Raw genomic sequence first — 71,095 nt, forward strand, 5'->3', positions numbered from 1 at the left:
TCTTTTCTTCTATTGTTATAGTCCTGAATAAAATTTGTTTTTACTACTTTACTGTCCAGCTCTGGCTTTTCTTTGATATGAGGCCCGTCCTCAAATTACTCTGGGCCAGAGGAGTCTCCTTGCCAAGAGGGACACCCCCACTTGGGAGCCATTCACACCCAGTGATTCAAGGAGGGGTACAGAGACCAGAACCTGCTGTCCCGTAGAAGGGGCTGCCCCCGCTCCTGGCTCCCTGAGCCTCCTCTGTGGCTTATCAAGTTTTAACTGATCCCTTTGCCCAGTCTTTTCTCTTTATAAAGACTTTATTTATTTATTTGGAAGAGATCACAAGTAAGCAGAGAGGCAGGCAAAGAGAGAGAGAGAGAGAGAGAGAGAGAGAGGAAGAAGCAGGCTCCCTGCAGAGCAGAGAGCCCGATGTGGGGCTCAATCCCAGGACCCTGGGATCACAACCCGAGCCAAAGGCAGAGGCTTTAACCCACTGAGCTACCCGGGTGCCCCCCCCATGCCCAGTCTTAACTCCTTTACTCCTCACGGTGGGGGAGTCATGACCTAGGGTCAAGGATATACCCCAGTAGACCTCCTCAGACACACAAACCTCCATCTCAGAAGCAGCTCATTAAAGACAACCCCAAGAGAAGAAGAGTCAGGTCTGGGGGTCCCAGGAGCCCAGTCTATTAGTTGTATGTTTGAGACCTTTAGCCCCTTGGGCAGGGAGGGGTCTGCATCTCCACAGTGGGAGGGATCCTCAGGTACAGGCCTCTCATAGGAATTAAACAGGCCCATAGTACAGACAGCTCGGTAACATTTTGTTCTTGTCCTATTATCATGGTGTTGATGTTGAATGTGACCATGATGATGATGATGATGATGATGATGAATGAATGAAAGTTAGTGGCTTAATGTCCCACCCATTAGGTTAACTATTGCTGTTCTTTCAAACCTTAACCCAGCTTAGTTGTTCCCAAGCTCTGATTCAGAGCAGGTGGAGGGGAGGTGGGTGGGTGTCGAGTGTCTTTCAGTGGCTCTAAGACAGCCCGGGGTGATACAGTGGTCCCCGGACAGCACTTAGAAAACTGTCCCAAGCACATGGCTTTCTGGAGCTGAGGCCCCACCTACAGACTCTGAACTGCCAGCCAAAAGACAACTTGAGCTCCAATCTAGAAAGGGGGTTTCCACATTATTCCAGAAGATCGCAGGATACAGTGTAGAAAAATGAGCTTTTGGAGAACATAGGTAGATGTAACTAGGGAGTGTAGAAGGGAACAGTCACTCTGGAGATTAAGTATGCTCTTTTCCCAGAACCCAGAAATCCCACTCCTTGGGATGTACCCCAAGGAACTCTCCTGCACACCAATCTTCTCCTCCCAGAGTTCTCTGGACTCATGGAAAGTTGGAGGCGGCAGAAAGCTCCGTTGTAGGAGAACTGATAAATAAATACAACAGATGAAAGGTGCAATTAGAAGTCATAACCTAAATGAGAATAAAGCAGCATGAATGGCTGACCAAAAGAGTACTGAGTGCAGAATCACTCAGTGGAAATAATAGAAGAGCTTTATAAACGAGAGCTTTATAGCACAGTTGGGTTCATATTTCCTAGAAATTTATACCCACACCAGAGCACAATAAAGTTCGGAAAGACACATGAGACCATTAAAGTAGTTACACAGGAAGAATATATTTGTTATCCATAAAGAGCTCCAACATTAATATTTTCAAAAATTTGCATTAAAAAACCCAAATCTTATTATTTTAATCTGTTTCTCTTCTTCACAGTCTGTAACACTGGTTCTCAAACTATCCAGTACATCAAGTTCACCCAGAGAGTTGATGGGGGAGATGAAGGATGATGGGGAAAAAGAAGATATTAATTAATTAACTGAAATAAAAGCAGAAAAGGGCCCCACATGGACCAAGGATGGGCATGAATTAAGGAATATGTTTAACACAAGACTCCGTATGTACAGTTGGAAGGAAGGGAAGAGAGAATGGAGAGAAGCAAGGGTAGGGGGGTTGGACACCAACACACTTGACTCTCACCTCTGTGAGATGGCATCTCACTCAAGCTCTCTGATCTTGTCTGTCCAGCAAGAGTGGAGACATGGCCCTGGACATCACTGTTGGGGGTGTTCAGGGACTCTGCCGCTGAAAAGCATCTGGCCCATGGTAGGGGTCTAGGGTTGGTTCCTTTGTCTCCTTTTCTGAGACCAGGTCCCCACCTCATGCTCCTGGCTCCTGGCTCCTGGCTTCTGCCTGCCTAACCTACCCAGGGAGACTCGGGATGAGCTCCTGCAGTTCTGGTCTATGCCTGGGAGTGGGTGGGCTTTGATACGTACAGATGACATCCACTGTCACTGAAATGGCATGACCTTGCAGCATGGCCCTTTGCTCCAGGCTTCCAGACTGCCCCTCAGAGCAAAGAATAGCAAAGATGCCTCTTTCTAGGCCCAGTGCAAACGTGCAGCAGCGCCATATGAATGTATTTTTAACGGCCCATTCCTGAGTATATGAAGCCAAGGAATAAACATGGTCAACCAACTCCCGAGATGACTTTCATGGGCTGTGTACTTCGGGAATTAATGTGATAGCATGAGAAAAAGAGAAACACCCTGGAATTAAACACTCCGGGATTTTTTCAGGCAAATGTTTGAAAATATTAATTTTGTAGCTCATTATTGATAAGAAATATGTCCAAATGGTACATAAACCGTAAATGGTCCACAGGCCCTTATCTGAAATCCTGAGACCCACAAAGCCCTTAAAGCACACAAAGATATATATCTTTACCTATCCTATTTAATGTGACTAATTATATATATGTATATTTCACTGCTGAAATATTAATGTGGTTTTTTAACCGAGTGCTGTCCCCGACGCTACTAGAAGGTACATAGTACATGCTATAATGCTTTTTCCTAAAACCCAAAATATTCTGAAATCCAAAATACATCTGACTGCAAAGATTTGAAGTTTGGGATTGTGTGGAATATTCTAGCAAGATAATAGAGTATATTACTGTATGATTTCTCACCAAACTGCAGCTCTTCTTTATGGCTCTCCTCGTCTCTGGGGCCCCCATCTATGGAAACATCCACCTGCGGCTGTGCCTTCAGGAGCCCCTGCCGCCCAGCTACCTCGTGGTATGTGGATTCCCCAAATGTGGTTTGCACACCTGTCAGTGATCCCTATTTGTTCACTTCTTCCGGCTGAGTCTCCAGCAAGAAACTAGGGTACTAGAGCTTGCCCGCCATTTTCCCAGAGCTTCCCTCGACTTTCCTTAGTAGAAAGCACTTTCTCCCCACCCAACGAAGAGCAGCCCACTGCCCTCCACTCTGGCCTTCTCAGAACAATCAAGCGATTGCATCGTGGGGGGCAAAGGGAGGCCAGGCTCTGAGGCAGCACCCCTGAGTCTGCTCAGTCCGCCTCCCTGTCCTTGCAGAGGACACATTCTGCGTAACTGTGCTCCCTGTCGTCAGTACCCAGTGCTCGTGACTCAGCACACCCAGCCCTGATCTGAGAGTTCACTAGTAAAATAACACTGACCTGTTCAAGAGTGTCATCTGAACTTTTGAAAAGTCCAGCAGCTCTCAAACATGATCTGGGAGAAGCCAGGCTAAGACATGGAAGAGATGTCGGAGCAGAAGAGCAAGCAGACTCTTGTTCACGTGAAGAAAGGCAGTATGGTATGGACTAAAGGGATGAGAGGCAGAAAAGCACATCAAGACACCAGCATTGCCTCCTGCATCCCTTGGGTTAACCAGGGTGTCCTGGCTCCTGGGCCACTTGTAGGGGAACATGGTGGGCCTTGTGGGTGCCACCACCTCCCCAACACCATGTGATGAACCAGGTGCAAGAGCGTTGTGGCCGGCTGGACAGTCAGTCTTCCATAAAGACTAACGCATGAGCATGTCTGGCTGTCATCATTTCCCTGTGGGTTTTGTTTTGGCCATTCTGCCTTTGCTCTGGCCCCTGACATGGATGAGACCCAATTCACAGATGTAAAAAGTTGAAGCCCAGACCCGGTGGTTCGCTGTGGCAACCGCTCCCTAGGGCCAGGCTGCCCGCTCCACTCGCATCGGGGACAGCCCATCTTTTTGGGCACTTGCCAGAGCTTTCTCAAGTTCTGTTTTAGACTTGACTTAATCACTCCCGTTTTCTGGCCAAGGACAAAATCCGCTTGCCTCAGAATGGAGAATCAGCACAGACGCCAGGCCTTTTTTCTTCCCAGCACTGTGAAACCAACGGAATCATTTAGAAAGACTCAGTTAGGACAGTTTCTTCACCCTTTCTATCATATCTTTGGAACAATATTAAACATCTTGTAGGCACTTAATAAAGAGTTATTGGCTGTTGATGCCTGATGTTGATTATTTTCAGATTTTCTGGGTCTGTCCCAATTCAACTTTGCAAGTGAACCTCTTCCCCAAAAGCTCTGGAATGTTCACTGCTCAGCCACATCATCGCTTGTTCCCTGCCTTCCTTCCACCCTCAGGATAATCAGGAAATAACATCATGCTTTGTATAACTTTTCCTCCCCCAATTATACCACTATAATTTGTTTTCTGATGCTTGGTAGCACAGCGGAAGGGCTGACCACCTAAGGCCTCAATGGTGTTGGAGAATGAGTCTGGATACATTTAGTTACTTGGTGTCACCTAGCCAGACATGACAAGAAGCATCTGTGAATAGGGAAGTGACACACACCAGAATCTCTTAAAAGAAAATGGCATTCAGGTTGAGAGCCTATGAACATGAGGAAGAAGCAATGTTAAAATTTCCCAAGTCAATGTGTATGGTCTGAGACACTTTCTTCTAAATTGGTGAACATTCCAATTTGTTCTTCACTGTTTGAATTTCTCAATTCCCCCAACAGCATTTTCACAGAAATAGAATAACACTAAAGTTTGTATGGAACCCCAAAAGACCCCAAATAGCCAACACAATCTTAAAAAAAAAAAAAAAAGAACAGAGCTGGAAGTATCACAATCCCAGATTTCAACATATTACTACAAAACTATAACAATGAAAACAGTATGGTACTGGCACCAAAAGAAAGACACATAGACCAATAGAAGAGAACAGAGAAACCAGAAATCAACCCATATCTATACGGTCAACTAATCCATGACAAAGGATGCAAAAATATACAACGGGGGAGAAAATAGTGTCCTTAGCAAATCGTGCTGGTGAAACTGAATGGCTACATGCCAGAGAATGGAACTAGGGGCGCCCAGGTGGCTCAGTCAATTAAGTATCCAACTGTTGGTTCCAGCTTAGGTCATGATCCCATGGTAGTGAAACTGAGCCCCATGGTGGGCTCCCCAGTCACTGTGGAGTCTGCTTGGGATTCTCTTTTTCCCTGTCCAACTCCCCCTCCCCCCCCCAACTCACACTCTCTCTGTCAAATAAATAAATAAAGAATAAATCTTAAAACAAACAAACAAACAAAAAAAACACACAAGAAAGGAACTAGACCACTTTCTTACACCACACACAAAAATAAACTAAAAAGTGGATTAAAGACCTAAATGTGAGACCTCAAACCATTAAACTCCTAGAAGAAAACAAACAAAAAAATCTCCTTGACATCAGCTATTAAGTTTTTCTAGATATGTCTCATTAGGTAAGGAAAAGCAAAATAAAAATGAACTATCGCAACTACACCAAAATAAAATGCTTTTGCACCATGGAGGAAATCATCAATGAAACTAGAATGCAACCTACTAAATGGAAAAAGATAATTGCAAATGACATATGGATAAGGAGTTAGTATCTAAAATATATTTTAAAAAAAAACTTTAAAACTCAGCATCAAAAAAACAAATAATCCTATTAAAATGGGCAGAGGACCTAAATAGCCATTTCTCCAAAGAAGACATAGAGATGACCCATGAAAAGATTCTCAACATGACTCATCATCAGGGAAATACAAATCAAAACCAGAAGGAGGTATCACCTTACACCTCTCAGAACGGCTAGACTCAAAAAGACAAAAAATAACAGGTGTTGGCGAAGATGTGGAGAAAAGGGAGCCCTCTTGCTCCGTTGGTAGGAATGCAAACAGGGTCAGCCACTCTGGAAAACAGTATGGAGTTTCCTTAAGAAGTTAAAAATAGAGCTACCCTATGATCCAGGAATTCCGACACTGGGTATTTACCCAAAGAAAATGAAAACACTAATTTGGAAAGATATATGCCCCCTTATGTTTACTGAAGCATTATTTACAATAGACAAGATAAGGAAGCAATTCAGTGTTCAACAATAGATGAACAGATGAAGAGGCTATGGTACATATACACAATGGAGTATTACTCGGCCATAAAAAAGAATGAGGTTTGCCCTTTTGTAACAAAATGGATGGATCTAAAGGATATAATGCTCAGTGAAATAAGTCAGTCATAATATGACAAATACCATATGATTTCACTCATATGTGGAAGCTAAGAAACTAAACAAATGAGCAAAGAAAAAAGAAACAAACACAAAAACAGAGTCTTAAATACAGAGAACAAGCTGGTGGTTACCAGAAAGGAAGTGACTGGGGGATGGGTGAAAAAGGTGAAGGACATTAAGAGTATACTGACTGGGGCGGCTGGGTGGCTCAGTGGGTTAAAGCCTCTGCCTTCGGCTCGGGTCATGATCCCAGGGTCCTGGGATCAAGCCCCGCATCAGGCTCTCTGCTCCGTGAGGAGCCTGCTTCCTCCTCTCTCTGCCTGCCTCTCTGCTTACCTGTGATTTCTCTCTGTCAAATAAATAAATAAAATCTTTAAAAAAAAAAAAAAGAGTACACTGACTGTGGGGCGCTTGGGTGGCTCAGTGGGTTAAGTAAGCCTCTGCCTCAGGTCATGATCTCAGGGTCCTGGGATAGAGCCCTGCATCGGGTTCTCTGCTCAGCAGGGAGCCTGCTTCCCCTTCTCTCTCTGACTGCCTCTCTGCCTACTTGTGAACTCTTTCTACCAAATAAATAAAACTTTAAAAAAAAAAAAAAGAGTACACTGACCTTGATGAGCCTCGAATCAGGTGTAGAATTGTTGAATCGTTATATTGTACAGCTGAAACTAATTTAATACTGTGCGCTAACTTTTCAATTTAACAAAACAAAGCATATCTCAATTCCCTGTACTTCGTAGAATTTAGCTTTTTTCTTTTCACCACGTAGAGCTGGGCGTATAGCTACTGACTGATGTGACCAGAATTTTAATCAAACTGATTCAGTTGGATTTCATCAAAGCGATTCAGTCTTTGGTCGAAGTGATTTTAATCAAAGTGATTTGTTGGATCCACAAATCACTGAGCCCCTACCACAACAGTGGCTGTTTGCCGACCTGCATATGGCTGTTCTCTCTCAGAAGCTGAGCGTCTCCTGTGTGTGCCCCACCCGCTACCCAGTACAGACTCAAGCCTCCCTCGCCTTACTCACTCCTCTGTGTCCACTGTCCTGGGTCTTAAGACCCAGCACTTCTAGTCTCCTGGAGGCAGATTGGGTAGAAAAAGGGAAGAAGAAAGCCAGAAGGCAGTGAAAGAAAGGGAAGGGAAACCGCCCGCGATCTCCCTTTCCTAACTCTCTTTCACTCCAGGGCTGCCCTGGGTAGTGGCCTGGAGGAGATGGGGGAGGGGCGGGAAGACAAAAGGAAAGAGAGAAGCAGCCACAGAGAAAACGGACCCTGGAACCCCATTCTATTCTTCCCCTCCCTCTGCCTGCCCTCGCCTCCACCTGAGAGCCTGCCCAGCCCAGCCCGGGACCCTCAGCCAGCGAGTGGACATGGAGGGACTTACAGAGGAGGGATTCTCTGCTTCCCAATTCCCAGCTCCCAGCACAATCTACGAATGACCTTTCAGAACACAGTGCTTTGTAAACAGATACTATTTAAATTCCACCTTACGTTCAAGGATACATGTATTTATATTTCATACTAAGCAAAACCATTTTCTGACAATCTATTAAATATAGCTGTTTCAGACATTTAGTGTAATTATTTATATATGCAGGCAAGTTCCATCGTTTTAACCCTATTCGTTATTTTAAAAACCAACTGTCTTTATTATCTATATTTTTTCTTCTTTTTTTTTTTTCAAAGATTTTATTTGTTTATCCGATAGAAATCACAAGTAGGCAGAGGGGCAGACAGAGAGAAGAGGAAGCAGGCTCCCTGCTGAGCAGAGAGCCCTATGCGATGCGGGGCTTGATCCCAGGACCTTGGGATCATGACCTGAGCCGAAGGCAGAGGTCACCTACTGAGCCCTTTTTTTTTTATTTCTCTTTTCCTTTCAGAGTTGGCTTTCTGAGACCACAGTGACGGGTTTGTTCGCGATCTAACGGCGGACGGGCTCTGTGGCGTCGTGAGGCCGGCTTGCTGCTGTCGTCTTTCCAGGTGCCATCATTAAAACAAAATGACTCAGGCGCAGTCACCGCTCACATGATTTACCTCCACCTTCAGCCAGAGGGAAAGTCACAGAAACAACGGCAAAGGCAAAAACGTTTCCAAAGTGAAGGCAAGGCGCCCCTACTATCTATATTTTTATTTTTATTTTTATTTTTATAAAATTTTATATTTATATTATATTTATATTTTATATTTTTATAACATTTGAATAATCTTTATTAGTGTTGCTATAACAAATGTACAAATTACCGTATGTATTTATATACAGTGATCCTCATATGTATGAAATTACTATAAGAAATTACATATAATTTATTACATACAATATAGATTTTACACGTGTATAATATTAAACATCACCAAAAAAAAAAGGCAAAAAAAAAAAAGACTGGAATAAAGTACTTAAATGTTAACTATGGGACTGGAATTATGGGATACTTTAAAATTCCTACTTTCCTACTTTCTATGGCTCCCAGATTTCTTCTTACAACACATACTACTTTTATAACTGGAAAAATAAAAATAAGTGTAATTCTATATTTTAATACGCTAATGCCTGTTATCTACAAAAGCTGGCTAAAACAAGCAAAACAAGGGCAGTTTTAGAGCCAACGCTCCAAATTTGGATTTTCAAAAATAGGACTATCTATTACAATGCTTTAAAATATGACAGGAATTTAGAAATTGTTAGAGCAGTAGAAGCCTATAATTAAGAGACTCTAGAAAAGTTATCTTCCCAGGGATTATCTGTGGCAGAAACAAACTCTAGCTCATTCTTGGGAAAACAAACCCTTGTGCAGATACGTTTCTCGAGTCATAAAAAGTCCCTCAGTTGGTGAACTGTTACTTTCTCGGAGGATTTCTTGATCTAATATTTTCATCATTTCTGAAGCATAAACGTGTTTTTAACTCAGATTTCTCTGTAACACTCATATTTCTATCCTGCCTGTTGTGTCTGTTTCCAGCAGAACTGTCTTCGCAGACAGCAGGAGCGGAAGTGGGCAGGGATTAGGAAAGCTGCCACCCCGCTCCGTCCCAGCAGTGTCATAAGGACCCCATCCCTTTGGGTTTGTCACTCAGCAGCCCAGAGCTGCCGCTTCCTCACCAAGACTGGGTTCCACAGCACTGAGCACCTCGGCGTGCGGCCATGTGGATCACGCCTGCTAACACCACTGTCCCCAACATCTAGTGTGGCCGTCCTTCTCTGTCCCTCTCGCTCAGAAGTGAACCAAGTCCGGGGAAACGGGTGCACAGCCCCTGGGAAGCAGACAGTACTCTCCAGGAACTTTGGGAAGACACTTCAGAGCCCCAAAAAAGAGGAGCACCAGGGCGTAACAATGTCCTGTGGCACAAGAGACCTGACAAAGGCAGACGACAGAACGGAGAAAGAAAAGAGGCACTGGAGGAACATTTGTTCGTCTCCTTCCCCAAAGCAAGCGGCAGCTGAAGGAACAAAGTGACAACATTTCCCAAAGCAGTCCCCATGAAGACCTGTGACACACTGTCTGTCCTTGGGGACAACAAGGACAGACAGTGGGCAGCCGGCTCCCTGGTGAAGTGCTCACAGAGGCCACTCAGCCATTTGGCCCAGCTCTGCTTCATGACTCAGACAGGAGGGGGCCTGAGGGGCCAGGGGCCACGGTGAGTGTCTCCCGTTCACCGGTAGGTGAGCATGTGGGGCTGCTGCGTCTCGTTCCTCGGACACCTCACTAAAACATTGTGACAAGAAAGCTGTTGGTAGGATGCTCCGGGATGTAGGTTGTGTGTATTTTCCCAGATGCTGGTTGGGCCTAAGAGGAAGAGAAATATGAAACCCACCAAGCTGAGCAGAGCAGGGACATCTCCAATCAGAGGGTTAAGAGGTTACGAAGGAGGACAAACCCTCCAGCGATTGAGACCGTGTAGAGGGACCAGGGGCACATTAGGGCCGGCAAAAGTCAACAATAATCTTTCAAAGGAAAAATAAAGTGCCCATAAACCAAATGTCTGCACTCACATTTCCTGAACATCTAACCGTGATAGTTAATCAGCGAGCCATCTCCCTTCTCCATCTCCTGTCTTCAGGCCCTTCTGACTTTCCTTTTGTTTATTTAAAAACGTCTTGAATAATCTGCATAAGGAGGAGATTTCTCTGACAGAAACTACAGGGTCAGGAACCATCTCACGGGCTGTGACAGAAACACTGAGGGCAACAGATAACAGAGGTTTCAGCAAAGAGACCAAAAATTATTTTGGTAGGACAAGGATTTCTCAATTTAGAAGTCTCATGGATTTCTTGGCATGTATGTGACAAACCAGACAGTCTGGGATTTTAGCTTCTTGTCTGATGTCTATTTATTAATATTATAGATTTCATGGAAATGTATTGCTACTTTAAGATGGGCCCACAATGTTTCTAAATCCTTAATGGCATCCTGAAATTTCAAGGAACAAAAACGAATAAAACTTACAGAAATGTGCAGGCCTGGTCTAGGGGAGGTGGTAGGCTCCGTCTTTAGAAAGGCTCTTGCTTTATCCTTGTTCCGGCCTCTTTATCTTAGAGATCAAAGAGAGAGACACAGGGTCTTTAGTTAGCAATGCACAATGGTGAATTCCTCCAAAAACTATTCTATTTAGATAATGCAAAAACCTAATCTAGAAAGAGAAAAGGTGCATTTCTACAGAAACAAAATAAAGCAGAACATTTTTGTCCTTGTGAAAAAATTGGCCCTTTGCCCTGGGGTGGCTAAAGACAGGTTTTTGGAACTGACATATTAATGCCCAAGATATATGCATATTCACTGGGGGTTGGGAGGGGGAGCAAATTTCCCAGCGATATCGGTAGTATTCCCCTCATTCATAACGATGACGAAGCATTTGGGGGTGGGTATGTAACCAAATGGTTGACAAAGAGCTTTCAAGGTCTTATGTTACCTATTTCCATGAAGCTGCCATTTTTAAGCTTTTGCGATCAGAATAAAAAGTTGGATTTACTCTGAGGTGCTCTACGCTATGGGTACTGGAAGTAGGTTATTTTGATAGTCTCATTTCAAAGTACATATTTGCCCACACCAGTGAAACTAGCAGAGAAAAGCTGCCCAATAACCATTTACACTACAAAAGGCTTGGCCCTGTGTGGAGGTACAGAGGGGGCAAGATGGCGGGCTCCATACCTCTGCTTCCCAGCCCTACCCTGACTAGGGTTCACTCAGCAGGATGGCAGGACAGCCACTGGGTGAAGGCAAAGTCAAGCTAGGAAAGGAGCAAAACTGGTTTGCCAACAAGCCTTTGTTAATGAATTCATTAGCCCAGCGGGGGTGGGAGGGAACGTTCACAGTATGCTCGCCTCTTGCCTGCCTCAGAGAGTCATGTGCTTGTCAGCCTCTGGTCCCGCCGCACTCTGACCAGATGCCACTCAGCTAAGCAGGAAAGCTCTGCCCCCCAAGACCAGTTCCTGGGGAAGGCAGCTGGAAGAGGACGATCACACAGAGAAAGAGGGTGGGACCAGGAAAGAATGGGGGGTGGGTGCGGAGAAATGGCGGAAGAGGAAGATAAAGGTGGTGCCTGGAAAATGAGTCTGTCCTTGGGGGGTTGAGGTAAAACAGGAAGGGTCCTAACGGGATATTCCAAGTACTTCTGGGGTTGAAACTCTGAACCCCCTCCATGTCTTCGCTCATGACTTCTGCCCGCTGTTCCTAAAGCGTGGCGTGCCCCTGAGCCTGGCCCACTGGACCACTCAGGTCACAGAGGCGACAAGTCCCACAAGGACCCAGGAAGGGCACAGGGGCGTGGCACACAGGAGGGGAGAGCAAGGTCCTGGGAGGCCGCCTCGGTGCTGCAGATCCGAAAACACTCTAAGCCCTGGACAAGGCCCTGACCCAGGTGGCCTCAGGAATGGTACTAAGGCAGGAGGAATTATTAACTAGATCGGAGAAGAAATACCCAGTGTGGAGAAGCAGTGGGGATGGAGGGTGAGCTCAGACGGTAACACCTCATCCATCCCCCTCATACCTTGGCCTTCCGGACACATCCTCCCAGGATGCATCTGGAGGGGGTTGCCCATGCCCCACCAAGGAAAGGAGGACGGCTGATCAATGCGGGGGCTGACAGAAGTCACAGACATTGTCATCCAAACTCAGAGCTAATCATCCGCTGCTGGGCAAGGTCATCCCTGTCACCTACATTTGGGGGTTGAATGTCTCTAGCCCGGCACCTGAGTTTGGTCCCTCCCAAATTTAAACTTGAATTTTCAATTTCCTTTAGTGAACCCTTTAGCGAGGCTCCGATTTTCAGAACAAATGAATTTATGCCGGAGTCCTTTACAAAACGTAGTGCTTCTACCCTCTAGTTGACTTTGGGCGGCCAGACATCTCCGCATTCTTTGGACCATTTTTTAAAACATTGTGACGAGCACCTCCTGCGTGATCAGGTAGAGACTGCTGGCAGTGACTCAAAACAGATGACTGACCTTAATTCTTAAAATGTTAGATTTGGGGCTTGTACTTAGAGAACGTGGGCTTCGGGGTCCACTAGGCAAGTAAGTTGCCTCTCTGAGCCTCAGCTTAGTCATCTGTGAAAAATGGATCAGGGTAACAATTCACCGAGCTTTTGTCTGGAGCAAATGAGACAGAAGAGTGTCTGGCACGATGCCCAGCACGTCCTGTTCGCTTTCCCCCCTTTCACGTTCCGAGTTTGCTCTGCAAACCTATCCCCCACCCCCAGGGGCAGTGCGATAAAAGGCGCGTGCGCATTTTAGAATTACAGGCAGTTTTAAAGTGTTCGGGTCTGTATTAACGCTCGACAGCCAGGTAGAGGCTACCCGGCTCGCTGAAATGCGCAGACTGGCCCGTGTCTCAGCAGGCGGTGCGGACGTTCCAGAAGCTCGGCCTCCCTCATCCAGGGTGGGAAGCATGCGCAGCCCGCCGGCCAGCCCCACCTGCTGGCCTCTTCTGTAACTGCAGATCATGCCTGTGCTCCTTTCTTGGACACCTTCCCACCTCAGGCTTGGGCCCCTCCGGATGCAAACGCACTGAAACTTCTAGATTTTTCAGTGGTGATGGGACTGGAGGAATGTGCACTTTTACTTACAAAGTGTAGTCACGGGTGCAGCAAGATTTCAAAATATCGAAGGACAGGAGTCTCGCTCAAGGTGACCAATATGAACCAGCAGCCATGGGCCTCAGGTTTCTCCTACTACTCGCACTTTCCCAAAAACTGGCCCAAATATTGAAGCATTTTGAGCTTTTTGTGTTCAACAATTCTGATTTGAATGGGATCAGTAAAAGATGCGAGGTGGATGTAATTTTTATTTCTCTTCTCTGGCTTGTATTTTGCTATGTCAGTTCTGAGGCTGAAAACTTCCTGCTGTTCTACAGTTTTCTGTTTAGGAGTTTGTTAATAAGAAAATATGCTCGAGGGGTGCCTGGGTGGCTCAATGGGTTAAGTCTCTGCCTTCAGCTCAGGTCATGATCTCAGGGTCCTGGGATCGGTCGGCATCTGGCTCTCTGCTCAGCAGGGAGCCTGCTTCCCCCTCTCTCTCTGCCTGTCTGTCAAATAAATAAATAAAATCTTTAAAAAAAATTTAAAAGAAAATATGCTCAATAGGACTTTGTTTCTTCCTGAATGAAAGGTCTCTTCTCCAGGTTACTGGCTTGCCACAGCCCCACTGATGGCTAACCATAGAACACTCCAGTCACCTAAACCACAGTCTGAATAGATTTGAACCAGGAAAAGCAAGAGTGGTGGGGAAAACTATTTTGGGAATTAACTATGTTGGGTTGGTTGTTGTGTGTTTCTATTGATTTCTAGGTATAGAAAAGAGTATTTCCCTTCCTAGGACACATTCCAATACAATGGCTGATTTTATGGACAGACAATGCCTTCCTTGATTTATCATAGAAAATGCCTTACGAGGTACAAATCTGGTAAATTCATTATTTCCAGACCTGGTGATCTGATCACTTGTACCAACAGTTAGAGGCCAAGAACGATCTTTATGAAAGCAAGTGGAGAAGAGCTTACATTAACTGGACCAATTGTGATGCAGGCAGGATTCTGAAGTGAAAGCAAACTTTTCATAAAATACTTTGTCATTGTCCCCTTTCTATTATCTAATTGCCTTGATCTAAAAATAGGACAAACTCAGCAGAATGGAGGAAACAATCAAATATAGAGCCACATTTCATTCGTTGGCCTTAAGGTTATTGTCATTGTTATTTTTCAGTTATGTTAACCTTGGCCACCTGAGACCGTTAAGTCCACTGCTTACAGAAGAAATGACCACTCAGCCAGCCAAGGCTCAATGGATGACGAGGCTGTGGTTACAGAGCCACTGGAAAACAAAGCAGCCACAGAGGGACTCTTTGTCACCTCTCCTGAGGAGACCAAACAACAATCCAGGCACCAGGTGCCAGCTGCGTCACTGAGGAGGGTGGTGACAGCTGTCAGAGTCCACTGAGGGAACACCAACCACAGACCTACGTGCGAATTCCATCTCCTGTAAGAACATTCTGCTCCCACACTTGACTCAGAGACACCTGGTTGACTTTCCACTTCGAATCTTCTTTCATTTGGATTAGCCTATTTTTGTTATTTTCCTTTTTCACTCGAGGACCTTTTATCCTCCACCACTCTGCTTGGCTCCCACCCTATCACCCTTGATAAACATGGCAATAAGAGCAACCCCTTCGTGGGAGTCAAGCTATAGCCTGCCTCAGTTCTTAGAAATTAAAAAATGAATAGGATCTATTAGCATGTCCCATATGATTTCCTTCCAGCAGGATTTTCTTCAGGATTGTAACCTTGTCCTACTGTCACATTTTTTTTTCTTTTGAACCAATGTTCATCATGCAGGAAGAGTAAGTTCCCTTAGTTCAATATGCATTGCACAAAATTGAGAGAGAGAGGCACAGCAGAAAATGCACCCTCTTAAGGAGTCAGAACTAAACTTACTTTTGGGTCCCCGCTCACACGTTACCCATTTGTTTTGCATTTATAGACGAAGATCACAATCATCTTCAACAGAAGAAAGGCCAAGAGGGCTCGAATCTCACCAGACGTTGGTATTAATAATGGAGCAAAGAGAATGATGACAAAGTCAGAAAATGATACCAAGAATATAAGTACAGTGAGGCGCCTCCCTCCATCCAAAATTGGCCTCCTTGCCAAATATTTTCATTTCGTTCGTACTGTTCATGGTAAAATACGGAACATGGAATCGCACGTCATGTGTCAAAATGCTCTGCGGACCATACTGTGGTCATACGTGTCTTTGAATAATAAATTGATGCGTCTTAAAATCAAAGAATATTTAGTAGGAGCTTATTTCACTTGTGTCACCACTTTGATTCAAAAAAGGGATTTTAGGCCGTTCACTAGTTGAGAAGGACGAATGATTAACAAAGAACTTGAATGAGAAACAGCGGGAGCTCCTGTTAACTGGATGCCGTGTAGCTCTTCGTGCTTCCGCTAGGTGGCGTCAGTGCGCATGGCTGAGAAGGGGCTGCGTCCTCTTTCCCACCAGGCCTACCGGAGGGCTCGTGTCCGATGGTAGACAGAGATAAACCCAGAACTGGTCGAACAGCTAGCCAATAGCACACGTGGAAATGAGTGGTCTTGAATCTGGGGAACACTATCGATTTGTAGAACTTGGAGTCTTTGAATTGTTTGCCACCACCATTGAAACGCCCCCCACATACTGTTACCTGCCCACAAAGGCCTCATCCTCCCCTCCACTCCATACCCTTTTAAGGCCCGAAGACACCAGATGTACAGAAAAGATCCCACGCCAGTGTGCTCCTCCTCACAGAAAAGGATACTAGCCCTCATGAAAACTTGTTAGGGGGCGCCTGGGTGGCTCAGTCGTTAAGCGTCTGCCTTTCGGCTCAGGTCATGATCCCAGGGTCCTGGGATGGAGCCCTGCATCAGGCTCCCTGCTCAGCAGGAAGCCTGCCTCTCCCTCTCTCACTACCCCTGTGTTCCCTCTCTCACTGTATCTCTCTCTGTCAAATAAATTAAATCTAAAAAAAAAAAAAAAAAAAAGACTTATTAGGACCCTGTTTGCTGTGGGGTTATGGAGTGCCAGTCTCAACCCTCACAAGCTCGTCCCCTGGCCATGTCTGAATTATCACTAGAAGCACTCACTACCAGGAGTTAAAGAAAGGGGAGTATAGGGGCGCCTTGGTGGCTCAGTGGGTTAAGTCTCTGCCTTTGGCTCAGGTCATGATCCCAGGGTCCTGGGATTGAGCCCCACGTTGGGCTCTCTGCTCAGCAGGGAGTCTGCTTCCCCCTCTCTCTCTGCCTGTCTCTCTGCCTACTTGTGATCTCTGTCTATCAAATAAATAAATCTTTAAAAAAAAAAAAAGAAGAAAGAAAGGGGAGTACAGTTGACCCTTGAACATAGCCAGGGCCTAGGGGGACCGGCCACCTGTAAATAGCACAAAAATTAAAGGCAATTACATATAAAAGGTATAGGAAGCATGATCCTAAGAACTGATGGTTACTAGGCCCCAGACTCTGTTTAAAATACTGTACCTACAGTATCTTATTTCATTTAAATCCTCATAACAATCCTATAAAATAAATACTCTTCTTATTTTGCAGATAAGGAAACTAAAGCTTGGTGAGGTGAAGTCCTTTGCTCAGGTAAAGGTAAGCTGCAAACTGAAGGAACTCCAGGCCTGTGTGACTCCTAAGGTCTCACCATTACGTGGTGCTGCCCCCCAGTGGGAGGAGCTGGTAATTAGCAAACAAGAATTCTGGCTCTCTTCCTCTTCCTTTCCCAGAACTCCGTTTTCACCTCAGAGATAGGCTGGGGGAACATGATCCCCAAAGCCCTTTTTATTTCCAACATTCTTACTTGCACCAGAGATAGGAAAACATGTTCACGTAGCAATGGATTCTTTTTTTTTTTTTTAAGGTTTTATTTATTTATTTGACAGAGATCACAAGTAGGCAGAGAGAGGAAGGAAAGCAGGCTCCCCGTTGAGCAGAGAGCCGATGCAGGGCTAGATCCTAGGACTCTGTGATCATGACCTGAGCTGAAGGCAGAGGCTTAACCCATTGAGCCACCCAGGAGCCCCGCAAATGGATTCTTAAGCATCCTGACTTTCTGACCAAGTTAATGACAATTCATTCCACTTAAATTTATAAATTCCATATTAAGGCTAATCAGTGTGTTTTGCACATTAGTCCTGAGAATATAATTATTGGGATATACATAAAGCTCCCTGAGGGCCAGAACCAAGATGACCTCATTCACCTTTGTATTCCTGGCATGAAGTACAGTGTCTTTCACACCAGAGGGGCTCCTGAATGATTCATGTCATGAGATTAATGTGAGATTATTAAGCCTTCAACCACCTCTGTGCTCACTCTTTTTTTCTTTTTTATTTTTTCTTTGAAAAAGAAAAATTGAAAACAATGGAGTTAGAATTGAAATTAAAAATAATTTATTTAGGGCGCCTGGGTGGCTCAGTGGGTTAAGGCCTCTGCCTTCCGCTCAGGTCATGATCTCAGGGTCCTGGGATCGAGCCCCACATCAGGCTTTCTTCTCAGCGGGGAGCCTGCTTCCTCCTCTCTCTCTCTGCCTGCCTCTCTGCCTGGTTGTGATCTCTGTCTGTCAAATGAATGAATAAAATCTTTAAAAATAATAATAATAATTTATTTAGTTCACTCTGTGACTGGGTTAGGCCCAGAGAGGACATTTTTATTGTCATTGATATTGCTGTTGTTAGTAAAATTGTAGCTATTAGCCCTATCTTCATCTTCTAAGGGAGTCCTTCTGGCTGAGAATTCTTTCTTCATCCACTGCAAAATATCCCAGGATAAGGCCTCAAAAGCTCTGTGCTTTGTCTTCTAAGCCAAAGATTTAGGAACCATGACCCTCCGTCCCCCTTGACCGCTCCCTGTGTGTGCACGCGCGCACACACACACACACACACACACACCCCACTCCAAAACAATTCCACCCTTAATTCATAAATTATGGACAACTATTTTCTTTAGCAGAGATTTTTTGAAGAAACTTTCGTAGGAAAAAATTTTCATTTTTTTAATGTAAAGAGAGAAAACTATGCAAAATAGATACACACGTGTGTGTACGGACATAACTGCCTCTGTCTGTATTGTGGGTGTTTGCTCTATAGTTCACTAGTCTATGTAGTTGTCCACCAAAGGAAAAAAAAAAGGACAGAAATGTTCAATTTGAAATTAATTTTAGTTTGGATCTATATTTAATTTAGATCTATCATTTTGTATGGCTCTTCTGTTTCTATACCTTTATAGTTGGAGGTGCAAAAAAAATTTCTTTCCTAAAATGAAATGTTTTGTGGTAAAAGGGTTCATCTCCTGGGCTAATCCTAACATCCAAGCTGGGAAATCTCTCAGAGTGATATCTGCAATTGCTTTCTTCTTAGGATGACCCAAACAATCAGCCAAAACTCTGGAAAGAGAGAAAAGAACAGATCACATCCAAAGAACCTTTCAACATACAATCAAGTGCGATGATAATATCCCTAAAAACTGCCTGGAGCTCAAAATGGAGAAAAAATGGAAGCACAATTCAGTTAGACCCCGTGGAAATGCTCTTAAAATAGTTTTCAATCGTTTAGGGGCACCTGGGTAGTTCAGCCGGTGAAATAACTGCCTTTGCATCCAATCCTGGGATCGAGCCCCGTGTCGGGCTCCCCGCTCCGTGAAGAGACTGCTTCTCCCTCTCCTTCTGCCCCTCCCCACCCCCACCCCGGAGTAGTGCTTTCTCTTTTTTTCACTTTCGTTCTATCTCAAATAAATAAAATCTTTTTTAAAAATAGTTTTTAAGGTTTAGCAGAATATAAATTTTAAACATCTATGAGTAGAGCTCATTTATATTGGGCTGGTCCTCAAAATTATGTTAAGGGGCATCTAAAATGCTATTTTATTAGTATAATATGGAAGCAAAAAATCAAATTTTGTTGACAGAGCAATAATATAATTGAATAAAAGGAGCTAAAAGAGTGATACTCACTTTCTTATTTTGGAAAATATTTTATAGGTTCTGACTTCATATGTAAGTTACATAAATATCAAACATATGCACACTGAAATAAAACTGAATAACAGAAAGATGTATAGGGGAATTTTTAAAAAATAATTCTGGGTGGAGAAGGCCTTTCTCAACATGGCACAAAATCCAGAAGTCATAATGAAAAATAAAAACCAACATATTTTATCACATAAAAATCTAATGTATCTGTGTAACAAAAAAAACCCACAACATTGAAAGACCAAAAAAAAAAAAAAAAAAAAATCAGGAAAAGATATCTGCAATGTATTTAAGGGGAAAAGGTTTGAATCCTCATGATGGATTTTAAATGCCCACAAATTTTACAACAGGCTTTCCATCAAGTGCTGGGCCCTATTTCCTCTCCCACTGAAGTGAGCCGCTGGCGCTATTTTAACTGATAGAGTAGGGTTTCTGGGCTTCACTGGGCCTTAAAGAACCATAGGCTTTCACTTCCTGTTCCTCGTGGAACACTCCCGCTTCCATCCCTAAGTTGCAACATAAAAAGTCCAACCACCCTCATGGAAAGCCAACGTGAGGAGGAGCGGGACCTGCTGAGCAGGGTCTTCCTGTCATCCCCACCATGTGACAGCCTTGTGAGCAGAATGTCCACTAGCTAAACACCTGAGTGACCCCAGGCAATGCTATTTGGAATAGAAGAATCACAGAGGCAAGCCCTGCTTGAATTCCTAACCCATAAAATCATGAAATACAATACTGTGTTAATTTTTTTTAAAGATTTTATTTATCCATTGGACAGACAGTAGTAGTAGACACAAGTAGGCAGAGAGGCAGGCGGGGAGAGAGAGGAAGGGAAGGAAGCAGGCTCCCCGCTGAGCAGAGAGCCTGACACAGGGCTCGATCCCAGGAACTTGGAATCATGACCTGAGCTGAAGGCAGAGGCTCTAACCCACTGAGCCACCCAGGAGCCCCAACAATATTATGTTGATTATGTTAAGCCACTAAATTGTGGACTGCTTTGTTATAGAACTATAGATAACTGGTCTAATCCTTAATTTATGTAAAGATTTTATAAATCAAGGAAAAGACTGATAAAATCAATCAATTGAGAAAAGAAGATATTAATAAGCAATTTATGGCAGAAATACAATGACCATTAAACATATTTAAGAATCCCAGATTCACTGGTAATCAAATAAATTAAGTTTTTTGTTTTTTTTTTTGACAACTGAAAAAATAAAAGAAGCGCAATTCTGGTAAGGCTATAGGGAGTTAAGCACTGCCATCTATTATTTATGGAAATGGGGGGCGCCTGGGTGGCTCAGTGGGTTAAAGCCCTTGCCTTCGGCTCAGGTCATGATCTCAGGGTCCTGGGATCGAGCCCCGTATCGGGCTCTCTGCTCAGCAGGGAGTCTGCTTCCTCCTCTCTCTCTGCCTGCCTCTCTGACTGCTTGTGATCTCTGTCTGTCAAATAAATAAATAAAATCTTAAAAAAAAAAGTATGGAAATGGCGGGGGCGCCTGGGTGGCTCAGTGGGTTAAAGCCTCTGCCTTCGGCTCAGGTCATGATCCCAGGGTCCTGGGATCGAGCCCCGCATTGGGCTCTCTGCTTGGCAGGGAGCCTGCCTCCCTTCTCTCTCTTTGCCTGCCTCTCTGCCTGCTTGTGATCTCTGTCTGTCAAGTAATAAATAAAATCTTAAAAAAAAAAAAAGTATGGAAATGGAAATGGCAATATGACAATAGGACTTCTGAGTCTGATGCAGAAACCAGGAGGGAAGAGAGACTAGTAATTTTATTGTATGAAATGCAAAACATCTCCAAGACAAAAGAAGTACCATTAATTCGGGCAAAGTGTATATTTATCAGTGGATTATCAGTATTTATTTCTTGCTCAAATCACCAAAGAATGGAGGTAAGAAGGTAGATGCTGCTCACCATGGTTAAAAAACAAAAATCCACCTGAGTGAATTTAAAAATCGAACTGGCTTTATTCAATGATTCATGATTGTGAAAGATCCCATCTAGCAACAGCAGGGAGCTCTGCTGAGCTGTAGAAAAGGAAAGATTTTTAAACGTGGGAAGGGGCCCAGCACATTTTAAAAAAGAGGAAAGGGGCCCACCAACTCAGCATCTGCTCGTGGGAAGGAAAATCCCAAAGATAAACCAGACCCTGAGAATGCAGCCTGGGGCGACCAGAAAGTCTGCGAGGCCTTCCAGATGGGCATCGGGCCCTGCAATTGATCAATATATCAATATCAATATATCTCTCTATATATGCAGATATTTTATTTGAAAGAGAGAATGAGAGAGAGAGAGAGACAACACAAGAAGGGGAGGGTCAGAGGGAGAAGCAGGCTCCCTGCTGAGCAGGAAGCCTGAGGCAGGACTTGATCCCAAGACTCAAGCATCATGACCTGAGCCGAAGGCAATCCGTTAACCAACTGGGCCATGCAGACGTCCCATGTTTGTGCATATATTCTTTTTTTGTTTTTAAGATTTTATTTATTTGACCTAAACCAAAATTTTGCTGCAGTTTTTTTTTAGGACACTATGTCATGTTTTAGTATCAGAATTATGCTTATATTCCACAAAATGAATTTGAAAACATTCCGGATATGGTGATGATCTGAGATGACCGGCCGAGATGGCACAGATGGGCTCCAGTCCTCCACCAAGGCTCCATGGTCAAGCAGGAGCAAACCCGAGTTCCCCTCTTAGGAAAGGGGCCGGGTGGTAAGGACACCGTGGCTGCTGTGTTGAATACTGTCCACCCCGTTTACGGTGTTGTGCTCCATATTACTTTTTAGAACAAGAGCATTATCTGATATTTAAAAGTAAGCAAAACACTTGGGGTGCCCAGGTGGTTCAGTGGGTTAAAGCCCCTGCCTTCGGCTCAGGTCATGATCTCAGGGTCCTGGGATCGAGCCCTGCATCGGGCCCTCTGCTCAGCGGGGAGCCTGCTTCCTCCTCTCTCTGCCTGCCTCTCTGTCTACTTGTGATCTCTGTCAAATAAATAAAAATAAAATCTTAAAAAAAAAAAAGTAAGCAAACACTTATCTAATGAAGCTAACTGAACCTGGACATTTTTTGGAAGTCATTACTTAGTAAGTTTAACAATTTTTTTCAATGGCTATTGGTTATTTAGGTTTTCTACTTCTTCAAGTCTAATTCCTATTTCATTTGAGTTTTCCAAATTTATCCAAACAATGTACAGATACAGTATATTTCCCTGCAATAATTTATCTTCTCCCCCGGCTTATCCTTTTTGGCCTTATATGTCTCTCATTTTATGCTTTCTGGGTTTTATGCTTCCTTGGGAACGCCTTGTCTTTCCATATATGATCTGCATTTATTCTCCAAACTCACCCTTCATTGGAAAGCGAGTCAGCTTGGTTTAACTTGTACCATCAGTCACATTTCCTGTTTGACAATTCAAATTATATTGTGCTATTTATTTATCTATTTGACAAAGAGAGGAGTGAAAGAGGGAACACAAGCAGGGGAAGTGGGGGAGGGAGGAGGCCTCCCGCCAAGCAGGGAGCCGGACGCAGGGCTTGATCCCAGGACCCTGGAATGGCGACCTAAGCCAAAGGCAGACGCTTAACCGACTGAGCCACCCAGGCATCCCCTGTGCTATTTTTTAATGGCAACAATCAGAGTTGCTGTTTGTTGAGTCCCTTCTAAATGAGATGAGGATTTAACATGCTTTTTCTTTCACACACCACTTCACCATAGATTTTACATTATACATCTTCATGTTCATAAACCTTTGGACAGGTGGCTCAGTGGGTTAAAGCTTCTGCCTTCGGCTCAGGTCATGATCTCAGGGTCCTGGGATCGAGTCCTACATCAGGATCTCTGCTCAGCAGGGAGTCTGCTACTCCCTCTCTCTCCGCTTGCCTCTCTGCCTACTTGTGATCTCTGTCAAATAAATAAATAAAATCTTTTAAAAAAATAATCTTTTGGACATTCGCTTTGCTTTATAGCCATATGATTCTTTGAACTTGACAGTTTTTAACTGGTATTTAACAACATTCTTTCAATTTTGCTCATTCTTCTTTTTTCTTTTAATATCATGTCATCCTTGCCCAGGGGCCATGCTAACCTTCTCTGTGCCATTCCAATTTTAATATATGTGCTGCCAAAGCAAGCACAACTTTGCTCATTCTTTTATTATTTATTTTTCACCTTTGCAGATATAATTTTGGACAGCTGTGGCAGGTTAATACACGAATGTCGTCGTTTGTGTGTGTGTGTTCCTAGAGAAGGCACTGCTTCTTACTTTATATTCCAGGATCCAGTGCCCCACCACGTGTCCGTATCTGCTGCTTCCATTATTACGTCATTAGGAACTGTAATCACTGAATGTCCAGGAAAGGAAAATGATCATGGGAGAACCACAGCTATGGCCACTTCAGAAATCAGCTTCTTCCATGAGTGCTGTGGCTGTATATATTCCGGTTGGCAAAGATTCAAGTTCTTCGGTATTAATGCATCATGGAAAGAAAGGGATAGAAATCTACCTTCTTCCTGCTACTCCCTGAAAGCTCAGCCGTTCGTGCTGTGGCTGGCACACGACAGCACTCAATAAAGTAACTACACTTCAGTTACTCAACTCCATTTCAGACTAAGAATTCCTTGTAGCAAAAACCAATTCCTCATTTTTTTTTTTTAGACAAAATTTTTAAATGCTCAGTACCAAGCACCTTAGTACCTTAATAGGTACTCAAAAAGGCCTAACCCCAATTTTTAACACTATACAATTTCAGTTGCAATGCAAGTTAAATCCACCTCTCTATTCTAAATCAGAATCCCAATCACAAACTTTTCCCCTAGGAAATGTGTTCTGGGATAGTAATGGAATCGCTCCCAAGAGAAACATTCCCAAGTTTACTTTCGCATTTCTCTGCAGTGTTCATGGACATCCTATAAACAAATTCAACCCCCGCCCCCAACAACAAACACTGGGCCTGGAAACTGAGTTCCCATCTCACAAAACAGCGAAGATGGCACAAAAGAATGAGGTCAGGCTGTGGCAATGTGTTCTAATACAGGCTCCCACACTTAGCTTGCCTTAATACTTAAGCTCTAAGACTTAATGTCCCAATTTTTAAAATACAGTCAATACGTATCTCCTTTGCTAAGCTACTTTGCTTTGTTGCAAATAAAGCACCTAGGGCCATGTGGACGTAAAAATTTATTTTTAATTACAACTTGTGTCATGCAACAGGCATGGGATCGCCTACCACCATTTCACAAGAGTGAAGTAATGCAGCTGTCACTTGCCACTTGCAAAAGAGAGAGGAAAGGCAGTATTTATAAGTCAAATACTTGCAATATGGGAAGTCTTGGTACTTAAAAGAAAATTTGGATTCTTCTAAAATGTTTTGGTAATTCTTCTACAATTTCCTCAAATTAGTATTTTGCATGAAATGTCCCAGGTATACAGTAGTGGGACTTACCTTTCTTTTCACAAAGGTGTATACATCGGTTCATGGGTTTCACACGCCCAGTATTCACTTTATTTTCTTCTGTATTAATGTACTCTTTGTAAATGCACGCACCAGAGTATGCCTGACATGCGCAGTCAAGAAGTTTCTTTTCATTCATAATGGCCATAACTTCATAATCAAAAACTAATTATAAACTTCCCAGCCTCAACCCACATGAATGATGAACCAACATAACAAAAAACAAGCTTCAGTTTTCTCCAGGTATTTTATGCGAGATGCAGGGTAGCCACATCCCATGAAATGCCAATTGCCACTAGGGGGATGTTGCCCTACTCGATCAAATAAAAGTACTGTCACACAGCTAAAAGCTTTATATAGATGTATTTTCTTGGTTGCTAAAACGTAGGCAGTTTGGTAAATCGTTTGTCTCTTGTACTTTTTCTACTTTGGGTTATGTATTTTATAGATGACACACACAATCAACTCTACAGGTTAAGAGTGCTAAGTATTATTTTTACTATAGACCTTTTCTTCCTTCCCATTTAAGATGGGAATACCCAGCCTTTGGTATCAATAACTTATTTCCATGAAAATATTTAAAGGGTATCATCAGTGTTCATTGCGGTTGTGTGGTCTTTTGGTAAAGGAGTGGCGAGAGCCTCTTTGCTCTCAGTAAGTGCTCTAGGCTGATGGATAAACACACTAAATTTAACACCCTGATTGTTGGCAGCTCTGACAAAACCACTATTGGCAGTCATCGTGATGGCTTTTAGAGTGTCTCCTGTCCCAAAAATTGTTAGCGAGCGGCTATTGATTTTTGAACTGGCCACTAGTCTCAAGGCACGCTCAGAAGGCTGGTCAGGTACCACATTAATTTGCTTAATCAGCATAGTGGCCCTCTCTCTCTCCCCAGGTCCTCCTAAGGTATCTAGAATAGACTGAAAGTCTTTGACAGCAGAATGACAGGCAAACAACTCCTTGTCCTTCATAAACGCCTCCAGCTGTGGCAAAACCTGCTCCTTCCTCTCTTGCTCTGCTTGTTCCGTAAGCACTTTCTCTTTGAAGACAAAGTGGCAGCCTCCATAGCTGAGGGCAGATACGTATGTAATTAAAGTCGTAATGTCCAGATTCACTCTTTTGCATACATCGACCTTAATTTCTGTTGGAAAGGCAACACTTGCTAGAATATTTTCTCGGTCCACTTGGGTCACCTGCAAAAATTCAGGGCCCTCATCATCTGACTCACTCTCACTGGGCTGGAGCTCTTCTGGGTGATCTAACAGAGAGTTAACGGCTACTATGTCTCCTCTCACAGAAATGCCCATTTCTTTGAGCTTCTCTGCCATGGGGCTGGAGACGCTGTTGTAAAATGCAAAGATGATGTGAGGGTTGCTGTACTGCACTGGCTGCTGGTGACTGGCCTGGAGGAAGTCTTCAGCCTGCTCAATGATACTTTTGTCACCATACTGGCCCCTGCCCAGCCAGATGTTATGAAGAGCTTCAGCCTTTCGGCCAATGGCTTTCACCCACGTATGACCACCATTGGCAACCACATCCACCACTAGGGTCTGCTTTTCTCCCATGGTATCTGTGTAACCAAAGACATGAAGAACACTAACAACTTCTTCCAAGTTTTCTGCTGATTCCACGATGGCTCTTAGGTGTGTTAGGTTAGTGCTCTGCAGATGGGATTCCTTAATCGCTACTTTCCCGGCTTCTATTTTCTGTAAGAATTTTAACTCTGCCTTCAATTTGCTGCACAGCTTTGCGCCACCTTCTATGCCGCCTTTTCTTGATCTAGACAGTGATTCTGCTCTCTTGATCAGTTCCTTGGCGATGGCGATTCGTTCACAGAGCATGGAGTGTGCAGACATGCTGACAGCATTATTCCTTTCCTATGGAAAGAAAAGAAACAAGGCAAATTCGAAACAGTCCTAAGAAATGATGGCAATCAATTCTTCACTGAGGATTATACAACTTCAATCTAGCAACAAAGCTTATGGAGGCTGAATCTTCTTCTGCATGGCTGATTTTGGAGTGACTTCCTCCTGTGACAACTAAGGAAAGGATACCTATATTTCCAAACTCTTCTTTTGGTATGTTGGATTCTGACACGCTTTTTTAGACCTTTATTTCTTCAGTCTGAAGGCCACGTTCAGCATGTCCCGGGTCAGGGTAAAATGCAGGAGTTCGGCAAGCTGCTACATAAGGAGCTCCCTGATCAGCAGCTTTACTGTTTGCTTGGAGAACAATTTTTATAAAAGGCTCGGAAAGTGAAGAGAGCGTGATTAAATTAAAAATATCCACACAGACTAGCTGGCTAGCAAATGGTCCAAACCAAAAATGTCTCCCAAAATGACCACTCTAAGCCCTCTGGCCTTTCCCTCTCTCGCGAGTGGGTCCCCTCTACCCGACTGCCTCGTGCTATCCCACGGGCACACGGTACACCCGCCACGGAATCACGACTGCCTCGTTCTTGCATCTGACGTCAACCCAGTACATTTTAAAAGACGGAAGGGACCCACCAACTGGGTTCTGGCTCCCAGGAAGGAAAAGCCCGAAGATAAACTAGACCCCGAGAGTGCAGCCCGCGGCGACACGGAGGTCGGCGGGGCCTTCCGGGCGGGCATCGGGCCCTGCAGCCGTACCGGGTCCGCCCGCACAGCTCAGCCAGGCCACGCTGACTCGGGCTCAAGCAGCCCCCGAAGCCAGCGCTGGGCGTGGAGGGCAGGATGGGAGGCGCGCGGCGGCCCGGAGTCCGCCCCTCCCGGCCTCGCCGACCGGCCAACCCCTCCCGGCCGGGCAAGTGGCGCCCCGCTCCCTCCCTCCACCTCCCCGGCTCCTCACCGGCTGCGCCAGGACCGCGTGCGCGAGTAGGCAGACACGTGCGCGCGCGAGGCCGGGACCCGCCGGGAATGCTCGCCCGGCAGACCCCACCCCACTCCTAGCAGCTGAGGCCGCGCGAGCGCCGCCGCCTCGGGAGCCTCCTGAGTCACGTGGTCCCGCGCCGGGTGACGCCCAGTCCGCGAGTCCCAGGCGGGAGCGTGGCCTCCCGGGCGAGAATGACGCTAACGCGGCCGCCATGTTTGTTGAGGGCACCCGGCTTCTCCCACTCTGGTATCAGGAAGAGATCGCGAGTTCGCGGCAATCTCGCCCCGGGGAAGCAGAGGTGGAGCTCTCGGGGCCAGGCAGCACTCCCAGTAGGGCGCCGGCCTCTCGGTCTCGCAGGCTGACCCCGCGCTTAAACCCTTTAGCTCGGTTTGGACTTTTCCGGGGGCAGAAGTCGTGCATTTTGGCGGAGACTATCTCCCGGTTGTGCCCAATGACTGTATTTCTGCCGTCAAGCTCAAACCCCTTACCAAGTGGCAGGCAGTGGAAGAATTTTCGGCTCATTTTAATACAAGAGAAAACAGCGTTTTCAAAGGTTTCACTCAAGTGTTAAGTGCTAGAGCTAGGACTCTTGATTCCAAGCCAAAGCACTTTCTTCTGCGCGATTCGGAGCTCTCCAGAGAAAAGTGTGATAACAGAGATGTGTGTGCTACCTTTCTGGAGGACATATGATCCAATGACTTCGGAGAGGAAGAAACTTGTATTAGCCTAGTAAGAGTGTCCAAAGTCAACCACAGGCTTAGGACTTTTGATATAGTAAAGCTAATTTTAAAAAATTCTTAAAAGGACTTCAAATTAACGTTAGTTCTATGTATGTCTCCTCCCAAACCTTATTTGCCACCCTTAGGAAAGGAAAAGGAATAAACCCACAAAAGTAACAAGAACAAGAAAATGACTGCACATGAAATATCTATACATTTTTAGACGACAAAGACCAATAATAACACTAATTCAATGCTTATTTTATGGCAGGTGTTATTCTAAATGCTTTTCACATATTAACTTATTTAATCCTCTTCACAAAGTAAAAGGTAGATATATTTTATTTATTTTTTTAAAGGTTCTATTTATTTATTTGACAGATCACAAGTAAGCAGAGAGGCAGCAGAGAGAGGGGAGGAAGCAGGCTCCCTGCTGAGCAGAGCCAGATGTGGGGTTCAATCCCAGGACTCTGGGATCATGACCAGAGCCCAAGGCAAAGGCTTTTACCCACTGAGCCACCTAGGCGTCCCTAAGGTAGATATATTTTAAAGCTAACCACCACAAAGAGGTCATCTAACCCAGGCAGCCTCTTTATAAGCAGAGAAGTTTGCACAGTGGAGCAGTGTCTGCAGCAAGTGACTCACAAAGCAGAACCCCAGAAAGGCCGTGGAACTGCAGGTGCCAAGAGGGTAGAAGGGAGGGGAGCAGTGTGGTTGGACTGTAAATGGGCACTGCTTATAACCCTTTAAAAACAAATATTCAAGTTCTCTCTCAAGTCCAGTGCAGCTGGGCATTTAGCCATCCTTCTCCTGGCAAAAAACTACCATGCTGACGGCAGGGAGTCAGAGGGCTTCCAGACACATGAAGGAGGACACTTTTCTGTGGAATATGAAATACTGTTAGTTCCTTCTCTGCCTCTCCCAAGATGCTGACACTCCTCTTCCTACGCCCTATTTTTTTCTGGAGAAATTGAGCAAATGGAAGACCACTGAAAAATGGTTTACAGCAACAACCCCCAGTAAGTAGGTTTGGAACTCACAAACACAGCACTTCCAAACATTTTTCTGTTTGGAATTTCAAGTAAACCAGAAAGTAGAACAAAATGGTTTTTGAAAGAATTCTATAACTAGCCTCCTCAGATAAAAGGTAATTCATTCAGGAAACATGAGGACTTTAGGACTTTTTTAAAGGGAGGTGAGAGTGTAAGAAAGAATTTTTCAAAATTAAAAATGGTATCCCCAGTTTTAAAATACCAATTAGGAGTAGGAAAAGGTGGGTAAAACTGTACTAGAATGTACAATAAAGACAAGTAAAAAATACAGGAAAAAAAGGACATTTCTCAAACACTAGGAAATTGACCCAGAACTGAAAGATTTTAGTTTCTACAGTCAAAGGGCCTACCGAATTCTCAACACAATGTTAAGAAACCCACAGAAAGGGACATGTCAGTGTGAAATTTCACAATGTTGCAAATAAAAGGTTGTAACTGCGGAAGGGAAAAAAAGTTATAAAGAAAGGATCTGGAACACATACACAACAGCATTAGGTTTCTGATCAGCAACAATGGAATCTAGGAGGAATGCCTATAAAACACGGAGATCATTTCTAACCTAGAATTTTTAAACCCAGCCAACCGAGACAGAATATAGTTTCAAACCTGCAACTAGCCTGGAGCAGAGCAGAAAGAGGGTTCCGAGAGAGAAACTTCTGGAGGTGTCTGGAGGGGAAGAAGGGTGCCGGAGGATTAGGGAGAGAACAGTGAAGATCACTTGACACGATATACTGAGGGAAACAGTTTGTAAAAGGTTTTACAATCCTGTTGGGGGAATCTCAGAATTGGTGACAGCTACACAGAATACAAAAAAGTGAAGCAATTATCACCTCCAGGAAATTTATTTAGGAAATATAGTAACAGTTTACTTGCAAAGCCATTAATAAAAGCGTTTACACTGAACATTGTGATCTAATTAAACTGAGGCAGAGACAAAGTGAGGATAGCATACGAGTTCTAAATTCTCACCTTGCAGAATATAAAGTCTACATAGTGGCTAACCTCCAGGAATCCAGAGAACTGCATAAGCCTACTATTTAAAATATGGAGGACAGTACTTGCTGGAATACCTAAAAAAGTGAAAAGTAATGAAACTCAGGGGCATCGCCTCAAATGAAGTGTTAAAATTATCTAACTTTTTAAAATACACTCGTGCTTATTAGGAAGCTGATTATCACTCACCTGGTATCTGATAAAGATGGGGACTTTAAGGACTAGGCTGGCAGTTTTCATCCAGGAACATCAATGAACAGATGAAAACTCCTTTGACCCTCCTTATCACCCAGTCAGAGCCCAGTGAACCAGTACTCAGTAATCACAAAGATCAATATATAAATTTAAACATTTTCCATGTTTTGTAACTAATAATTATTTTGCAAACTTAAGTTTGTGGTTCACTGAGGAATTAGAAAAGAGAAAGGACAGAACAAGTGGAGGCAAAGCCTTTAGGAGTGGGAAGATAAAAAATGAACCAAGATCAGAGAGGGGCTGTGAACATTAGGAGCACTGTGATGCTTAAGGAGGTTTAAACCAGCTCAATTCCACAAGCTGGAATGACTGAAGAGTTGTGAGACATTTAGGGATGGGGTCGCAATTGAATTCCCCAAGAACTGGGAGCAAAAGGAATGGCTTTTCTGGTCAATGAAAAGAAGGAACTGAAAACAAAGGTAAAAGTGTTCTAGGCAGCATCAACTGAACGACACTTTGCATTTAATGGGGGAAGAATCAGAGAACAGAATATGGACACAGATTTGCTTCTATGAATTTTTCCTCCTTTTATTCTGTGGACTTACTCTGTGAGCCTTCAGTAGGAATTAACACTTTTCTCCTTAACATGCCTGCCTTTACTTTCCATTCTTTGACTTGTAGAATTTTGAAATTCCTCTGGTTTTTGAACATTGGACGTTAGAGAGGGCCTGAACAAATCCAAAGGCAGCTAAACCTTACAGAATACTTGAGCATGAGCCCTGCAGACCTTTCATCTGCATCATCAAATTCTGTCCTCAGAAAACCCTCTGAGCCAGTAAGTAAAAGAGTTAAGACCTGACCCAAAAACCATTCCTTTCTACTACTATGTTCTCTTTCTAGGGTGCTGATGGAGTTTCAATACACCAAGAGATTAGATACGATTTTCAAAACAAACATGCTGACATCAGAGATCAAGCTGCCACCTCCCATCCCAGTAGGTGTCTACTGCCACCTACATGAAGATACAGAGCTATCATGATGGTGGGGAGCAGAACTGGGAATCCGAACCAAAACACTTCAAGGTAAGACTCTGTTCTGCTACACTCAGCTAAATCTTAAAAAACTTTTGAGCCACATTTGAATCATGGAACTGCCTATTACGTCTGTTAGTAAGAAACGATGATATTTAGCGGTGCCTGGGTGGCTCCGTCAGTTGGGTGTCTGCCTTTGGCTCAGGTCATGGTCCAGGGGTCCCAGGATCAAGCCCAGCTTCTCCCTCTGCTCTTCACCCCACTTATATTTTCTCTCTCAAATAAATAAATCTTAAAAAAAAATGATATTCATAAACTCTGTTCTATGGGCCACACTAATGATTTCTCTTATCCTAAAAATGTCTTAAAAACAACAAAATTAAGCAGTATGTCTTCCTGTATAATGAAAACAGAGGTCACATTATTTGCCTACTTATGTAAGTCTTAATTGACAGCCAAGGTTGAGATTACATGAATGAGGGAGACCCTTAAGCCATAGCATTGATGTTTAAGTATTAAGTATTTTATTTCTAGCACTTATGTTCATCCTTGAGTTTAAAACGTCTAGGAGAATCTAAGGGACTCCTTTAAATACATTTACCTACTTGTGATGGAGAAACCAACAGGAACGAGTCCACCACTTTTTATTTATTTGCATCACAGATTTCCTATAGGACATTCTTCGACCTAGCACCCTTCACAGCCACAGTGCAACCTCAGTGTCCTAGGGTTTCACTGATGTACACCTAACGGTGCCCACAAAACACCTATACTTCCTATCATCTCACAAATCCATGAAAGCCTGCAGATTCTCCAAGCTCTGAATGCAGTGATGTTTACCAAAATCAGCATTTTGCTTTACTGACACACACAGACAACATCTGACAGCAGAGAGTGTAACAAGGTTTGACTGAACCAAAACTGCATGAAGACTAATGAGTGATTTCACCATTCTGCTTTGCAGTGTAGTTTCCAGAAGTCAACTGTGATAAAAAGCAGGAAATAACTATTTTAAAATTTCACTAGCTCCTAAAAAGCTAGAAGTTAGATTTAACAGTTTATTATGATTTATAAGTGTCATTTTAAAAACATCAGTCCATTAAACCATGTAGAAATAAGTATGCAAAAAGTCTGCAAAACAAAACATACTTTAAACATGTTTGAGTAGAGGGATTATCTGAGATTCCAGATTTTTCAGTCACTCAGTTATTATGCTATGGCTGCCAAGTAATCCTTAACTTCAGTCGGAGTGAGCCTCCTGAATCCGGCTTCATTGCAGATTCCAACCTCTATGTTGTCTTCTGTCATCTGTCCTTCAAAGCTTTCCTATTGAAGAGGGAGGGCAAAAGGTCAATTTTCCAAGCACTGAATTATAAACTCATTATAAATCCCATTTTTAGAAATTATGCTAACCTTTAGGGTTAATATGGCTGTATGAATAGCATCTTCAAGTTCCAGGTCTTCATTGTATCTAAAGAATTTTTTGAAAAAACAATGATTTATGGCACGATTTACATTATGATTTAAACCTGACAGCAGCAGCTTAAGAATTTTTAAAAATCTAAAACACTCCTAAAAATACTAAGCTACAGATTCTTTTAGTCCACTCATTGCAATAGCTGTCCCCAAATAAGAATTGTTTGGCATTCAATCCTAGTATCATGGAGCTTGAAAACCTAACAGGAGTATAAATATTTTAATATACCCAGAATATGGTAGTAATATTATAATTTTTTAAATAAAGAAGTCAGACCTTTGCTAAAATTTCCTATGTTTGTTTTCCTAAGTTTTAACTTCATGTGAAATGTTTGAAGACTATTAATATGTAAAAGGAAAATGCTTTAAGAAAGATCTTAAAATTATTTAAGTTTACCAATTAATCCCAGGTTTAAGATTTTTAGTCATCTTAACATTATGTGAAAAATGTACTGAGAAGGTCCATCTGTTGGTTCTGGTCAGTTACAAATTTCTACCATTCAAAACGCAGGACACACTTTGGGGGACTAATGCTCGAGCCGGAATACGGCTGGAAATAAGAGCAGGTTGTTGTGCTAGGTTGTTGATTTTTACATAGTACTCCACTTTTCATCAAGCACACATATCATATATTTAATCTACCATTACTACCAAGTATTTGGCTTCACAATTTCTGTAATTGTTATAATGTAAACTGTTACCACTAACTCCTTTAAACTTTCCTCCCAAATTTCTTACTCCAATTCCAAGAGTTTTTAATTTTTTTTAGAAACAAATAAAGTAGAAGGAGAAACAAGATAAAAAATAGAAACAACATTTAGGAAACAACTGTAAGAATGTAAGAAAAAAAGTTCATAAGAAATACATAATATTACCAGTTAATATACTGAAGACTAGGAAGCCAGGGTGAAGAGAAACTTTTGTTTATTTGTAATTAGGCTACACAAATGAGTATTTGTATAATGTTAGTGATTTAAACAGAGTGGAGAACGATGAAGTAAGCTTGCTAAATCTAGCTATAGTTAGCCTACCTTTTCTCGAGGAAAGTCTTCCCATTCACATAGTTCTTTCCCATTGCTGTGGCTTTCCAGGCAAAGTAAGCTCCCTAATGAGGAAGAGGATAAACCATATTTTAAATCATTAATCTTATTATATCACCCTCCATTTCTTTTTTAGTTGTATAAATCTGTCTCTGACTTCTAAGTTCACAGAATATTGGAATGCAATGGAATATGTCACAAAATAGTCTACTTTTACAAAAGGTAAGTAACAAAGAGGCATGAAGGCACTTCTGGAGGTTATGGAGAGGGTCAGTATTTTGATTGTGGTGACAGCTTTCTCAGATATCTACATCTGTCAAAGCTCATCAAATCGTACACTTTGAACAGGTGTCATCTACGGTATACAATTTATGTGAAGAAGTTGGTTAAAGGAAACATTAACTTAAGGCAAATAAGCAAAAGTATTATTAAGCTTACTGGGATTGAAGGGCTCTAAAAATCTGTCATACATGTACAAAAAACGGTGAGCAAGTCTTTATTATTATTGCCAAATAAATTTAAAAGAGACAGTATCTCGTTAAAAATATTTCATAGTTTAAAAAAAATTTTCCTAGTTTTGGTATTTCATAATCTAATGTTAAATGAAAGCAGCAATATATTGTATATAATATGGTCTCATCTGTTGGGAAAAAAAAAAAACCATGCACACACACAAGAAAAATACTAAAAGAAACATACCAAACATACTTTAAAAGAAACAACTGCTTTCTAGATAAAACAGGGAAGAAAAGAGCAAAAAATGAAACCTGGATCCAAGCGATGGTGGCTTCTGCTACCCCAATGGAAGGAAGAGGGCTTGTCATTTAGCCTCAGCAGCTCAGAGATGGGGTAACAGACACTGTGACATCTCAAAATACTTAAGTTTCCTCAATTAAATAACAACCAACCAAAATAGTTTTCTTTTGCTTCTTCAGATTACAAGGTTAGAGTGTAAGACTGACACGGAGTGAACCTGCAATTATTTAATGAGCCACACACTTGGAAAGATCCATTCCTCATCATGAATTTTTTTTCTTCCGGTTTTCCTCACAGCAAATGAGATGGCCATGGAGTAGCAGTAGCATCTACAAACCCCTCCTAACTCACATACCAGTCTTCTGCTTTCCAGGAGACAAACTTACCCACTTTACAGAACAATGGCTTCAAGAGTTACATCTGTGTTTATGCAGGAAAAGTCACATTCAAGTCAGCCCCAGGATTAAGCAGATGGCAAGGAGTACAGCACTGGCCTCTAGACACGAACCTTTCATCATATTTGTCAAAGCAGCAAAATTCCACTGACTTGAAGAGATCTGGTAACTACTATTTCAATCAATCTTTTCAAGTATGTGGAGTTCATGAGTAAGAGAAGGCAGGAAAACAGAGGGCAGACCCTCTTCATCAGAAGACTGCATCACCAACATTTTAAACGTGCAAATGCATATACACTACTCCACGTATTCTAAAGCCCCAGTGCGAAAGAAAAAAGGATATCCTGCTAAATTTTAAACTTTTTGTGGTTATTGTTTTTATTAGATGTTCAAGGAGTACTTTAACAAATCCCTCCAATATGTATCATACTTACAGACGGATCGGACTGAAATAAATATGGTCGCCCCTCATTCCAACCACAAATTAGTAGGGAAACTCCAAATGGACGAACGCCACTGAAGAAAAGAAAAACGAAATTACTTGGCATCTTCATGGTGTTAAAGTCGACCTAAAGTAAGGATTTATTAATACTCTTAAGTATTAATAAAGCATATCATGGGGTAAAATGAATTAGACTTTTAAGTTCCTTAAAAAGTACTTCATACCCTTCTGAACAAATCAATTCAAAACAAATTCTCTTTATGGTACTAAGGAACACTAACCACATCATTTAGGTAAATAGAGAAACAAATATTGGGGGTAACTGTGGAGTAACATTTTGGGTCTTAACAAAATGAGAACTTTCAAAAAACGCAGCTTTTCCACTAGCTTTACATTTTCAGCAACTACCTTTATATTACCTCATCCCCATGCACACCCAGACTCCAGAGAATTAAAATAATATGGATGTGTTAAGAGTTATTGCTTTCATCATGTGCTTACAATCGTTTGTGGCTGCAAAGATAAATTTGGAAGCAGCAATAATTGGCTGCCCATAAAGAAGCATTTTAATCACTGGCAAAAGACATTATCTAGAATTTGCTTTCTACAATTATATCAACAGCAAGAAACCACTCTATTGTTTTCCTTAATGTTCTAGATCACCCAATTAAAAATTCAAAATATCCATCATAGTGATTCTCTATTAAATAAATACAAGAATAGTAAATCCTCTTCTTAAATACATGCACTCCTCTAAAATGGTTTCTTTTTTTCTAATTCATGACACATTTCAAAGTATAAAATCAACTCACCCTGACTGAGTGTATTCTTGCATCACTGAAGCGACTCTCTGCACCAGCTGAGCTGTGGGGATGGGTTCTTGGTAAACGAGATAGTATTGCTGAGCTAGTTTCCGGGCTCTGTGCACCAGCACTCTAACAAACAAGGAAGAAGGAAGATTTAGTTAACACTCGGCTATTTAATGACTCTTCTCCTACAGGCATATACCTACAGTGCAAGTCTAACATGTAGCTGTGTAACAGTAACAAGCAGCTCCAAGTTAGTCTTGCTTTGACATCTGATCCCAGTTAATTTGTGAGAAGAAACCAGAGCAACACAGAGGAGCTGAACCACAGGAAATGGAACAAGGATAAGACAAAGGGAAGAAAATTAGGGACAAGGGGTACCAGTCAGGTCAGCACTAACAGATTAAGTAACACAGTCCCTGCAGGCAAGCTAAAGTCAGCTGCCAACGATGCTAAACAAAGTACAAAAATAAAGGGTTGGGAGGTTAAAGGAAAAACATCCCATGATTTTTCTCAAGGTAGAAATTACAAACAGTTCGTAAAATGGTGAAATAAACAACTGCGTAAAAGTACCTGTAATCTGGGCCCATGCCACTATACACCAGGCCTATATGCTTGGTAATTGGTTCCACTTTGTGTACACTTCGCTCATCATACAGAATGGATTTCTGTTTCTTCTCAGTTGCTAATACCACACCATTTGCAGCTTTAAAAAAAAAAAAAAAAAAAAAGGCGTTAAAGGTTTAATCACTTAAAGACTCTGCTTCAGTAGTTTTCTAATTATGGATGCAATTCACCCAAACTCCTTTATTTCCTTTTATTTGTAAAACCTCTTCTATATTAAAATTACCTAAGAAATGATAAATCCAATTTTCCCTCACTGGTCATCTATACTGTATAAGGAATTCCTACAGCTAAATGCATTACCCAACATCTCTTAAAGTATTCCAGGACACCTAAGGGTCCACACATTTTAAAATAACGGACTTCTGCCTACTTGGCTACTGTTCTTAGAATTTGAAATTTAATCAATGATACAGGTTTTAAAAGAAAAAAAGGATATCTTTAGATTAAGTTTTATCATTAACGTTTTCTAAATAACTGAAAGGATAAAAACTGTATGTAATTAGTGGAAAAGCAAAAGAATATTCAGTTTTCTCAATGGGAAAGACCATTTGTGGGTTATTACAACTGAGAGATAAAGGAGCTACATTTATTTTGAAAAAAAAAAATATTTTAATCATCTTCTTAGACTTACTGGGCTTAGTTTTTTTAAACTTCAAAATACTGTAAATCAACAGAAAGAACTTAAAAATTATGCTTCCCTAGCTATTTATTTGTATTATTACTAATTAATTCCAAAAAAACTTTAGAATAACTATTAAAAGGCATCTGAAAAGAATGAAACATTTAATTACCTTTAATTCCTACTGAAGGGGCTCCTCCAGCTACAGCAGCCAAGGCATATTCAATCTGGACAAGTTTACCAGATGGGCTTAAAAAGAAACAAAGATATTTGCTAAATTCACATATCCTCAAATATGTATAATATAAACATCTCTGAGAGAGGGCAGATATGTAAGACAAATCCATTAACCAAATACCAAAGAACAGCTGAGTTTTCACATTATAAAGCTGTACAGAAACTTGAACTTATTCATAGTTAAGCACTTATTTTTCCTCCCCGCCCCCCGCAGTCCGCCTCTCAAAGCAGCAGCCATCATTACTGTTGCCTTTTACCACTTCCCAACCTTGTGACTTCAAATTACTTAAAATTACTTCAAATTACTTAACCCCACTGTGTCTCAGTTTTCACATCCATAAAGTGGGGATAATAGGACAATTTCAAAAGATTGTTGTGAAGATTAAATGAAGTGATGCCTTTTGTTCCTGGCACAAAATTAGCAATAAGTAAATACCAAATAGTAATGTAATTAGAACATCTGTGTGTTTGTTAAATACCATACAACAGCATATATTTTGTATGGGTAGAGTTACACATTTTATAAGGTAGGCATGGCCTAAGATGTAAGACCTAGTTATCACCCATGACAAAATATTTTCTATATAAGGCTATTTCACGAAGCTATGAGCTGATGATATATAACATATCTGAGTCCATGGGTTTCACAGCCAAATACTAGCCCTGAACTGGCTTTTAATATACTTTGTTTCAATCCCGCTGATGAGTTAAAACATCACAAATTCCCAGACTAACCTAATTTTACAGATAAAGAAAAAGGTTTTGAGTGAAAGTAATTTGTCTAGAATGGCACAGCTTGGTCCATATCTCCGGTCTACTAATGAAAATAAAACCTTGAGTTTCAGAAGGTCTTTTATTTCATCTTCATAAAATTATGGATACTCTATCACTCAATTCTCAACTTTGTTCCAGACACACAGACTACTCTTAGAACTCAAAAACCCCTTTGACAAGCTAACATCTCTGCCTGGAATGCATTTCACCTTCCTCTGGTGAACTCTCTCCTGGTCACCCTTCAATCTTCAGTAGAAATGCCATGTTCTTAGAGAAGCTATCCTGACCATTCAGACTAGGTTGAGTCACATACACATATGCCTATGATGTCCCATACTTCCCCTCTGGCTAGGAGTCATCATGCTTAAATTATTCTTACAATGTTTGTCTTCCTCAACAAAGTGTGAAGAAACTGAGTTCAGTCAGTATGCTAACATATAACCTAGTACCAGGAGTCACAATCATTTGGCTGGCAGAGACACAACTAAACCTAAGTACGGAATAAGCCTAGCTGTGGCAATTTAAAAACTCTTAAATGACAAAACTAGCTAACCTGAGTGAAATAACATCAATAGGTATTCAAATTTTTAAAATTAGGCTGTACATGTTTTACTTTATTAGTCACTATTTCAATAAACACATCATGACTCACTGGATCCACCCAGTTTTCAATTGTCCGAGATCTAGCTCAAATACTCCCGGAGAACATTTTAAAGCCTCACGTAAACTTAAATAAACCTTCTCTCTGTTCCCACAGTCACCTGCATACACATCTAACATTGCATCTTCCTATATGAAAGCTTACCAGTCTATGAGCTCACTGAGCCATCAACCATCTTTTTAGTCAGTCATGCCACTGGCCCATTCCAAACTACCAGCATCTTTACCTGGGATAACTGACTTCTACCTAGTTTTTCCTCTTTTCTACCCTTACTTCAATCTCCCAAGCCAGAGATACCATTGTACATTACCTCTCACTTCAGTTCTGCAACTTCCTGGTTCATTTAAAATACAAACTTCTTATTCTGGCCTACAGTGGCCCTACACACGCTAACTCATTGCCCACCATACTCTAGCACACTGGCCTTAGTTTCAATTCCTGTAGTTCAAGTTTTTCCCCAACTTCAGGACTTTCACATATCCTCTTTCCTCTGTCCATGGGTCTCTCTACCCCTACATCTTCAAACAGTTGGCTTTTCTCACCTATGGTCTAACAATTCACCCCCACACGCAGGGCCTTGTCCCGACTATCCAATCTACAGTTATGTTTCTTTTTTTACTCTCTTTTAATAAAAATTTCTGAGTAAAGAGAAAAACTTTATTCAAAATGCATTAGCAGACACTAATTAGTAGACACACTGTTTACTCATTGTCAATATTCTCAACTGAATGTAATCCACAAGAACACCTTTTCATCCTATATTATAGCCTCATAACTTCCACCATTAATAGTTTAATTCTGAGTAAAACAGCCTAGAAACAAAAATTCCAATCTAAGAGTTGAACTATTACGTTAAAAAACAAGTTTATTTTAATAAATTATTACAGATGGATCCAGCCCCTGATGATGTTTCAGCTCCACTTATTCTAAAGAAAAGATTATACTTTTTTAAAGAACCAAGTTTGCTTTGTTCACAAATATGAACAGTGATTATTTAGCAAGTACTGTTCTCTATCATTGTATATGGTTACAAAGGCTTAAAAAAATCATTTATTATTGAAAACTACCAAGGATATGGAAAGTATTTTAGTATTTTAAAAAGACACCATACAGTAATAGAAACTGTATTAATTTTGTCATTGGAAAGAACCCAGTTTTAACGTGAACTCAGCTACTCATCTATGACCTCAGACAAGTTTTGATTTGCTCGACCTGTGGTTAGTTCATCAGTAAGATGTTGAAATAACATTTATCACACATGGTAGTAGAAAGAAGTGGAGTAGGTTAAATTGCACCTACACAGAAAGTACTCAACAAGTTGGATCCCGCTTGCCTTCCCTAGCTGTCAGATAGAACATTTCAACTAAATGGCACATTACTGATCCCTAAGAAAATGGTCAAACTAAGTCATTCCCGGGTCGATTTATTAAACTCTTGGCTGATGGTTTTCTTACATCTGGAACAATAGTTTATCTCAACTATATTTTTGAAAAATATATTATTATTAATCCTTTGTCCTAAAATAGAAAAGCCTACAATTTTTTGTAAAGTATACATATCCTCCCCCCACCCCCAAAATCGCCAAAACGGAAATGCAGCCTACTAGCCTGGGGCCCACGAACATTGGGGGGCAGAAAGATTCGCACTTTCATTTTTAGTCCTTAAACTTCTAACCGGGGCAGGAAAGAAACCGAAAGCGGGAAGAGATTTCGAAGTAACAAACGGAGACTAATACTCAGACCAAACTGTAACGATGAGGTTTTCCGAAAAGAAAAAGGACCCCAAAGACTCGACAAGATTCCAAGGTCCAGAAGCTCCCCAATCAGGCCTACTTGGGTCAGGAAGGAAATCCTGAGTTCCGAACGGGACACCGGGAGGCAGCTAATCCAAAACTGCCTTATTCGCCAGTCTTAAAAGTGAAAGTAAATCCCTGGTTGAGGACCTCAGCCGCCCGCAGCCCCAAGGTCGCCCTCGATCCCCAAACCCGCGTTCCCGCGGCTTCCCGGCACCGCTGCTCCCAGGCCGCGGGCGGGCCAAGAAAATGACTTTGCAAAGTCGCATTTCCATCCCTATTTGCCACTGGGCCCCCTGGAAGCATCAACCCAGAGACTAGGACGTAAAAATCCGGACAGAGGGAACTCCTACAACCCCGGCTCCGCGGAGGACTTTGGGAGCCCCTTTCATACCTGAACGTAGTCAGCGAGAAGCTGTAACCGCGCTCCGCCATCTTTACCTGGAGTGCCAAAGCACATCCCCACACATGCGCACTGGAACCAGTTTCTTTTCATTTCCCCTCCCCGCTCCTTCCTTTCTCTCTCTCTGATTGGAGGAGAGTCAGAGCTGCTCCAGGGACGTGCTGGGCGATGTAGTTCTAGCAGCCAGGTTTGCCGGACTCTCCGTCTGTACGCATGCTCGAGGCGGCGCGGAACGCAGCAGCCAGGTGGGCGTGGTCTTCGGGCGGCGAGGAAGATGGCGTCGACCATGCTGGTCCTCGTCTTTCCGCGGTGGCCGGCCGCCCGGGGACTCCTCCGGAGCTGTTGGGACCTACTACAGCGGAAACTTCAGCAGACCGGGCCAGGTTTACCCAGTCCTCCGTGGGGTACGTAAGGAAGGCCGCCGTGGAGGAGAGATCGGATGAGGGGACCCCAGGCAGCTTTGTGGGCACAGCTTGTATTTCGCTCTCCTCCTGCGTTTTGATCCGTCGCGGCCAGTAGGAGACGTTGTCCGGGATAATTCCTTACTTGGAAAGTAGAAGTTGGTTTTGCCTCCTCCAACCCCGAAAAACAGAAAAAATCGTCTGATTGTCCCATTCATACACAGAATGTAATCGAAGTTTGTTCGCTTAGATCGGGGTCGCCGCTATCTAGATCCTGTTTCCATCTCAGTACTCCAACCCCCTAAAGCAGTTTGTCCTCCTTTGTGGTGTCTGAGCTCTGCCGCTGAATCCTCCTGGTCTCTGTGTTTTCCTCGGCAACGAATTTTAGTTAGAAGTATCTTGGAGGTTAAAATTCTCATTACTTTCTCATTTACATTCTACGCTTATTTCTAAGGTGTCCCGAACATATTGTCTAGGGAGTCTGAACGGAGAGCCCACCCTAAGCCAAAGCCTACCGGTGCTTCCTGGGAAATCTCCACACCATCCCGTTAGGTATCACCCCTTTTTAGCGGAAGAAGCAGGCTCCTGAAAGTCCCAAGGTCACACGGGCGGGCCGAGCCTGTGCTGCTAACCACTGAGCTCTGGCTCGCAATTCTTTCAGATCTGTTAGAATGGAATACCAGTTGCTAAATGCTAGCTTTGTATATTTTTAAGAGTTCCTGAAACCAAAAGACATCTTCCAGGTCTGAGGAATAGCAGGGAAAGGATAAAGGAATCTCTTTGATTTTATAAGCAATGTAGAAAAACAACTGAAACGTTGATAGTAGTATAAGTAAATATCATGCAGAATGGTGAGCTAGTTCTTTTCTTTAGAGAACAAACAGTAATCACATACTATGAAGAACTAAGTGACTTAAAGGGCCTACCAAATTATATGGCAAAGGAAGTAACTCAGTTGGAATATAATAAAAAGGGGCCATGATGCAGTTATTTGAATGCAAGTTAGAAATCTATTTGGGGAACCTCAGGCTTAGATTTACTTGTAAAATAGGAACTGCTTACCAAGTAGAATGTGGACATTTTGAGTGATTCATTCATGTTTACTACTAAACACCTGAGTTCACATATTTCAGAAAGTGAAAAATTCTTGGTAAAATTTTACTGATTCATTTCAGCAGATGCCTCTAAGAAAAAATTATATTCACGTTGTTTAAAATTGCATTGTTTGAATTTCAGTGTATTTCAATAGCTAAGGCTTCTGTTTAATGTCTGTTGATTTGTAGTGTTCTAAATTTTATGTATGTCTCTTGCCATATCACTGTTGTTAAGAGAATGATATGTAGAGAGTCATTTAGAAACTAGAAATCTATTCTTTGTTTCCACGTTTTGTTTTTGTAGGGCCAGCATTAGCAATCCAAGGTCCAGCTGTATTTACAGAACCAGCAAATGACACCAATGGAAGTAAGGAGATTCCCAGCCTTTCAGATAGTATCTTTTGGATGGCAGCTCCGAAGAATAGACGCAGCATTGAAGTTAACCGCTGTAGGAGAAGAAACCCTCAGAAGCTTATTAAAGTTAAGGTAATGTGTTGATTTTTGTGGGTGTGCTTTCTCTCCCATTCACCACTGCATCTCCTCTTAGTACTTATATGGCCTATGAGTAAATCATTCTTAGAGCTTATACATGTACTTTCCTCTGGCCTAAATAAAATACAGCTTTCTCATTGTGTATGTCTATATGTCTACTGTCCTGTAGCCTAAATGTTAGGACCACAGTCAAGGAGAGAGTTTGGAGTCTGGATTAAGGACTGGGTTATGAAAAACCTATGTGACTTTTGTTAGGAGCTGGTGATTTGGAGTCATATGTTGGTAAACATCTTAATCATAGCAGAGTCTAAAATTAAATTCAGAAGCAGTAGGTATATTGGATCTCAAGTTTTACTAAGCCTTACATGTTTATTCTGTCCTTCACTGTGACAAATAAAATACTGTGAAAGATAATCCTTAGGTTGGTCATAAAAATGGATTTTATCTATCCATAAAATGGATTTTATCTATTTAGTGCCCTTGAAGTGTCTAAGTGCTTTATGTGAATTATCTTACCAAATCCTCACAATAGCCCTACAAAGTATATATAGCTTTGCTTATTTTTAGGATTGAAGAAACTGAGGCAAAAAGAATTTGCTTTTAGTCACAAACAACTATTAAGTAGTAGTGCCAGGATGTAAGCCTAGGCAGTCTGAATCTTTTTTTCTTTTCTTTTTTTTTTTTTAAGATTTTATTTATTTGACAGAGAGAGGAAGAGATCACAAGTAGGCAGAGAGAGGGGGGAAGCAGGCTCCTTGCTGAGCACAGAGTCTGATGCGGGGCTCAAACCCGGGACTCTGAGATCATGACCTGAGCCGAAGGCAGAGTCTTACCCACTGAGCCACTCAGGTGCCCCAAATTCTGATTTTTTTTAACTCACATTCTTCTCTTGAATCTTTCTGGTGTGTTCCTGTCCTCAGACAATTCCAGGTGGCCATACCCATTCCCCCTTCTCCCTGCCCCTGTGGATATACTCTTCATTGATCTAGTAAACAAGAATTACATTGTAACCTTTGATTTGTTAACTCATGCTTTTAACAGTCATGATCTGAGTTACTGTTTGCTCCATGACCTTCCACAGCAGGAGCACAGGGCAGATGAAACTCAAGAACAGAGTTGACTTTCATAAACTTCCAACATTCACTATTAAACCATGCCCTTAGAACTTAAGCCAAAAAGTATTACTGAGTCACGTTTGGAACTGGACTTAAAGTCTGGGGCTGAAAAGTATGTCATTAAAGCAATAATACATACAGTTTGATTGAGAGAATTTATAATTTTGGAATGAGATTAAGCTGTTCCATGAATTCCCTCACTGCATTTATTCTGAGGGAAAAGACTAGCCCCCTGTGGACTCGTTTTTTTTCACTGAATTGCTTCTGGCTACACGTAGTTAGTATATTATGCCGGTACTTTGATCAGGAAGAGAGCTCCGACTGGGTATTGCTCCCATACCTCCAATTAGACATGCAATCCAGCGTCCAGTGTAGCAAGGAAAATGAGAAGTTGGTGAGGCAGGTCATTTGCAAGATTCTTTACTCCTTTCAGAAGGTGAAACTCTTCTTTGTCATTGCCTCACAAACCTTTCTATGTTAATTTTATGAAGTGCTTGGAATTGCTTTGATGCTCCTATTTACAATTTTTCTTTTCTACTGCAAATCTACCTTTAGAGCACATTGAAAACATTTCTTCAAGAGGTTATAATTGTCTTATTGAAGTGAGTGTAAAAGCTCATTATCAAATTGTAGCATAAGAAGGGAGTTTTACATTAAGGAATAATCAGTGTTATTCATAAAAGGAAAAATTACATTATATACCAACTGTTACACCATGTACTGTAGTACACCAGAGGCTTCATACAGAAATTTAAGTTACACTGATACATTAGGGGAAGCCAACTGTAATGTTTGTCATCTTGTTTTCCCCAGGGGGGCAAAAAATGAGTTCCCTTTCCTATGGTCTCTTATTACAATGGTGCCTGTCAGGGTCCCCCATTGTGTTGAAGGACTCCTTATTAGATGTTCAGTATTTGAAGGTGGGGGGAATAGAGTATCATTTTACATAATATGGCTGCTGTGTTTAAGTGAAAATGTACCAGTTTCATAGTTGGTAGACCTGAGTTCTAGTCCCACTTTCTCTATTAATTTAAACTTGTTTATCCTCAATTCCCCTATTAAAGTGGCATTGAGGGGCACCTGGGTGGCTCAGTTGCATGTCCAGTTCTTCTCATCTCAGGTCTTGGTCTCGGGGCCATGAGTTCAAGCCGCATGTTGGGCTCTGCAATGTGCATGGAGCCTACTTAAAAAAAAAAAAAATTAAAGTGAGGTTGAACTGGTCTATGACCTTATGCGACATGAACAGTCCAATAGAGTTCAAGTGTAAGCATCATTCCTGTCTGATTGCATATGCAGTATTAGGCCTCTTCTCAAAATATGTTTCTGTTGTTGTTGTTTTTTTTTAAGAACAATATTGATGTTTGTCCTGAATGTGGTCACCTGAAACTGAAACACGTCCTTTGTGGCTATTGCTATGAGAAGGTGTGCAAGGAGACTGCAGAAATCAGAAGACAGATGGGGAAACAAGAAGGGGGCCCTTTTAAGGCTCCTTCTGTGGAGACTGTGGTGCTGTACGCAGGAGAGGTACCCTCTGAACAAGATCTTGGTAAGAGAATCATTGAACGAGACAGGAAGCGACCGTCCTGGTTCACCCAGAATTAAGACCAAAGGTGTTGGAAGAGGATAACTTCATATAAAACATTTGTCCTGAAAGAGAGGAAAATTCTTTGTTTTCACTTGTTTTTAAATTACCAGTCTAGTTTAAAACGTTCTCTCAAAGCAGTTAGTTTTGTGTGGGCAATTTGAAGAAAATACCAGGAGTAAACTCTGAAAATATTTGTTTATACAGAGGCACAATGGACTAACATGTCTGTTTCTGTTATACTGTAAGGTTTTAACTAAACGTAAAATTTCCAGTACAGGAAAATAAAAACAAATGATTCGAAATTCCTTGCAAGAATTATGTGTTTTGTTTCTGATTTTGTTTGTTTGCCAGCGGTTTTTCTTACACAAAAACACACAGATACTTTCATTTAAGTAACACCTGGAAATAGGTTACTTGAATTTTGGGTATTGTTTTTCTAAGATGGCAGTAAGAGGAGGTTTGTTCTGTTCAGTTTTATTTTGTTTTAGCAAATTAAAATTGCCTTTGGTGAAATCCATTTTATATGGGATGTGTGATGTTAATTTACTTAGAAATAGCTCTTCACATTTTACACTAAATCAAAATGACTTTGAGAATTCCTTAGATGGCTCATGGGATTTGTATTTTATAGTTTGGGGAGAGATTTTTAGAAGGAGATGTGAGTAAATTCACTGGTATACAGAACATGTACATACCTTTTACTTTATTTTTCATTCTGTCATCTTATCTCTTTATAGCAATGGCCTTTTTAACTTAATATAATTCATTTCAAATTTCCCTTTCCCTGCCCCCTTCATGTATCTGTCCTGAACCGAAGTTTGCTATTTTATGTGTTTCCTGCCACATTTAAAAAAAAATTAAAAAGTGAGATAAGTTATTAAAACACACTGTGAGGGGTACCTAGGTGGCGCAGTCGGTCAAGCATCTGAGTCTTGGTTTAGGCGCAGGTCAGGATCTCAGGGTCCTGAGATGGAGCCCCACATCAGGCTCCCTGCTCAGTGGGGCATCTACTTAAGATTCTCTCCCTGTGCCCCTCCCCCCCACTTGTGCATGTCCACTGTTTCTCTAAAACAAATAAATCTTTAAAAAAAAAAAACCACACATACTCTGAGATGAGTAAGGGAATTACAGTTAAATGGAAAATCAGTAGTAGGTAAAATAATATAAAACCTAGAGATAGATTTAAGTAAAATGCATGCCACATTAGCCTGAATACTTTTTGGAAACAGGCAGTGACTTCAACTCAAGTGTTCTTTCCTTTGAAAGAACCTTTAGAATAAATCTTCGCAAGGTAAGACCCATGTTCCGGAAATACACGACTATCCTGGTACTAAAACCTGAGGGCCATTTCTCCCGTGGGACTTCATAGTGATGATTCTGTGATGGAGTAACCCATGTTAGTATTCCTAGAAGTAAAATGAATCAGTTCCATCGGTATAGTATAGACCGGTACTGTACTGAAGAACAATGTCATAAAAAATCCTTAAAACTTCCAAAGTGTTGGAGTCCTGATAGATAATTCTTCAAGGTTTGGCTCTATCTAAGCCTGAAATTGAGATTCTAGAGGAACCGATTATCTGGGTATTCACACTAAGGTGGATTACCTGTAGGTGATGATTTCTTAAACTCTGAATAAGCTTTAGAAGTGCTATGCATCAGACTTTTTATACTTCAGGTAGGAACTGTGAATCATGAAATCTGAGGCCAAGTCCGCACACCCCGGGTCTTGCACTGCCTACTGAGCGTAGGTGTATCGTGCGTCCCAGCTGACACCGTGTCCTTTGACTCAGCAGTGCGCTCTTCATGCAGGGAGAACCGGGGAGCATATGTGGCCAGGGTCACTTCTCGCCTGGACTGCTAAATGTCATATAAAATAGATCGCCAAAGTAGGTGGCAAAACCAAATACCTAGTTTCTGTTAGGAAACAGCATCCTAAAAGAGTGTTACTTTTTTTTTTTTTGAAAAGGTTGTCCCCTCAAAGTCCTCTTTGAAATACATTTTATTAGTTCATACCACCAGTTTTTTATTGTCGGGGGGAAAAAAGCATTATGAGTTGGAATTAAATCACTCGTGTAACTGATTAGTTAATTTTTCTGAATATTGGAAATGATCCCCCTCCCTGCTTGTCCCCTGCCCTCAAGACATGAAGACATTTTACCAAGTACTTTCAGAGAGTAAGTCTCCAGGAGGGTTCACAGTATATTGTGGTTGGGAGAGGCTGGTGATGAGGCGTGTGTCCCCTCTGAGCATACTAGCACTCCCCTCCAGCTTCCTGCCTCCTCTTTAACTGCGTCCTAGCAGATCATCAGATTCTGAAAATCTGGTGTCTGACTTCATTCCGTCTCCCTGCCAGTGTCCTCATTCTAACCCTGTCATGTCTCTCCTGTGTTGTTGTTACTCTGCACTTTCCAATTACTAGTTTCTAGTCTTCTCATATTTCTAATTAATTTTCTTTAATAGCTTTTAAATTACAAAAGGGACACGTGATTGTAGTTAATGAAACAATGCAAAGTATATAAGCAAAAATTAGGAATCCGTTCTCTGCCACTACACCTGATATCACACTACGGGGTATACATGGCCTCTAGATGGGACGGCCCCAAGGTAGTGTAAAGCACATTGTGATTGTATCACTCCCCTGGTCAAAACCAGAGTCTTCATTAAACCCTCACACTTTGCCTTCATAGTGTGTCCAAGTCTTTGTGCCTGCTCCCTCCCCGTCCCTTGCTCAGATTGTTGGAATCAACCACCCAGAGCTGTTTGTTGACACCCCACCTCGGCAGGCTTCACTCCTCTCTCAGGCTTCACTGGCTTCACTGTCTCTCTTCCACCTCAGTGTCCTTCAGACTCGCTTACTGTTCCTCCTCTTCTCCCTAGCCTTCAGAGTGCCCAAGGCTCCATCCTTGGGGAACGCATCCTGTCATGGCCTTAAATAACACGGTATGTTGACTCCTTCCAATCTGGTGTTTCCAGCAGGGGCCTCTCCCCCGATCTCCAGACTCATGTTCCATTGCCACATGGCATCTCCCATCACATGCCCAGCAGATATCTTAAACTGAGCATCTGCAACTCGGAATCCCTTCTCTCCCAGTCCTACTTCCCCTCCTCCCTGGACCTTTCCATCCCAGCTAATGGCAACGCCATTCTCCTAGTTGCTCAGTTCCAAAACCACCCCAGTGATCCCTGACTCTGGAGATAAGTCGGTCTCTTCCTCTCTCACATTCAATTTGAGCAAATCGGTAAATCCCACTGGTTCTATATTTAAGAATATACTTAGAATCTGACCTCTCACCACCATCTGCACTGCTGCCACCCCAGTCAGAGCCCCCATTATCTTGTCTAGAATAGCAAAGTCTCCCACTAACTGCTGTGTTTGCTGCCACCTTGGTCTCCTATATTCTGTTCCCTATGCAGCACCCAGAATCGTTTCAAAACAGGGCAAGTTCTGGCTCTTCTCAGATTTCCTTACTCAAAACTCAACTCTAGTGAAACACGCAGATACACATGTGAAGACTTTTGCATTATGTAATATATGTATTTGTCATGGGTTAACTGTTTTGATAAATATTTAGGTGGACTATGGATGACTCCCACTTAAAGAAATTATGATAAATCTATTAAAAAATGATTTTTTTCACAATTTGTAAATTCAAGATGTATGACTTACAAATTCAAGATTTCTTCTATGATGTACAAAAATTTCTGAATCTGTGCTCAGGACCTCTGCTACCCATGGTGAGTGTTTCGTTCCCTGGCAAACCACAAAAATACCTCCTCTGCCTTTCCTGCAGCCCACAAGGAGCGGGGTCACCCTGTGGCCTGCATCACATTCCTTTTTCAGTCTGTGCCTCTGATTCGAGTGGTGTCTCTCCCCGCTGCTGTCTTCACTCGTCTCTACAGCAGAGGGCAACAGAGAGGGTGTTCTGGCGCCCGGGGCTAATTTATCAGGTATTGGAAACACTTACTGAGGTGGCCATGCCCCTGTGTCACCCCGCTCCTCTCCTGTCCCGTCGACTTCCTTTGCCTTTCCCTTCTCCATGATCGTGAAGTTGCTAGTGAGTGTTAGGGATGCACTTTGGAGCCAGGTCAGGAGGAAAGCCATCATGATCTGGTCTCCTGGTCCCTGTTACAGAAGCTCAGAACCAGCTTGACAGTTTCAGCCTGGATACTGAAGGAATGTTCCCCTGAAGTGCCACAGTTCAGCGGGCATCCCGAGCCGCCTCACTAGGGGGCAGCAGGTGAACTGCATTGCCTCCTCTCCAGAGAAACAACATCCTGCCAGGTCCTGCAAGGCCGAAGACATTTCGTCTGTTTCTACCAAACCCATATATTTAAGGCATGGAAGTGAATGAGACTATCCAGGGCATGCACTCAAGAGAGAGGGGAGAACCCTAAACCGGGGAGGAAATCAGGAGGTTGTCCAGCCACGGATCCCAAGAGAGGAAAGCATGTCAAGAAGAGGGAGCTCCCATTGTGTCCAATGAGGCCCAAATGAGGCTAGGAGAGGACACGTGATCATGACAGATCTCACTATGACCTCGCAAAATCCGTTTCATCGAGAGTTGGCAGCAGAAGCCAGATTGAAGTGGACTGAAGAAGAAGTGTTCCTACAGCGGTGTTCCTGGATGGTTCTTTCCAAAAGCTTTCCTCTGCAAGGGATCAGAGAAGTGAGGTAAAGCTAGAGGAGGACAGGGCATGACGGGGTGGGTGTCTGCCCACAGGTGTGTGCTGCAAACGTAGAGCTCAAACATGTTTACGCTCAAGGGCACTATCTAGTAAGGAGACTGGTGATGAAATGACAGACAGAGCTCCAGTTCTGTATTCTTTGAGACTTTGCACGAGATGTTAACCCTAAAACTTAATGAATTTAACATAGTCTTTCCACACAACAGTGTGATAGTTTCCTTTATTAATTCCAACCTTATTTCCTAGCCTTAGTGAAGGTTCTTTGGTCTTCCTCACCTAGTCCCACACATTCACTGCAAGAGCCACCCCAGTGCCCTTGACTCAAACCATTGGCCGTGGAGATAGATTGTGTCCTGCTCGTTAGCCAGAATGACTTTCACCTCCCTCAGACACGTTTTGTTTACTGAAGTAGCCCCAGGAGCTGGAAGAAATCTGAGAAGCCTGATGCATTTTCATACTTTTCTCGAATATGATTAGAAGCCTAGGTCTCTGAATCTGTTCTCGCCACAGCCTAATCTATATTTTTGCTTTTCCCGTTTTCCTGCCATTAGATTTAGGTAAAGCAAATAATTCCGTTCAGTCTAGTGTATTGATGATTTAATGCCAGTGTTATAAGTCAGGTGTCATTTGGGAGGCTTAATGGGCCTTTTTGCTGATACTGTTTTCCAGAACATGAAGGCCAGGGACATCTAATTGTACACTTGGAGTTAGCATAAGGATGTGGCTTATAGGAGATAAAGTGAGCAATAGGAAAGACAAATTCTCAAAGCTCTTAAAGAATTACTATTTCCAGTTAACTTCCTCTTCCAAAAACAATTTTAGTCTTTGTATTAATCTCAAAATCGTTTTTCTTCCATATGAGTGATATTTATTGAACATGTCAGGCATTTTGCATATGTTATAAATATGCTTTAACATTGCAGACCAGATACTGCTAATTACAGCTGAGTGTGTACAGTGCACAAGGCATGGTGCTGAACGTTTTATATAGACTACTAATTAAAATTTTAGAGCATATATTGCTGTAAAAATTTAATGCTTTTTCTGTGGTGCTTCCTGTATCTTTTGGCCTTTATCTGATTCGGGGAACCAGAATATTGTATTGACTTTCTCAAGGAAGGATAAGCAGAAAGAGAGGGGGAAAAAAACGTTTTTTTTCAAATGCTTGGTCTTTAGGGGAGAAAGCAAAGGATTAAATCCAGGAAAATGATTGGGGAAGGTACATATTTATTTAGTAGGTTGGCTGCCCTGCTCCAGGGAGCCAGTGAAATATCTCTGGGCCAGAGAAGCAGAGGTGAGGACTCTAAGAACGTTTTCTGGGCCCTGCCTATCCCGCCCATCCCCCGTCAAACTCTACTCCTGGAAGGAGGACCAGAGTCTGGTCCTGACGGGGTCTGGCAGACAGGAACCAAGGATGATTCTCCGGGTTGCATGGATGTATATGGTGGGATCTGTTCACCTTGAATTGGCGGGTGTGTCTATCACCTGGTAGAATGGATCCTCACCATAGAAATTAAGCCACGCTGTGAGGTAGACTTAGGCACATGAGCAATGCCTTGCCATTGTCAGACCAGCAAAAAGGCTAAGGTTTGAGATTAAACCAATTCTAAATCTTCAATCCTCGGGGCTCTCTCACTATGGTAGACTGCCTGGGGATTTATGGATGGCAAATAGGAGGCAAACTCACCTCCAACCTGGAGCTTCTGGAGGGGAGCCTGTCGCCCAAGCCAGCCCTGGCTCTCCCTTGTGCCTCATTGCCTGCCCGGTGTCGGCACGTGCTAATCTAAAAGCTGTACTTTTTAATTCTATAGAACAAATGTTGGCCAGCCTCCCAGACGGCATATGGATATTTATAGTAGAATAGGTTGTTAGAGTTTGAAAGAAAATGATATAGTCCAGTGGCTTCATTTTGGAGCTCAGGAAATTTAAGCCTAGACCAAGATCACAAAGCTGGTGAATGTTAGAGGTGGGTTTTGAACTATCCACTCGGACCACAATCCAGCTATACTTGATTTTTTTAAATGTTTATTTTGTTTTAAAATTTTATTTATTTGTCAGAGAGAGAGAGAATGCACAAGCAGGGGGGAGCGGCAGACAGAGGTAGAGAGAGAAGCAGGCTCCCCACTGAGCAAGGAGCCCGGTGCGGGACTCGATCCCAGGACCCTGGGATCATGACCTGAGCTGAAGGCAGACACTTAACTGACTGAACCACCCAGGTGTCCCTTAAGTGTTAATTCTTTAACATTATAAATACCAAGATTCACTGAAAATTGAGATAATCACACATTCTCACTGTAACTTCCAGAAGTAACAATACTTCTCTCAGAGTTAGTACCAATTTATACAAAAAGTAGTAAGTGTAATAGACCTTGTGGATTTCTCCTGATAGTAGGATTACCATGTCCTCTAAACCAAGTTGCTTTTGAAATGAAATGGAGGGATATATAAATCATTACACTGGCACAACGGGCCTACATAGGGACTGTCCCAGGCCAGCCCTAGCTATCACCCTACCTTCCAAACATCCATGGCACCCAGACCCCATGAAGAAGCAGCCATTCTGTTCACATCCACGTGGGGCTGGGCTCTGATAAGTTTGGGAGCTTGAAGTTTTCCTCCTCATCCTGAAAGGTGAAATTGGCTCAGGAATGCCCGTCAGATCATGGCAATCTCCTGGTTAGAGATTCTGCACGTCACCCAGTGAGGGGTAAGGATAGGTTTTCAGAAGTCTTCTGGAAAGAAGGGCCAGCTCTTTGGGATATCTTGCAGGGGAGATCTCTTTCCTCTCCTCCCTTGTTTGCAGATGTGAGGCCTAGCATGCTACGGCTCACGCTTTCCTCTGTGTATCTGTCACTCTGTGTCACCGTGTCTTTCTCTGCCACCCCTCACCCTATGCCCATCTGTTTCTCAGATTGTCTTTTTATTTATGTCATTTATATACCTATCACAAAAATTTTCACAGTTTTCTTAGTGTCTAAGAAATAATTATAAACTAGTAATCTGGTATTCAACTAGTATTCAATTCATAGTGACTATCCAAAGATTATCACTAAAACAAACAAAACTACAGAAGTAAACTTTGTTTTTGAATAAAAATCAGTTGAAGAATTGACTCTTCTTGATAAAATAAAGATCTTAACATTTTTACTGGGTGGCTTAGTTAAGAGTCCAACTCTTGATTTCAGCTCTGGTCTTGATTTCAGGGTCATGAGTTGAAGCCCCACATCGGGCTCCATACACAGCTTAAAAAGAATAAATTAATTTAAAAATGTATCATTTTTATAGGTGGGTTGTTTGAGTTAGGAAGCAAAGAAATCCACTCACTACATTTGATCATTAGCTCTCTTACATGTTGCTAATCTATTGTGGTTCCCAACCCCATCTTTGTCACGCTTTGGTTTATTGTTCTGTGGAATGTTTCACATTTTGAATTTTTATGTTTACTTCCTTATGTTCTTTTTCTTCTGTCCCCTTCCATGTAAACAGGAAGTTAGCCTTAATGATTGATTGGATGCAAACTCAATTGTGCTTTTTAAAAAGATCTTATTTATTTAGAGAGAGAGAGAGACACAGTGAGAGAGAGAACACAAGCAGGGAGAGTGGGAGAGGGAGAAGCAGACTCCCCCCTGAGTAGGGAGCCCAATGCAGGGCTTGACTCCAGGACCCTGGGACCACGCCCTGAGCCGAAGGCAGATGCTTAACCACTGAGCCACCCAGGCACTACTCAATTGTATTTGAGACAATTCATACATAGCTAGTTCTGTGTCCTTGATCTATTACATCAGAAGGCACATAATGTGTGTTTGACCCACTCTCAGTGATGTGATCAGTGGGCTCAGCTGGCAACAGTCTGATTCTTCCACTGTCAAGTTCCCCATTAACTTTTCATCTAAGGGTTTCATCTATTGGTGGAGCTTTGCCAGAATCAATTAGTTTATTAGGATTTGGAAAATGATGGGTTTCTTTTTTTTTTTTAATTAACATATAATGTATTATTTGTTTCAGGGCTACAGGTCTGTGTTTCATCAGTCTTACACAATTCACAGTGCTCATCTACTAGATTCAGTCATTAGCATTTCAATATACTTTTCTCACATGTATCCGTCTATCCGTGCTGTACTGATGCACTAATCCTGGCTATTTTTCTAGCGAATTTCAAAGTAAGTTGCAGAAATCAGTACACTTCCCCTTAAATACTTCATTGTGGATATTATTAACTGGATTTCAATATTTATTTATAATTTTTTTCTGATGTTCTTTAGTCAGTAGTTCATAATATTTTAGACATTGGTACAGGTCAGGTAGCTTCTCCTGCAAATGTCCCAAAACCTAGTGGCTGAAACTAACGAGCTGATTAGCTCGTGATTCTGCAGGTTGTTGGAGACTGCTCACCTTGTCTCTGTGAACTCACACGTCTGTCATAAACAATGCAGGTACCGAGACGATCCAAGATAGTCTTATGCGCATGCAGGGCAGGTCTGTCACCATTTCCGGCACACAGAGCCTCATGCTCTGAAGGGCCTTATGCTTGGCCACAGGGCTCTGCTGTTCTGGTTTTGTTGTTGTTGTTTCTTTCTTTCTTTCTTTTTTAATTTAAATTTTAAGTAGTTAACATATGGTGCAATATTGGTTTCTGGAGTAGGATTCGGTGATTCATCACTTACATACAACTCCCAGCGCTCATTATAACAAATGCTCTCCATACAATATTCTAAACAAAGGACCCCATATTTTCACTTTGTATTAACCCTGATATTTATGAAGATGGTCTTTAAATTTTTTTAAATTTGTATTCCTTTTTAATTAATTTTTAAATAACATATAATGTATTATCTGTTTCAGGGGCACGGGTCTGTGATTCATCAGTCTTACACAATTCACAGCACTCACCACAGCACATATCCTCCCCAATGTCCATCACCCAGCCACCCTATGCCCCCAACCCCCTCCACTCCAGCAACCCTCAGTTTGTTTCCTGAGATTAAGAGTTTCTTGTGGTCTGACTCCCTCTCTGGTTTTGTCTTGTTTCAATTTTTCTACTCTTCCCCTGATGTCCTCTGCCTTGTTACTTAAATTCCATGTATCAGTGAGATCATATGATAATTGTCTTTCTCTAACTTATGTAGATGGTCTTGCTCACATGGCAAAACTTTGGTGGGCCGTAGGCTAGAACACCACGGGCAAATAGGCTGTATTTCTTTTATCCAGTCAGTTTATGGGGGTTCTTCACATATTGACAGTTTTAACAAGTCGCCAGGAGCAGCCCTGAGAATAAATCTCAAGGAGAAAGTGCTTTCAAGTCTCTGCTTGCATCACATTTGCTAATGTCCTATTGGCCAAAGCAAGTCACATGACCAAGTCTAGCCTCCAACAAAAACACGTGAGCGTATGAACACCAGGGGAATGGTTGTGACGGTTACTGCAAGCTGTCTGTCCCCAGAGTAATACTTAGAGCTTCTGATCTTTTTGCTGGGAGTGCTGGTTGCTCTCAGGTTGTCACTGCCTTCAGGATTTTTAAATGGAAAAAAAAGAAATATATTGCTTTTTAAAAGGAAAATAATAACGACTTTATACTGTTATTTTCATTTTAAATGCCGTGTTGTGGGACTTTCATTTCTTTGATTTTACATGTGCAGCGTTGTTGCAGAATGCTGAGAATTTTAGTTCCTAACAGTATTAACATAAGCATTTATTTGTATTAACTTACAATTTTAAAAAATGTATTATATAACCATACCGCTATTCCTAAGGATGGTAAGAAATACAGTTTAAGATTTCTTCATTGCTAGAGCATCTGGCTGGCTCAGTCAGTAGAGCATGTGACTCTTGATCTCAGGGTTATAAGTTTGAGCCCCACATTGAGTGTAGAGATGACTGAAAAGCAAAATCTTACAAAAAAAAAAAAAAGATTTCTTCATTGCTTAATATGCCTCTATAATATATTTCACTAAGGATGTGCAATCAAAATATTTGTTCTAAAGTTATTTGAAATAATTTTGTTCTTCATATGATTATGTCACTAACTTGAAATACAATTGAATCATTTTGTACAATTTGCTTTCATACTTAGGGAATGACTTTTATTCTTCTTGACTTACTCTGATATTTAATGAAATAGTCATAGATTTGCATCCAGTTATAAGATGCACATCCCTCACTCAGTTTCCCCCAACAGTAACACCTGTAAAACTGTAGTATAATAGCACAGCCAGATACCAATATTGTTCAATCCACTGATCTTGTTCAGATTTTGCCGGTTTTAGTTAGACTCGTGTGTAAGTGTGTGTGTGTGTGTGTGCGTAGCTCTAAATAATTTTGTTGCCGTCAAGATACTAAACAGCTCCATCCCCACAAGGACCCTTCTTTTGATTTACTTCTGTATTTTCAATATGGGAGATCATTACATGATTCAAAAGTGAGAACCGTACGTTAAGGTGTAGTCAGAGGAGTCTGGCTTCTCTCTGTGTCCTCTTAACTCTTTCTTCTTGTCCCTCATCAGTAATTTTTTAAAAACTAGTCTTTGTGGTGTTATTCTACTATTTCTTTCTTCCACTGTTTCTTCCAGCAAATATACATATCTATTCATACTCCTCTCCCTTTCATAAAAGGATACATTAAAAAATACAGTTTTCTTACCACTTGCCTTTTCTACTTAAGGATTGCAAGCTATCAAGATAGACTGGCGTCTGCCTGTGTGTGTACTGTTCACCTCCAACACTGAAACCTCAGTAGTTTGAAACACGAGTCCACTTGTCATCTCAGAGTCCATGTCCCTCTCAGGTGGCTGGGGCTCTGCTGCCACCATTGTGCTCCCTCTGGCCCAGAGCAGAGGGAATAGGTCTACCTGGTACGTTGCAGAGGGAAGGGAATGTGGCATGGGCTGCTCTGCTTTCCAAGGGACTCACCACGTTTTACTCCCATCTCGCTGGGTGTAGAAAGTATGGCCATAGCTGTTTTCGAGAAGTGTAACTTTATTATGTGCTTGGGAAGAGAGAAGGCCAGCCCACCTGGGAACAGCCACAGTACTATCACAGCCCACTTTTCCTGGCAGTAAATATTTGCTTCAGATTCTTTCCTGCATACAACTACACTTGTCTGACCTCAGGATGCTAACCCATTCCTGGCATTAGTCTCCAAGTCCAGATTCTTCGGATGATTGGTGGTGCCCCCTACAGGTGTATGTCTCTACACTGAATACAGACGTGGCTTTTCTTATTTTTTTAAAAAATTTTTTATTTTTTATAAACATATAATATACTGTTATCCCCAGGGGTACAGGTCTTTGAATCGCCAGGTTTACACACGTCACAGCACTAAACAAAGCACATACCCTCCCCAATGTCCATAACCCCACCCCCCTTCTATCAACCCCCATCCCCCCAGCAACCCTCAGTTTGTTTTGTGAGATTAAGAGTCACTTATGGTTTGTCTCCCTCCCAATCCCATCTTGTTTCATTTATTCTTCTCCTACTCCCTTAAACCCCCTTGTTGCATCACCACTTCCTCATATCAGGAAGATCATATATGATAGTTGTCTTTCTCCGCTTGACTTACGTCGCTAAGCATGATACCCTCTAGTTCCATCCACATCGTGGCAAATGGCAAGATTTCATTTCTTTTGATGGCTGCATAGTATTCCATTGTGTATATATACCACTTCTTTATCCATTCATCTGTTGATGGACATCTAGGTTCTTTCCATAGTTTGGCTATTGTGGACATTGCTGCTATAAACATTCGGGTGCATGTGCCCCTTCGGATCACTAGGATTGTATCTTTAGGGTAAATACCCAGTAGTGCAATTGCGGGGTCATAGGGCAGTTCTATTTTCAACATTTTGAGGAACCTCCATGCTGTTTTCCAGAGTGGTTGCACCAGCTTGCATTCCCATCAACAGTGTAGCGGGGTTCCCCTTTCTCCGCATCCTCACCAGCATCTGTCATTTCCTGACTTGTTAATTTTAACCATTCTGACTGGTGTGAGGTGATATCTCATTGTGTTTTTGATTTGTATTTCCCTGATGCCGAGTGATATGGAGCACTTTTTCATATGTCAGTTGGCCATCTGGTTGTCTTCTTTGCAAAAATGTCTGTTCATGTCTTCTGCCCATTTCTTGATTGGATTATTGGTTCTTTGGGTGTTGAATTTGCTAAGTTCTTTATAGATTCTGGACACTAGTCCTTTATCTGATGTGTCATTTGCAAATATCTTCTCCCATTCTGTCAGTTGTCTTTTGGTCTTGTTAACTGTTTCCTTTGCTGTGCAAAAGCTTTTGATCTTGGTAAAATCCCAATAGTTCATTTTTGCCCTTGCTTCCCTTGCCTTTGGTGATATTCCTAGGAAGATGTTGCTGCGGCTGAGGTCGAAGAGGTTGCTGCCTGTGTTCTCCTCAAGGATTTTGATGGATTCCTTTCTTACATTGAGGTCCTTCATCCATTTTGAGTCTATTTTCATGTGTGGTATAAGGAAATGGTCCAATTTCATTTTTCTACATGTGGCTGTCCAATTTTCCCAACACCATTTATTGAAGAAGCTGGTTTTTTTTCCATTGGACATTCTTTCCTGCTTTGTTGAAGATTAGTTGACCATAGAGTTGAGGGTCTATTTCTGGGATTTCTATTCTGTTCCATTGATCTATGTGTCTGTTTTTGTGCCAGTATCATGCTGTCTTGATGATGACAGCTTTGTAATAGAGCTTGAAGTCCGGAATTGTGATGCCACCAACTTTGGCTTTCTTTTTCAATATTCCTTTGGCTACTCGAGGTCTTTTCTGGTTCCATATAAATTTTAGGATTATTTGTTCCATTTCTTTGAAAAAGATGGATAGTGCTTTGATAGAAATTGCATTAAGTGTGTAGATTGCTTTAGGTAGCATAGACATTTTCACAATATTTATTCTTCCAATCCAGGAGCATGGAACATTTTTCCATTTCTTTGTGTCCTCCTCAATTTCTTTCATGAGTACTTTACAGTTTTCTGAGTATAGATTCTGTGCCTCTTTGGTTAGGTTTATTCCTAGGTATCTTATGGTTTGGGGTGCAATTGTAAATGGGATTGACTCCTTAATTTCTCTTGCAACTGATTTCTGTGCATTGATTTTATATCCTGATAATTTACTGAATTCCTATACAAGTTCTAGCAGTTTTGGAGTGGAGTCTTTTGGGTTTTCCACATATAGTATCATATCATCTGCAAAGAGTGAGAATTTGACTTCTTTGCCGATTTGGATGCCTTTAATTTCCTTTTGTTGTCTGATTGCTGAGGCTAGGACTTCTAGTACTATGTTGAATAGCAGTGGTGATAATGGACATCCCTGCCTTGTTCCTGACCTTAGCGGAAGAGCTTTCAGTTTTTCTCCATTGAGAATGATATTTGTGGTGGGTTTTTCATAAATGGCTTTGATGATATTGAGGTATGTGCCCTCTATCCCTACACTTTGAAGAGTTTTGATCAGGAAGGGATGCTGTACTTTGTCAAATGCTTTTTCAGCATCTATTGAGAGTATCATATGGTTCTTGTTCTTTCTTTTATTGATGTGTTGTATCACATTGATTGATTTGCAGACCTTGCAGCCCTGGAATAAATCCCACTTGGTTGTGGTGAATAATCCTTTTAATGTACTGTTGAATCCTATTGGCTAGTATTTTGGTGAGAATTTTCGCATCTGTGTTCATCAAGAATATTGGTCTATAGCTCTCTTTTTTGATGAGATCCTTGTCTGGTTTGGGCATCAAGGTGATGCTGGCCTCATAAAATGAGTTTGGAAGTTTTCCATCCATTTCTATTTTTTGGAACAGTTTCAGGAGAATAGGAATTAGTTCTTCTTTAAATGTTTGGTAGAATTCCCCCGGGAAGCCGTCTGGCCCTGGGCTTTTGTTTGTTTGGAGATTTTTAATGGCTGTTTCAATCTCCTTACTGTTTATGGGTCTGTTCAGGCTTTCTATTTCTTCCTGGTTCAGTTGTGGTAGTTTATATGTTTCTACGAATGCATCCATTTCTTCCAGATTGTCAAATTTGTTGGCGTAGAATTGCTCATAGTATGTTCTTATAATTGTTTGTATTTCTTTGGAGTTAGTTGTGATCTCTCCTCTTTCATTCATGATTTTATTTATTTGGGTCCTTTCTCTTTTCTTTTTGATAAGTCTGGCCAGGGGTTTATCAATTTTATTAATTCTTTCAAAGAACCAGCTCCTAGTTTCGTTGATTTGTTCTATTGTTTTTTTTGGTTTCTATTTCATTGATTTCTGCTCTGATCTTTATGATTTCTCTTCTCCTGCTGGTTTTAGGGTTTCTTTCTTGTTCTTTCTCCAACTCCTTTAGGTGCAGGGTTAGATTGTGTACCTGAGACCTTTCTTGTTTCTTGAGAAAGGCTTTTACCGATATATATTTTCCTCTCAGGACTGCCTTTGTTGTGTACCACAGATTTTGAACCGTTGTTTTCTTTCTTTCTTTTTTTTTTTTAAATATTTTTATTTATTTATTTGACAGACAGAGATCACAAGTAGGCAGAGAGGCAGGCAGAGAGAGAGAGGAGGAGGAAGGTGCCCTGCTGAGCAGAGAGCCCGACGTGGGGCTCGATCCCAGAACCCTGAGATGATGACCTGAGCTGAAGGCAGAGGCTTTAACCCACTGAGCCACCCAGGCGCCCCTAAAGGTTGTGTTTTCATTATCATTTGTTTCCATGATCTTTTTCAATTCTTCTTTAATTTCCTGGTTGACCCATTCATTCTTTAGAAGGATGCTATTTAGTCTCCACGTATTTGGGTTCTTTCCAAACTTCCTCTTGTGGTTGAGTTCTAGCTTCAGAGCATTGTGGTCTGAAAATATGCAGGTTATGATTCCAATCTTTTGATACCATTTGAATCCTGATTTAGGACCGAGGATATGATCTATTCTGGAGAATGTTCCATGTGTGCTAGAGAAGAATTTGTATTCTGTTGCTTTGGGATGAAATGTTCTGAATATATCTGTGATATCCATCTGGTCCAAGGTGTCATTTAAGGCCTTTATTTCCTTGTTGATCTTTTGCTTGGATGATCTATCTGTCCATTTCAGTGAGGGGAGTGTTAAAGTCCCCTACTATTATTGTATTATTGTTGATGTGTTTCTTTGATTTTGTTATTAATTGGTTTATATAGTTGGCTGCTCCCACGTTGGGGGCATAGATATTTAAAATTGTTAGATCTTCTTGTTGGACAGACCCTTTGAGTATGATATAGTGTCCTTCCTCATCTCTTATTATAGTCTTTGGCTTAAAATCTAATTGATCTGATATAAGGATTGCCACTCCTGCTTTCTTCTGATGTCCATTAGCATGGTAAATTCTTTTCCACCCCCTCACTTTAAATCTGGAGGTGTCCTCGGGCTTAAAATGAATGTCTTGAAGGCAACATATAGATGGGTTTTCGTTTTTTATCCATTCTGATACCCTGTGTCTTTTGAATGGGACATTGAGCCCATTAACATTCAGGGTAACTATTGAGAGATATGAATTTAGTGCCATTGTATTGCCTGTAAGGTGACTGTTACTGTATATTGTCTCTATTGCTTTCTGATCTACCACTTGTAGGTTCTCTCTTTGCTTAGAGGACCCCTTTCAATATTTCCTGTAGAGCTGGTTTGGTCTTTGCAAATTCTTTCAGTTTTTGTTTGTCCTGGAAGATTTAATCTCTCCTTCTATTTTCAATGATAGCCTAGCTGGATATAGTATTCTTGGTTGCATGTTTTTCTCGTTTAGTGCTCTGAATATATCATGCCAGCTCTTTCTGGCCTGCCAGGTCTCTGTGGATAAGTCTGCTGCTAATCTAATATTTTTACCATTGTATGTTACAGACTTCTTTTCCCAGGCTGCCTTCAGGATTTTCTCTTTGTCAGTAAGACTTGTAAATTTTACTATTAGGTGACGGGGTGTGGGCCTATTCTTATTGATTTGGAGGGGCGTTCTCTGCACATCCTGAACTTGATGTTTGTTCCCTTTGCCATATTATGGAAATTCTCCCCAATAATTCTCTCCATTATCCTTTCTGCTCCCCTCTCTCTTTCTTCTTCTTCTGGAATCCCAATTATTCTAATGTTGTTTCATCTTATGGTGTCACTTATCTCTCGAATTCTCCCCTCGTGGTCCAGTAGCTATTTGTTCCTCTTTTGCTCAGCTTCTTTATTCTCTGTCATTTGGTCTTCTATATCGCTAATTCTTTCTTCTGCCTCATTTAGCCTAGCAGTGAGAGCCTCCATTTTTGATTGAACCTCATTAATAGCTTTTTGTATTTCAACTTGGTTAGATTTTAGTTCTTTTATTTCTCCAGAAAGGGCTTTTATATCTCCTGAGAGGGTTTCTCTAATATCTTCCATGCCTTTTCCGAGCCCGGCTAGAACCTTGAGAATTGTCATTCTGAACTCTAGATCTGACATATTACCAATGTCTGTATTGATTAGGTCCCTAGCCTTTGGTACTACCTCTTGTTCTTTTTTTTGTGGTGAATTTTTCTGCCTTGTCATTTTGTTCAAATAAGAGTATATGAAGGAGCAAGTAAAATACTAAATGGGTGGCAACAACCCCAGGAAAATAGGCTTTAACCAAATCAGAAGAGTTCCCAAATTGTGAGGTGGGAGAAAGGGGATAAAAAGAGGTTCAGAAAGAAAGGGAAAAAAAAAATAAAAGAATTTAAAAAAGAAAATGAATACAGAAAAGTATAAAAAAGAAATATATATATACATATATATATATTAGATAAACTAGTTAAAAAAGAAAAGGGTAAAAGTTTAAAAAATTTTAGCAGAAGAAGAGAAAAAAATGAAAAAAAATTAAATTAACTGCAAGACTAAAGAATCATAGGGAGAAAGCCATGAGTTCCGTGCTTTGCTTTCTCCTCCTCTGGGATTCTGCTGCTCTCCTTGGTATTGAAACTGCACTCCTTGGTAGATGAACTTGGTCCTGGCTGGATTTCTTGTTGATCTTCTGGGGGAGGGGCCTGTTTTAGTGGTTCTCAAGTGTCTTTGCCCCAGGCGGAATTGCAGCGCCCTTACCAGGAGCCGGGCTGAGTAATCTGCTGTGCTTTGCTTTCAGGAGCTTTTGTTCCCTGAGCGCTTTCCGTAGAGATCCAGAGGACGGGAATACAAATGGCGGCCTCCTGGTCTCCAGCCTGGAGGAGCCGAGAGCCTGGGGCGCCACTCAGAGAACAGTGCCCAGTAACTCCCGTCTGCCTGACCTCCGGCAGCGCTCCAAGCTCACCGAGACTATGACCGGTTCAAGGTAACCCCGAACTGTGAGCTCACTGTTGGCTCTGTCTCTGTAGCCGGCTTCCCCGTTCTAATACTGCAAGCTCTGCGACACTCAGACACCCCCGATCCTTCTGTGACCCTGCGGGACCTGAGGCCATGCTGTCCCCGCGTGGGCTTCACCCCTGTTTAGCCTCTGGAACAATGTCCCTCAGTGGAACGGACTTTTAAAAGTCCTGATTTTGTGCTCTGTTGCTCTGCCGCTTGCCGGGAACCAGCCCCTCCCCCGGGGGTCTATCTTCCCGTCGCTTTGGATTCACTTCTCTGCCAGTCCTACCTTTCAGAAAGTGGTTGTTTTTTGTTTCTAGAATTGCTATTCTTCTTCTCTTCGATCTCCCCGTTGGATTTGTAGGTGTTCGCAATCTTTAGATAAGCTATCTAGCTGATCTCCTGCTAGCTAAAGTAGTCTCAGCCTGCTACTTCTCCGCCATCTTGACTCCTCCGGCTTTTCTTATTTTGTTTATATTTTATTTTATTTGAAATTTTGTGGCTGAGGTATAACAGAACACTCTAGAGCCCTGGAAGATTTCTTTGTGCCTTTTTCCCAATACAGAGATAGCTACTACGCTGATTTCTACCAATATAGTTTGGCTGTTCTTGAATTTCATATAAATAGAATCATACAGTATATACTCTTTTATGTTTGACTCCTTTCACACAACATCATATCCATGATATGTTGTTATGTAGGAAGTGTTCATTCCTGTATATTGTTCAATTCTATTCTATTATAAAAATATGACAATTTATTTATTTATTCTACTATTGATGGACATTTCAACAGTTTCTTATTTTGGATTATCTTGGATAAAGATGCCGTATCATCTTTTAGTGGTTATGTACATTCTTGGGTTTTTATCTCGGAGTGAAATTGCTGGGCTATGGGACAGAAATATATTTTATTTGTAGTAACTCATGCCATAGTAATATTTACCTATTAAATAGTTCTCTAAGATGGTTGTATCTCTTCACATTTGATATGATTCCTGGACCCAGAGACTTACAAGCCAAAAGGACAAGTTATCTGAACATTCACCCACCACGCACATTCATACTCCCACCAACATACCCTGAAGGGCTGGAGGAAGACTGTCATGGTGGACATCCTCATTTGGAAAATGGATTAATGGGGGGCACAGAGCAATCTCTGTAGCAGCTCTGGGATCCTACTGTGCAGCAGTCATGAAGACCCTCTACAGAGGGGCTGTTTCTTGAGCAGGACAGCTCTTTCTCTGCAGGGGCTCCTAGGCTATTCTTTTTATGACTCTCTGGATCTCAGGAAGGTCCTTCTCTACCCATTATCTTCTTGGATCAAATGTGACCAGATGTTTTACCACTGCAGAGCAGGAATCACCATCCTTCCAGCTTCCACTAAGTTTTCAAACCCCTACTGCTGGGCCTTAGACAATATCCTATCCCACTTTTTTTTTTGTTTTGTTCAATTTTAACCACTGCTCCCTACTTCTGGTCACAAGTTTATGTATCTGCTAAGATATTATGTTAAGGTATAGCAACAAACTGACACGAAATCTCAGTGGCTTTTATTCAGCGAAAGTCTGTGTCTCATTCATGTTATGTGCCCCTTGCCAATCGGCTAGGAGCACCATTTTGTGTCACAGCCATCCTGACTTTGGGACCCAAGCCGAAGGAGCACCTGCTATCTGAAGAACTGTGTGGGCTCAGCAAAAGGAAAAGAAAAAGTCCAGTCGCACACCACCTTACAACAGCTCCACACAGAGGTGAGTCATAACTCTTCCACTCACACTGGATTGGCCAAGGCAAAATCCAAGTGGCCATGGAAGTGCGCTCCTGTGCCCATCTGGGGAGAGAGTGTATAAATGAGCTAAATGACTCCCACGGCCATGTGTCCTGGAGGCCTCTCCACAGCAGAATAGAGATACTATCTTTAGACCAGTAAAGGCCTGCAGGGCACACAGCTCCACACTATGTGGATGTGCCAAGTTCATCCAACAAATGTCATAGTGGTAGACATTGGGTGTTTGTATTGCTTTGGTATTACTAATGTCATGATGAAAAACCTTGCGTACAAGTCAGTTTACCTTTAACATTTTTGCTGGTGTACCTATTTTTTAACTTTTCTGTTACGATATCCTGTTTTCTTTAGAACTAGCATTTTTAGCCCAATCTGGTATTTTTGCATTTTAATAGTGCTGATTAACTGACTTGCACTTAGAGTCAAATTAGTAAATTGTCTATATTTCCAGTACCTATTAAAGCATATTAAAACATTGTTTCCTCCTTTTTATTCTTCTTTTGCTGTATGATTTGTGTTCTGATATATATTTTCATTTATTTTTCTCTCTTGAAGTCACAGATATTAGAAATCATGCTTTAAACCATTAGTTGAATACCATTTGCTCTTAAGAGTATCAAGTAAATAATAAACTATATCAGGATAATATAATAACTTTTGCTTATTCTTTAAATGTAAAGATACTTTTAATTCTGTGATTCACTCTTTATTTTATTTCTAACTTACAGGTCTAGATTACTACTGTAATGTCCCCATATTTATACCAACAACTGCCCATTCCCCCAAATCTTATCTTTTCTTTTCTTTTTTTTTTTTTTTTGCCTTTGCATTCAATTTGTTAACCACACCTTCAATGGTCATTTTTACTTAATAGTAAAAGACTTCCCAGTAAGTTATAACTTCTCCTTTCTTCATTTTTTAGATAGATCAATTGCGGTGTATTTTACAGGGCTATTGGTTTTCTTTTGCTTTATTTCTTCAAGGAGAGGGCAGGTAGGTTATACCAAGCTTCAGTCATATCACTGTTTCTCCTCCAACCTCTTTAAGTCCTCTGGTTTCTATGTTATTTCCCCTCATACACCCATGTCTTCCAACACTGTGTCCTCCACCTTCTTCCTTCCTTCTCTTTTGGTCAGTATCTTCTACGTCCAGGACTCCAGCCATTTTCCACCTCTGACAAGAACTCTAATACCTCGATCTCTAATCAGATGCACTGTCCCAAATACCACATGTATATTTTCCAAGGCTTTCCAGATGTCCTGTCCAGACTAGTTGGAGGATAACGCAAGTGTAAAATCTCATTCTTCTCTAAATCTGCTCTTGACCTTATCTCACCTTCATTTTGGTCACTACCATTCTTTAGGTCTCTTGAGCTAAAATCCCTGAAAAATCCTATTAAATCCTTTGGGTCTTTCATTATATCCAGTCTGCTCCTAAATCTCATCAATTCACTCCTTGGTGTCTCTAAGATCCACTGGTTTCTTTCTGTTTCCACAGTTGGCACCCTATTGGGTCCCTCTTTACTTTCCCCTGAACCCAGCAATAACTTGTTTGGCTTCCCTTTCCCCACTTTTTCTCTGATCTAATTTTTAATATCTAGTGCTCCAACCAAGACATTTACATAAAAACTTTCCAGCCTGACATTGAAGGGCTTCCACATTCTGGGGCGCACCTGCATTTGAAATAGATATTCCAAAAACCACCTTGTCCAGGAAGTCTTTTTTGACACTTCCTCCACAGATGTGGCATTTCCTATACACATACCCCTCTATCTCATTTAAAAAAAATTTTTTTTAATTTTAAAATAGTTTTAGATTTCCAGGAAGATTTCAAAATTAGTACAGAGCGTTCCCATATACCCCTCACACATTTTCCTCTATTAGTAGCAATTTACATTAGTATAGTGCATTTGTCCCTCAATAAGCCAATATTGACACATTGTTATTTTTTCTTAAAGATTTATTTATTTGACAGACAGAGATTACAGTCAGACAGAGAGGCAGGCGGAGAGAGAGGGGGAAGCAGGCTCCCTGCTGAGCAGAGAGCCCGATATGGGGCTCGATCCCAGGACCCCAAGATCATGACCTGAGCTGAAGGCTGAGGCTTAACCCACTGAGCCACCCAGGCGCCCCGACACATTGTTATTAAACAAAGTCTGTGCTCAGATTTCCTTATTTTGCCTGATGTTCTTTTCTGTTCCAAGATCCTATTTAGGAAACCACATTACATTTATTCATCATATTTCCCTAGGTTCTGTTATGGTTAATTTGATGGTCAAACATTATTCTGGGTATTTTTGTTTGTTTGGATGGTTTTATTTTTGCTTTTCTCTTTGTTTGTTTACTTGTTTGTTTTCTGCACTGAAACCCAGAGCAAACCAACTGGGTGTTTCTTTGAGGATGTTTTTAGATGAGAATAATATTTAAATCAGTAGACTCAGTAAAGCAAATCACCCTCACACTGTGGTGGGTCTCATCTAATCAGCTGAAAGCTTAAATATACCAAAAGGATGACCCTACCCCAAGTGACACAGAATTTCTTCCTGGCTCTACAGCAATCTGCCATGCCAGACTTTGGACTTGAACTGGGACATATAGTGGCTCTGCAGATCTTGGACTTGCCAGTCTTCATAATTTCAAGAGCCAATTCTTTATCATTAATTCATATATGTGTGTGAGTGTGTGTGCATGTGCGTGGACACATATATACACATCTCTAGGCTTAGTTATCTTCAGACTGCGATAACAAAATACCTAGCTGAGGTAATTTTTGCCGAGTTCCTCCACTGTCAGGCTACTTTCCCCCCTCTTTCCTTACTCTGCTTTTTGGAAGCAATCACTAAACATACCTGCACCCAAGCTGTGAGGTTCTCCGCAGTGCTAATGACCAAAGCATGTATGTATTCATTCATCTAATCATTAATACAGCTGTCTCCCACCATGTGCTACATTCCATGAGTAAGGACTCTGCAGTGATTAGCTTCAGTCTCACAGAGCTTACTCTCTAATGGAGAATAAACACACACAGAAATATGTACTTTTAGAAATTGTAGTGGTACCTGGGTGGCTCAGTCAGCTAAGCAGTCAACTGTTGATTTTGGCTCAAGTCATGATCACAGGGTCGTGAGATCAAGCGCCATGTTGGGCTTCACACTCAGTAGGGAGTCTGCCTGAGATTCTCTCCCTCTCCTTTTGCTGTGTGCTCTGTCTCTCTAAAATAAATAAATAAATCTTTAAAAAATGAAATTGTAGTTAGTGTTATGTAAGGAAACCAACAGAGTGTTATGAGAGAAAATGGTGATGGAGCCTGCTTTTGGAAAAAGCTTCTCTGTGGGCATGGGGGGGTAAGCTGAGTTGAAGGGGAGTGAGAGGTGGGCCATGAGCAGAAGAAAATTCCATGCAGAGGGCAAATAGGAGTTTCCCAAGGTAAAAAGGAACTTAGAGTATAAACAATTAATATTTTCCAAACTGAATTGCCCTTATATAAACTTTATTTTAAAGGATACCATCCACTGTTTTTTTTTAAGAAGTAGATGAAAATCTTAGTCATGGTCTATGTTAGGATGATTAATGCGAATCAGTCGATAATGTGTCTGCCATATCTCGATAAAACAGTTATATCTCATGCACATTACAACCTAATGAAGAGTTTAGTTAGGTCTCCAGGGTGGTTTCTCAGGAGCCTCTTCTCCAAGTAGCTTTCTGGCTCCTTCTACCATGTGGACTTTAGATTCCAGCCATGGGCAGAGGACAATTGGAAGATCTCATAGGTTTTTGGAGGTAAGAAAGGTGGTTACATTACTTTCCTCTACATTCCATTGGCTAGAAGTCACATGACCCCATTTCTTTTATAGGTGTAAAAACTATTTATTAATAGAAAAGTCCTGCAGTTTTATTTCTTCTTCTTGGGCATATCTATGGTGCAGCCACAGCAGCCTATGATCTTTGTGTGCTGGCCTTTGACACAAAGTCCAAGGTTGTAAAGGTAAATTATGGACAATTAAGAAAATTACTGCAGGGGCGCCCAAGTGGTTCAGTTGGTTAAGCGTCTGCCTTCGGCTCAGGTCCCAGGGTCCTGGGATAGATTCCCGCATTGCACTTCCTGCTCAGCTGGGAGTCTGCTTCTCCCTCTCCCTCTGCCTGCCACCCCCTAGCCCCACCTGTGCTCTCTCTCTCTTTCTCTAATAAATAAATACAATCTTTAAGAAAGAAAGAAAGAAAGAAAGAATCCCCATACTACAATATGGGGATACAGTATGGGAAGTAGTGCAGCCCTCATGGCCCAAATCTTCTGTCAATCCATTTCTTGACAGAGCTTGTCATCTAGACCATTGACCTGAGCTGGCTGTACTTTCCATCTGTCACTCCCTAACTGTTCAAGGACGAGTCTTAGATCTTGTACGAGTATGGATTCTGCATAATGCCGATCATACGTTCCACTGCATCTTGAAGTGTTGATGAGGTTGACCTCTGCTTTCCTCAACACCACAGGAACATATCTGGCCCCATACTCTCAACTACCATGGTGGCAAAGGCTATTTTCCACCACCCATTGATGTTGGTATGGAATGCTCACCAATGCACTGGAGCTTCTCAGAGATCACCAGAGACAAGCAGTAGCACCAGCAGTAGTATGTGGACCTCCTGTGGAAGACAAAGCACTCTCTGGGACATGTGGTTTTTTGGTACTAAAAGAGAAAGGAAGCGGATGGGCCAACACACAGCACTGTCTCTGCCACATGTTTCACAGTGCAACATATGCAGAATCTTGAGGAACACTATTGTAAAAATACTTTTGAGGGGCACCTGGGTGGGTCAGTCAGTTAAGCATCTGTCTTCGTCTCAGGTCATGATCCTGGAGTCCCAGGATCGAGCCCCACATAGGGCTCCCTGCTCAGCAGGGAGTCTTCTTCTCCTTCTCCCACTCCTCCTGCTCATGCTCTCACTCGCTCTCTCTCAGTAAATAAA

At 41.8% G+C, this 71,095-nt stretch overlaps 3 protein-coding genes and 1 non-coding gene across 7 annotated transcripts; 1 reads left to right on the plus strand and 3 right to left on the minus strand.

Annotated features, from left to right (window-relative positions):
* Positions 1–18,390: 18,390 nt before the first annotated feature.
* Positions 18,391–28,160, minus strand: CUNH7orf25 (chromosome unknown C7orf25 homolog). 4 transcript variants are annotated; one of them, XR_001180490.2, is made up of 3 exons: positions 27,662–28,160; positions 24,824–26,709; positions 18,391–18,801 (listed from the first exon to the last, which is right to left on the minus strand). XR_001180490.2 is itself a non-coding variant. In XM_004739361.3 (2 exons), exons 1-2 carry the CDS (start codon positions 27,896–27,898, stop codon positions 25,411–25,413), a joined length of 1,536 nt encoding a protein of 511 aa, XP_004739418.3. In that variant the 5' UTR covers positions 27,899–28,160; the 3' UTR covers positions 24,544–25,410. The 4 variants fall into 4 exon arrangements, 3 of the variants coding, with proteins under 3 accessions (XP_004739418.3, XP_044945468.1, XP_004739416.2); XM_004739361.3 differs by lacking the exon at positions 18,391–18,801 and having other exon boundaries at positions 24,544–26,709; XM_045089533.1 differs by lacking the exons at positions 18,391–18,801; positions 27,662–28,160 and adding an exon at positions 27,463–27,651 and having other exon boundaries at positions 24,544–26,709.
* LOC123387084 lies at positions 23,409–23,515 on the minus strand. The gene has a single exon (XR_006601447.1). It is a non-coding gene; the product is annotated as a U6 spliceosomal RNA (small nuclear RNA).
* A 4,559-nt stretch (positions 28,161–32,719) lies between the features above and the next one.
* PSMA2 (proteasome 20S subunit alpha 2) lies at positions 32,720–41,818 on the minus strand. The gene is made up of 8 exons (XM_004739362.3): positions 41,695–41,818; positions 38,009–38,085; positions 37,164–37,296; positions 36,597–36,719; positions 35,777–35,858; positions 34,183–34,256; positions 33,089–33,146; positions 32,720–33,001 (listed from the first exon to the last, which is right to left on the minus strand). The coding sequence occupies exons 1-8, from the start codon at positions 41,733–41,735 to the stop codon at positions 32,885–32,887; spliced, it is 705 nt and encodes a 234-aa protein (XP_004739419.1). The 5' UTR covers positions 41,736–41,818; the 3' UTR covers positions 32,720–32,884.
* A 117-nt stretch (positions 41,819–41,935) lies between these two features.
* Positions 41,936–46,695, plus strand: MRPL32 (mitochondrial ribosomal protein L32). The gene is made up of 3 exons (XM_004739363.3): positions 41,936–42,107; positions 43,503–43,684; positions 46,153–46,695. Exons 1-3 carry the CDS (start codon positions 41,978–41,980, stop codon positions 46,405–46,407), a joined length of 567 nt encoding a protein of 188 aa, XP_004739420.1. The 5' UTR covers positions 41,936–41,977; the 3' UTR covers positions 46,408–46,695.
* Positions 46,696–71,095: the final 24,400 nt, after the last annotated feature.

This window comes from Mustela putorius, unplaced genomic scaffold (assembly GCF_011764305.1).
Source record: "Mustela putorius furo isolate JIRA1106 unplaced genomic scaffold, ASM1176430v1.1 tig00003845_pilon_pilon_pilon, whole genome shotgun sequence".
NCBI lineage: Eukaryota > Metazoa > Chordata > Mammalia > Carnivora > Mustelidae > Mustela > Mustela putorius.

Bases quoted from the DNA above. Each gene is read 5' to 3' on its own strand.
- MRPL32 (XM_004739363.3), top strand. From the start codon at position 41,978: ATGGCGTCGACCATGCTGGTCCTCGTCTTTCCGCGGTGGCCGGCCGCC. The intron at 42,108-43,502 runs GTACGTAAGGAA...TTGTTTTTGTAG, and splicing joins TTTACCCAGTCCTCCGTGGG to GGCCAGCATTAGCAATCCAA. The intron at 43,685-46,152 runs GTAATGTGTTGA...TTTTTTTTTAAG, and splicing joins AGAAGCTTATTAAAGTTAAG to AACAATATTGATGTTTGTCC.
- PSMA2 (XM_004739362.3), bottom strand. From the start codon at position 41,735: ATGGCGGAGCGCGGTTACAGCTTCTCGCTGACTACGTTCAG. The intron at 36,720-37,163 runs GTACTTTTACGC...CTTGTTTGTTAG, and splicing joins GGCATGGGCCCAGATTACAG to AGTGCTGGTGCACAGAGCCC. The intron at 33,002-33,088 runs GTTAGCATAATT...CCTCTTCAATAG, and splicing joins CAGCCATATTAACCCTAAAG to GAAAGCTTTGAAGGACAGAT.
- CUNH7orf25 (XM_004739361.3), bottom strand. From the start codon at position 27,898: ATGGCGGCCGCGTTAGCGTCATTCTCGCCCGGGAGGCCACGCTCCCGC. The intron at 26,710-27,661 runs GTGAGGAGCCGG...TTCTTTCCATAG, and splicing joins ACGCGGTCCTGGCGCAGCCG to GAAAGGAATAATGCTGTCAG.